The sequence below is a fragment of the Mustela erminea genome, chromosome 11, assembly GCF_009829155.1.
Source record: "Mustela erminea isolate mMusErm1 chromosome 11, mMusErm1.Pri, whole genome shotgun sequence".
Taxonomy (NCBI): Eukaryota; Metazoa; Chordata; class Mammalia; order Carnivora; family Mustelidae; genus Mustela; species Mustela erminea.
This window is the reverse complement of record NC_045624.1, coordinates 28,808,366-28,880,454: the sequence shown is the minus strand read 5'-3', so window position 1 is coordinate 28,880,454 and position 72,089 is coordinate 28,808,366. Positions and strand designations below refer to the sequence as shown.

General features: G+C 39.1%; 1 long non-coding RNA gene across 2 annotated transcripts; it reads right to left on the bottom strand.

The window, feature by feature from the left end:
• Positions 1-18,882: 18,882 nt before the first annotated feature.
• LOC116568809 lies at positions 18,883-68,264 on the bottom strand. Of its 2 annotated transcripts, none has more exons than XR_004276748.1 (3): positions 68,072-68,264; positions 67,735-67,827; positions 18,883-18,968 (listed from the first exon to the last, which is right to left on the bottom strand). It is a non-coding gene; the product is annotated as an uncharacterized LOC116568809 (long non-coding RNA). The 2 variants fall into 2 exon arrangements; XR_004276749.1 differs by lacking the exon at positions 18,883-18,968 and adding an exon at positions 62,547-62,558.
• Between the last annotated feature and the right edge of the window lie 3,825 nt (positions 68,265-72,089).

Here is a 72,089-nt window from a genome sequence, read left to right as displayed (position 1 = left end):
AATAAACACCATAAATATGAAAAATTGTGAAAAAGATCAGATTTTTTTGGGCGCCTGGGTGGCTCAGTCATTCAGTGTCTGCCTTCGGCTCAGGTCATGATCCCAGGGTCCTGGGATCGCATCCCACATTGGGCTCCCTGCTCTGCGGGAAGCCTGCTTCTCCCTCTCCTACTTCCTCTGCTGTGTTCCCTCTCTCACTGTGTCTCTCTCTGTCAAATAAATAAATAAAATCTATTTTAAAAAATAAGATTTTAAAAAATTAACAACCTGACACACACTTACAACTTTTTTTAAACAAGTAGGTTCCATGCCTAGCATGGATCCCAAAGCGGGGCTTGAACCCCTAACCCTGAGATCAAGACTTGAGCAGATCAAGAGTTGGGTGCTTAACTGACTGAGCCACCCAGGTGCCCCAGCATTTTATTTTCTTCTACATTTTGTCTACATACTCATTTATGGTTTCTTCCTAATGAGAACAATTTTCTGTAGGGAGAACTGAAAGATAATCTCCCCCTCCCCGCAGTCTAATTAGCCACAGTTTAAAAAAAATTATTGACAATTTAGAAAACTCTCTTCTAAATTTACAATTTGCCACTGGTAAAGCCGCATTAAGATGGATTCCAGTATGATGGCATACACGAAACTTTGCTCAGAAAGGTATAGGCTATTGTTTGAGACACAGGAAATCTAACAATTCTACTTCACACATTAGCTGTCCGAAAAGAAAAAATAAATAAATGGTTCACTTATAATTATATATATTGTGCTATTGAACATATTCTTGACAAGGCAGAACTTGTTTTGACTAGGCATTGATGAAAATCAAGTCCTCCACTTCTAACTGAACACATGTAATGACTGAATTCTCCCACACAAGCTTTAGGCTCTATGCCTTTCAAATCTTGTGCTTCATTCCCTAATTCTGACAGTGCTGGACACCTGAGAACACCGTCGTTATCAAGATATGACCTCTGCTTTGTTTTACAAGGCCGGCTGAATCAGCCTAGTAGGTAATTGGGGTATTTCTGGAAACAGCTCCTATACCTGAGAGTCTAGCAATAAATTAGGCTGCACCAGGAAGTGACTATGACCCATTGAACAGACCACACTAAACCCACCCTAAATACCCTCCAACTCAATTTCTTCCTGTCTCTATCACAAAATTCTGTGATCATTTCAGTGCCACTTGACAAGGAGGAGTGGGTGTTGTTGGGGGACATATGATGGAAGGGATATTGAAATGGCAAGAGATGGTAGTCTTAATGACTGCAGTTAATGTATCTAATTTCTGCAAATTTTATGAAAATGCATGACCTATTGAACAAATTGCTGGAGCCCTGTGACTGTAAGCATACTCTAATATGGCCCCAGTGGTCCCTGTGTCCTAGAATTAATAATCCTGTGTAATCGCCTCCCCTTGAGTGTAGACTGGCCTAGTGATTTGCTTTTAATCAATAGAACGTGACAAAGGTAATGGGATTAAGTTACATGTGATCCTTATTACCTTCCTGCTAGCATCCTCTTTCCTTGCTGGCTTTTATAAAGCGTCATACTGGGGATGTCCATGGGGGCAAGAAACTGAGTGTGGGTCTGCCCATAGTCAGTTAGAAAGTGAAGTAGGAATCCATTAGTCCAACAGACTGAAGGAAGTGGAAATCCGTCAACTACAGGACATAAATTTTGATATCAATCTTACCCCAGTTGATCCTTTAGAAGAGATCCTAGGTCTAGTCAACTCCTGGACTGAAGCCCTATGAGAAATCTTGAATAGAAGGATCCAGATAAGCCATGCCTTGATTACTGAACCAAAGAAACTGTGAGATCAAACATGTATTGTTTTAAGCTGCTACTTTGTGAAGTAATTTATTACATAGCAATAGAAAATGAACACAGGTCCCTTCCAAGATGGTGGCATTGGTTTAAATGAAGGGCCTCAAAGCTTAATGTATTTGCTTCATGGTAAATCTGCCTTCAAAAATGAGCCTGAACTAGAGTTGTGGCCTTGGGAACAGCATTAAAACCTCATGCTATAGACTTCACCAATATTTGTAGCATTTTATCCCTGGGCAGGCAGCATGGGTTTGGTGCTGGAAATTGCTCAGTTGAGTAAAAGGGGAAAAAGAAAACAAAACAAGAAAACCATCTGCCAAGTGTAGGAGGTAGGGGAGAGTTTAAGGAGAGAAAATGCTTCTTTGAACCATTTTTTAAAATTAGGACTTCAACAAGAAATGATTAACATATATTAGGGGGATCAGGGCAGACACCCAAAGGTAGAGAGCACACATTTAACAATCTCATCAGTCTCATTTTATTACTTTCTTCACCCAAGTGTAGCAGCTTTGGTGTGGAAGCTGAGAGAGGGAGAGAGAGAGAGAGAAAGAAAGGTAAGGGCTACCTAATGGTAAAGATTTGTGATGTGATTAGGGGGTTCCGGCCCAGCTGAATGGCAAGGGAAGTTAGGAAAAGGTGATGTATTAGGATAATAGGAAGTCATGGGGATCCTGGGAGTCACAATGAGATGGGGAAATTGGTTTAGGAGACATCACGGAAGAAGGGGGCAGGGATGGGGGTGGGAGGAAATAGCATGGTCAGAGACGGCATTCTTGAGTTGGAGAACCTGAATTCTTTCACGGGAAGATGATGGGTCGAGTTTGGCCACACAAACGTGCAGTTGAAAAGGAGGTAAAAGAAAACTCACTGAAATTTAAAGCAAAAATTAGGACACCAGGTTTTCAAAATTTTCACCAATAATTTTGAAAGTTATAAAAGATTTTTAAAAAGTTATAAAAGATGGCTGTAAGGACAAGGTACTGAAAGATGACTATGATTCCCTCTTTCTCTGCCTGCCTCTCTGCCTACTGTGATCTCTGTCTGTCAAATAAATAAAATATTTAAAAAAAAAAAAGAAAGAAAGATGACTGTGAGTTGGATATTGTCCATCAACATGGTCCTGCCCACTTGTCACTTCTGAAAAGATTTTTTTTTTAATGTGGCACAACTAAATTGATAGTGTCAAAAACACATCCTATTATTCAATTTAAAAAATATAAGAAAGGAAAATTGTAACCTGTACCCTGAATCCTTTCTAATTTAAGAAATCCAAATAATATTTTCCCTAACATTTAAGAGTGTATCCTTCCTGGAGTGCCTGGGTGGCTCAGTGGATTAAGCCTCTGCCTTCGGCTCAGGTCATGATCTCAGAGTCCAGAGATCGAGCCCCGCATCGGACTCCCTGCTCAGGGAGCCTGCTTCTCCCTCTCTCTCTGTCTGCCTCTCTGCCTACTTGTGATCTCTCTCTGTCAAATAAATAAATAAATCTTAAAAAAAAAGAGTATATCTTTATACTCTCCATTTATACATTTATACAGCTCCATTACATAACCTTTAATTGACTTCAACCAAATGATTCATTAACAGATGCCATAAACAGATCATGTGAGACTGGTTATCAGCAGGGGCATAAAGTCACAGTTCTTGTGATTCTACAGGGAGAAAGTTTGGATGGGCTGTTGGGGCCAGTGAGCGTTCTTCTGGGTGTTGGAGTAAAAATCTCATCAAGACTTAGGGAAGCTAAGATCTCAAAGCTGAGTGCTAAAAGGAAGTGGAGGTTGGTAAGACACAGCAGCAAGTCTGAACGAGTCTCCACTAATATAGTTGTAAGTTTAATAGTGCACCATCTCCTTGGAAAGATTTTTAAGGATTTAGGTAACTTCCTACACAATGGGTAGGAAGTTCTTCATTGTGTCATAATTGAAATTCCCAGACTGGCTAGCCCATCAAAGGCAGGCACTGGGGTATGTCAAATGAGGGCTATGTCACTCAGGAGCAACAGGAGGGGACTGGCCTTGAAGAGAGCTTCCATTTTGGCTTGGGTATGGTAACAGGCACATTAACCTTCCAGCCCTGGCGGTGGCAAGGGCAGTTTCCCAAAGGGCTTGAGGCAGAGTTCCTTCCTGGCACAGAGGTAGCCTGGAAGAGGCGGCAGCTGCCAAGTTTCCTCTAGTCCTCAGCGGGAAGGAAAGCAGCCTCGACAGCAGGTTTTTTCATCAGGCCAATTCTGTTATGAGGTTTTGGGCTTTCTTCCTGAGAATGAGCCTGAAGTCTGGTTCGCCAGCCTTCCCAGCAATTTGGAGATCATTGAATATGCTTTGAATAAACTCTCTTTTTGCTTAATCAGTCATAGTCATTATCTGTTGATTGCAACTAGGAACCCTGACAAACATTTCATATTAGGGTGGGGATATCACAAGGACCTCTAGATAGCCTTTCTAAGCGAATTCTTTTCCCCAAAGATTGTTTCACTGTACGCTTCTCAGTGGGAAGAGGACAGCTACACATAAATGATTAGGGACGGGGCCAACAACCCCCTTGATTCAGACTACCACCCCAGGATGAGAAAAGGGATGGAGAGTCGATAAAACCTGGCAGAAGACTTTAGTCATTTAAGAGCACATTTATTCAACGCATCTCTTAGAGAATGATTACTAGATGTCAGCCTCTTTCCTGCACCCTGAAAATAAAAGTGCAGGGATAGTGACTTGGAGAAAGAGGATCACATAAATAGATAAATCACAACATAACACAATAGGAGGATTTAAAGTAACTTAAATAATGTGCTTGGTAAGAATATAACTACGATAAACCCGTATTAAGTGGCCACATTTTTAAAATATTTTTTATTATGTTCAGTTAGCCACTATAAAAGTCCATCATTAGTTTTGGATGCAGTGTTCAATGATTCTTTAGTTGCATATAAAACCCAGTGCTCATCACAACACGTGACCTCTGTAATACCCATTACCAGGCTACCTCATCCCCTTACCCCCTACCCTTCTGAAATCCTCAGTTTGTTTCCTGGAGTTCATAGTCTCTCATGGTTCATCTCCCTCCCTAATTCCTCCTTTTTTTTTTTTTTTTTTTTTTAATGAAATACAAAAGCTATAAAGGGAGATCACTCTAGCCTCTTTACCCAGAAACTTCAAAGGCAGACTGCCTCAAAAACTCACAGCTTTGCCAGCCCCACAAAGAGTTAATAAGTTGCTTAAGGAACAGCCTTCAGCTGGATAATGGGAGAAAAGTAAACAGAAAACTGCTGGAGAGAAGTGAAACAATGTTCCACCAGGATGGTTCAGGTGCAGATCTCACCAGGAGCAGGGTGGGGGTAGGTTTGGAGATGGAACAAAGAGACATTATTACTCAAAGTGCTAGAGTATTAATCTATTTTTGCTCAGGACTAGGGAAAGGAGGGTGCCTTTTTGGTAAGGGAAAAAAGCACTTTGGGGTCTCCTCCATGACTCTGAGGCATGGAAATGGCTATATTTAGAGGCAAATTGGCCTATAGTGAATTGTAGGGAAGAGGTAGGAGACAAATGAGGAGAAGGGGGCTCACTGGTCAGAGGCGAGAAGAAGGCAGGGTGTTCGGATTCCTTTTTTACTTTCTGATGAATTACTGGGTCACTTTACCAAATAAAGGAAGAGGGTAGAATTCGGAAATCCAGCCATAGTTGGTGGGGGTAAGGGTTGGGGGGATTGGAGAGGCCACTTAGTAGCTATAAGTTGATTCAGTGATTAAAAAAAGATACTGAGTAAATAGTACCAGCTATAATTGGAAAAGTAGTTTGTCATTTTAAGTTGTCTAATTTACATCCAAGAAATAATTTATGTAATGAGAGTCACTAACTTTAAAAAAAAATCTATGAAAACATTAAAATGTATGTAACTATATTTGGCAAGATGTTTTGTAGTTGAGAAAACCATGCCCCATATACTTCACAGATACAAAAATACAAACTAGCATAAAGCATGTAATTAGATTTTAAAATGGCAAATAGGAAAATAGTACTGAATATATCTAGTCAGGCTAAATAAAAATTACTTGTAATTGGAGAGAAGAAGAAGAAAGCTTTTCTAAAGTCTGTCAGTTGGTTCTGAACCTTTCAGTAATATTAATAATACAGAACGGCTATTTTGACAAGGCAAATACTGCAAAGTTAGCTGTAGAACTGTAAAATTAACTTTCACCTTGGAAACAGAATGACCTGCATTTGAACCCCAGCTTCATCCTCTTCCTAGCTGTCTAAGGCTCCAATGTGACAATGTTTGCAAAAATGTGCCTTAAAAGAAAGCAATACGAAAGAAGAGCACTGGCATTAAAGGTGTTGTTTCCAGAGAAATGGATGGAGTTCACAGATAAAATGAATAGAGGATCCCATCCTTAATCAGAAGAGAACCAATTTCCTACCCTGAAATTGAAGGCATTTCTTTTTAGTGGTGTTATAGAATTGTCCGGATGTGACATTGTGGTAGGCCACTTTAAGATGTTCCCTATGATTTCTTCTTTCCAATATTCACATGCTGTATAGTTCTCTCCTACATTGTACTGGCGATGGACTGTGTGACCAATAAAACATGGCAGAGTTAGCGGTAGGTCAGTTCGGAGCCTAAGTTGAGAAGACACTGTGGCCTCTTTCTCTCGGTCTCCGATCTGTTACTCCACAGGAAGCTACTGCTATGTTGTAAGCTGTTGGATGGAAATGTCCACGTGGTAATGAATTAAGACCTCGGGTAAGAGCTGCACAATGAGCTTAAAAGTAGATCCTTAACCTGTCAAGCCTTTGGATAACTTCTGCCACAGTTAACTGGGGCCCTCCCAAGAGACCCTGACACAGAACCACCTTAGCTAAGCTCTTCCTAAATTCCTGAACTCAGACACTGTATAAAAGAGGAGATGCTTCTTGTTTAAGGTGCTAAATTTGGGGATAGACACATACATATATTTTAAGCATATACATGAGATACACACACACAAATATATATGTATAACTAAGATATATTTGTGTCTTAGTAATGTAGCAACCTGGCTGAACTAAACTACATTTACCAGAATTCCCTTTTCTGTATGTTTCTGGTTACACTGGGCCCAAATCTCTTGTGGGAGATTTGGCGGGTGGAAGTGAGAGGCAGCTATTTTGGAGCACACAGGCTTTGTCTCCTGTCTACTGGCTCAGATAGGAGTTGGAGTGAGACAATGGCTGGGCCTGTAACAGCTCCACGTTCTCCTGGATCTTTTTTCAGCTCCTCTGGTGCCTGAACTAGGTGTGTGTTTAGTTCCGTGAAGAAGAATTTGGCTTAGGTTTCGGTCTGTCCTCATGGGTTCTAGCTCATGCTTTCGGGTTCTAGGTTGTCCTTGCTTCCGCCACTTTACATCCATCTGTCCTTCCTGCCTGCCTGCCTGTGCAATTCTAGCCCCAGCTTCAGACATGAAGACAACAGCCTTCTGTTTAGATACTCCTTAGTCAACTTAACCAGTTAAGTAAGGATCAAATCTTTATAACAAATTGCTACACACACATATAAACACATATACACACACCTGGTTCTGGTTACATGGGGTCACCCAGATCCATCATCAGAAAGGTAGAACTTTGCTGACAGGTTTAAAGAATAGGTTACGTCATTGGTCATTTTCTCTCACTTCTGGTCCTCCCACTGCCAGTTTTCTAGCCTTTCCCTGGCGATGCTTATACAGGGAACAGCTATTATACTGTCTTCTCTCGGAGTGAAACCTAAGCCCTCTTGAAAATGAAACCATATCATTGGAGTGGTGATCATTAAAATGACATTAAAATGAGGAAGATGCTGAAAATGTCAAGAGTCCAAGGAAGAAGGAAAAGACAGAAGTTTAACAAGACTGTTGCTTCCGCTCCCGGCGTAAAAGAAGGAAGATACTCTGCTGCCTCTCCTCTCCTCCCACCGGAGGCTGAAGGCAGGAGCCCCAGCAAAGCAGTAGAGAGGACGATCTGTTCCTAGGTCGAGCCTCACACTTGGTGACTCACTGTGTGTCTGAAAGGGTGGCGTGGGCTCTCTTCCCTAGGAGGAAAATATCACTGTGGAGGGTATTACTGTATTTTTGTAACTGGAAATATTCTAGTCTATAATTTCTAGAGGAGGAAGGAATTAATATTTTTGGTATCCACCATGTACATGGGATTGTGCTAGCTACTTTACAGATACTGTTTCATTTCAGGCACAGAACAATGCCACGAGGTGGGTTCTGCCACTAACATTTGACAGATGACCAGACTGAGTCGGAGAATTTATGTAACTTGCCTGTAGATATGGAGCTGGGAAGGTCTGTCAGACTTCAGAGTAAATACTCTTTCTATAAACTGCACTGTTCTCTTTACAGAGACCTCAGTTCTGAAAAGAATATTTATACTAATGGCCTAATCTCCTCATGAGTCTGAGAGGAACGGGGATCTGCTGGAGATGTTTCTAAAGCACCTGATCTGCAACAGAGTCACATGCTCCAAGTATATTTCCGTATAATATGAATTCTGTTATGGGCCCCGCCTTAGCACCATCAATGCTCTCAAGAGGCAGCATAACACTGAGATTAAGGAAATGAGTCCTGAAGTCAGACTGCATGAGTTCGCAGAAGTGACACTTACTTCCTCCGAGACTTTGGAAAACGTTCCTGACCCCTCCGTGCTTCAGTGCTTCCATCTTTAAAACAGACCGGGATAGTCCCCACATTGTGGTGTTTCTGGGGATTAAATGATGTAGTTTGTCAAAAATCATAAACCTCATGTATGGAGCCCCTACGATGGGCTAGACATATTTCAGTCCTTTGCACAGAGTAACTCCTGTATGACCTCTCTGGGAGGTAGGCTGTGTTAGTACTCCCACTCTGCAGATGATAATGCCGAAGCGTTTCGAGGCTGAATTACTAGCTCAGGGTCACCTGATCAAGTGAGGTCACCTGGTCACGTAAAGGTCAAGTACGTTTTGCTTGCTTGAGCACTGCATTTCTCATTGTAGGAGTCAATGGGCTGCCCCCACCAGCGGGGCCTGTGGATATTACCCGCAGGATGCTGAAATGCATGAAGGTCAAAGAAGGTAAATGAGAATAATCCCATGCTCTGCAACAAAAACTAAATATATTTTACAGTCTGTGATGAAAGACTTCAAATAAGAAATCAGTGGAGATATGCCGGGCCATCTAACTGAGAGCTTGGCAACAGAAAGTAACCACGAAGGGGGATCTTGGGCTGGAGAGGTAGGTGATGAACACTGTTCTCTCAAGGAAAAGGTAAAGAAACGATGATCAGGTCTTTCGAGAGCTGGATCTAGGAAGTGACTAGGAGGTAACATTTTCCTTTACCAACTGGGAAAGCAAAGCTGGTAACAGAGCCAAGCAGGGGGCCCCATGGCTTCTTGTGGGTGGATGAGAATGGGGAGAAGGTAGGAGTCTGAAAGACTCGGTGCCTGCTAGGACGCTGGGAAGCTGTGCCTACAGGTCATGCTGGTAAGAGAAATGCGGCGGAGCGAGAGCGGCGTAGTCGGTGGGGTGGAGTGGAGCTCGGTTGCCACGTTTCCACCTTTGAAGGCCAAATAAGATTACGTTTCTCTTTCCCTGATAAAACGTGATCAGCCTGCTCAGGTCCTTGCTTTTGATCTCAGCTCAAGTGTGGACTTCCTGTTTCATAACATCGAGGCAGGACACGTACACTGATTACTCTCCCGGGGGTGGGGGGCGGAGCTCTGGGGTTAGAGGGCCCCTGGCTTCACTCCCCCAGACCTGCTGGGTGTTTGTCTGAGAGCAGTCTCTATCGACAAAGTCTGTTCGGACTGAAATCAAGCTGCATCTTCAGACCGAGGCTGACACTGTTCTTCCAGGCAGTCGCCTGATGCCGGGGCAAGATGACTCAGTCTATCCTTCCTGGTTCCTGTGTCCATAAAGTCCTTGAATTAGCTGAAGAATGCAGCCTAAGCAAATTCCAGTTCTTTACTCAGAGAAGATGTGAATTTCTCTTTTACTCTCTATTCTTCTTTTTAACTCTTTCTCCCCATTTATCATTTGGCTAGATTTATATTCTCTGCCCTACACTTTATTAAGTAGCGTTTCTCCTTGTCAGTTTCAGAACAACATACATTTGGGTTCTGGAAACAAATACTTTTTAAAAAAGATTTTATTTAATAAAAATTAAATAAAATGATTAATTAAATAAAAAGATGTTATTTAAATAAATAAAAAGAAAGAGACAGAGCATGAGCAGGAGGGCAGGAGGCAGAGGGAGAGCAGACTTCCCGCTGAGCAGGGAGACTGGTGAGGGACTTGATCCCAAGACCCTGGGATCATGATGGGAGCTGAAGGTAGGCACTTAACGGACTGAACTATGCAGGCACCCCTTCATATACCTATATATGAAGTCCTTACTTTGCGCACAATTCCAACACAGATACACTTCAATTACCTTGGTTAAATAACACAGTTGAGTTGCCGCAGCAGCGCAGTTTAAATTTTAGTGTTCGCAGTATATTTACTGAGTAATTGCATAAAGTACAAACAGAGCCGCTAGCTCCTGGGCTCACAAATCACTGTGCAAATAGAAGATGCTAGTCATGATCAATGACCTTCATATCACCTTTCTCAAAGGCTGTTAGGACTTGGTGACCACACACAGGTCATTGGGCCCACGCACAGAAAGGAAAGTACACAGCTGCAGGGCTCCCTGGTTTCCCAGCGGTCAAGAGATCATGGAGGCCAAGCAGTTTAACTTTTTCAAAGTACGATGACTGTCACTCTGTTTCTCTCGGGGACTTGAAAATGTGAAAATTTGCTTTTTACTGCCAAACACAGCTTCATTAATCCAGCCAGTGGGCCAGGGGGGTGTTTTCACTTCGAAAGCCCATTTTTGTCTATGGACTTTAGGACAGGCTGTTGATATGACAACTGAAGACCATGTAACTTTAACCGAGTTTGGGAGAAATGTGTCATAAGGCATGCAACTGAAAACATTTAAGTATGTGACAGGAAGTAAAAACAGGCAGTATCTGTGCAGTATGACAGGAACATCGACCACGTTGTGCAAATAACTCGGCAGGATTCAGACCAAAAGGAATTGGAGCTAAAAGAGCTGCCTGAGGAAATGGTGAAATTGCTACGGTGGAGCTGCCGGGCGACCTCAGGGAAGGTGACCTCATAAATGAACAGAAAGAGGGAGACTGGCAAAGGAAAAAAAAAAAAAAAATGAAGAGGCCCCAGAAGTGACACTGGCAAAAAACATATCACATTAAAAGAATTCTCAGAGATTTTTCATGCTATTAAAAACCCAATGGGAAAACAGTATGGCGGTTCCTCAGAAAGTTGAAAATAGAGCTACCCTACAACCCAGCAATCACACTACTGGGTATCTACCATGAAGATACAAATGTAGTGATCTGAAGGGGCACGTGCACCCGAATGTTTATAGCAGCAACGTCCACAATAGCCAAACTATGGAAAGATCCTAGATGTCCATCAACAGATGAATGGATAAAGTAGATGTGGTATATATATACACGATGGAATACTATGCAGCCATCAAAAGAAATGAAATCTTGCCATTTGCGACGACGTGGATGGAACTAGAGGGTATTATGCTGAGCAAAATAAGTCAATCAGAGAAAGACAGTTATCATATGATCTCTCTGATATGAGGAAGTTGAGAGGCAACACGGAAGGTTTGGTGGGTAGGAAAGGAATAAATGAAACCCCATGGGATCGGGAGGGAGACAAACCATAAGAGACTCTTAATCTCACAAAACAAATTGAGGGTTTCCAGGGGGAGGGGAGAAGGGAGAGGGTGGTTGCGTTATGTGTTACAGACATTGGGGAGGGTATGTGCTATGGTGAGTGCTGTGAAGTATAAACCTGACGATTCACAGATCTGTACCCCTGGGACTAATAATACATTATATGTTTATAAAAAATTAAAAAATTAAGGAAAAAACCCTAATGGCTCAAGTGTTGGTTCAGTTGATCCCAACTTAGGAGTTACGACAGTTCGCCACGGTGTAATACAGACGCTCACTCCATGTCATAGGATGAGAAGAAGGCAAGCACTGTTCAAACTACTCTTGATGTGTATTTTTAAAATGTGTTCAAGGTTTTGAATGCTCTAAATTACAGTGTGCTAAATAAATATTAGTTTTACTGTTTTTGTGATGTACCTATACATCTAGAACTGGCAGTAAGAGAATTTTTAATGTTTTAGCAAAAAATGTGAAAGAATCCAGAAAAATAAAAAATTTTTTCATCCATCATTCAATGGCTTTTCATGGCCTCAGCCTGCAGAGTCCTCACGCTGCACAAAGGGAAGATTGCTGTGTGTGTCATATGTCACGTACATACATATTTAAATGCGTAGGAAGATCTATCTGTTCATTTCCTTAACAGATACTTATTTATTTAGCATCAACTATTTGTACCAGACAGTGAACAAAAAAAGTCTCAGTGCTCATAAATAAATTTAAAATATGGCTAGAGATGACAAAAACTGTGAAGACAAGTAGAGCTTAAAGATACAGAGTTCAGGGTGGGCAATGGTATTCTGTTTTTCTACAGTGTTGTCCCTGTAAGGTGGCATTGAACACAGACTTGCAGATATCTGAAGGAAGAGAACTCAGGCAAAGGAAAGAGGAAACACACTATCATTCTCTCTTATATTAGTGATTCTACAAAATGTTTTCTGGTTCATTCAGGAGCCAGGTCTTGATGAAGTCTCGGACTACAGTTGTGAGGTTGTTGCTCTTTCTGTGAGCACGTAGAATGGTCCCCATGTGATGAGTCCTAACTAGCTGTGCCTCCAGACCAGTGTCTGCACTGATTCATTTTCCACCTTATAATTTCCTGAAAAAGCATACTGATTCATATTCTGCTTGGTTTCCCAGGACATAGTTAAGTAGAGGTCATTCAGTGGAGAATGAGTAGTTTCTACTACCCAAGTGTTATCTCTTTTATGCCAAACATGTTATAGGTAACAACTCTCACATTTATTATCTTAAAAAAAAATCTTCAGTTGAAATTCATAGATGTTTCTAGTTTTTTGAGGTATATTATCAACTTACTAGCCCTTATTGAGGTCTATATTGACTTATTAGCCCTAACTTATATTTATTCATTTCTACAACGAGGCCATGAACTCTGATTTTTTTTCCCCACTGATAGATGACAATTTCTCTAAGGAGAAAAAGACTCATACTGAGTAAAACAGAAATTAAATAGATACCACATATTAGTGATCTATTGCAGAACCAAGTAAGGAGAAAAATACTTAGTCTTATGTATGTGCTAGGAATAGCTTTAGGTCCATTTATTAGTTAAATTTTCAAACAATCTATGAATTGTTGTGGATACTGTATACTTGTAGAAGGTGCCATTACTCTTGTAGAAGAAGACCAGACTCGGTGAGCTGACAACTGGTAGACCTGGCATTGAAACCTAGGCAGTAGGACTTCAGGGCCTTTATTTGAAATCACTGTCTCAAGCAATATATTGGACCAAATTAAAGGGCCCTAGAGTGTGAGAAAACATGTCTCACAGAGCTGAAGAAACATCTGGGGGCCGGAGGCAGAATTTTTCCATAGCACTTCACCTTCCCTGCAGTGGTTTTTGCTCAACAATCATTTTGCTCCAAGCTAAGCTCATTCAAGTAGAATACTGATAAAGGTCAAAGTTCTATATTCAGCTTAGTAGTCTTAGAGAGAAGACAGATTGGATCAATTGAAATAATAAATTTACACACAAAAACATGGTTATGGCTGTGGAACAAAATACCAGCTATGAGAAAGTTTAAGAGAACGAGTTATTGGGAAGCACACATAACACACACCAGTTAATATACACGGATGCTCTCCAGGTACGTCAGACACTCGAGCCCTAGGTATAAATCATTATGAATGTTTCACGGGACTCATGAATAGGCAGAGTCTAGCTATTAAAATCAGAAAGGTTATTATTTGATCCACGAAGTGTTTTAGTAATATACAAATGTATGTTTTAAAAAATGTGACATTTACTTAAGACACACTTTTTGTCACAATCAAATTATTAAGAAGACCACAGGTTTTAAGGTGGCCACGGTTATGATGATTCACAGACCTGTACCCCTGGGGCTAATAATACATTATATGTTAATTTTTTTAAAGTATTAAATAAATAAATAAATAATCTGTTAAAAAAAAAGATGGCTACTGTTAAAAGGAATTTCAGAAGATGATGTGGAGATTATTAAGCAGGCTTTTATTCTGTAACTTCTGTGTCTGCAAAGTCTGCCTTTCTGCGTTGAGTCTTTTATTCTGCTCACTAACATAGCAGTTTAGCTTTTCCATGGAAGCTGAAGGTACAACAATAAAGCAGTTCTCAAGTACATATACAAGTGAAAAGCACCCCTCCCACTCCCCAGGTTCATCTCCTTAGACAAGGATACTGAAGGATGCTTCTTGGGAAGAGGAAAGTGATTTCACTTTCAAATAATGCTTATGTATGTTTAAAACCCTGAAAATTCTGAAATTATTCCTTTCTTAGAGCTGATGTTAAATGATGTGGAAGACCAAAATTGAGTAATCTCTGCCTTCAAGAATCCTGACATCTTTTAGGGGGGCAATGCGGCACTTTTGAAACTCCTTATGTTCCATGACCTTCGAAAAGATCAGAGGAGGAATTCTAGCTTCACTATTTAAGATGATGAAACTTAATATATCCCTGAATTTCCAGCTTTGTTGCTGGTGAACTGGGATGATAATAATAATTTTGTAAAACCTCTGTGAGGATTAAAAATGTCTAATATGTTCAAAACTTAATAGGTCAGACACACAACTGCTGACCCTCTTTTCCATCAAAACAACTTATCTTCCCATCAGCCTTCTTCAACTTATTAAATAGTGCTAACTTCCATTTAATTTCTCAACACAGAAATGGAGGACTCATTCTTGATTCCTTTCTTTCCCTCATGCCTACATGCGGCGCATGAGCAAGTCACTTCAGTGAGGTCCACATCTGACTTCTGCTTACCAGCCCCCATTCTCTCTTCACAACAACTCAATAGTTTCCCAAGGTCCTCTCTGTCTGTACCCTTTCCCCCACTTTTGTCTCAAACATGACAGCCAGAGTGATATTTGAGATGCCCGTAATAGGGGCGCTTGGGTGGCTCAGTCAGTTAAGCATCTGCCTTCAACTCAGGTCATGATCCCAGGGTCCTAGGATCCAGTCCTGAATTAGGCTCCCTGCTCAGCGGGGGTCTGCTTCTCCCTCTCTTTCTCTATCTTTCTCTCTCTAAAATAAATAAATAAATCTTTGAAATGCACATAGTAGATCATGCCACCCTCGTTATGATTCTCATAAAGACGTTTGATTTTCACTCTTTAGCACCTATTCTGCTTACCGATCTATTACAGCGAATCCAAGTGCATACTGGAATAAGACAGAGTTGGAATCTGCAGGCCACTTAGTGCTATAGCTATTATAAAGTTCAGTTTTCAAATCTGTAAAATGGGGATAAAGTTATTGGTGGGGGGGATAAGAAACAGTACATGAGAAGTTTATAACACAGTGTCTAACATATAGTAGACTCAAACAAGTCACCGGCTTATCACTGCATCTCAAATGGTTGGTTCTAGACTGTGGTCCTTTCATTCCTTGGAAGATCCTCTGCCTTTAACTTTCTCTCTGATTGTTCCTGCCATCGTGTTCACACCCACTGTCTGCACTGGCAAGCATCTTCATCCTCCATTTCTCAGTCCATTTGAGATAAAGCAAATGCTTTGGAACAAACTAGAATCATTATTCCATTTCTCTATAAAACCACTATTTATGTTCTTATGAAATTTGGTTTCTATTTTTTTTTTTTTTGGTACATTTTGTTGCTGCACATTTAAAAAAGTGTAATAAAACCAGAAAGGGCAAAGAACGCACATGTTTGAGGTCAATGATGGCAAAAGAAAAGTGGGCTACCGAACCCCCTGGTCTGACTCAGAGTGGCCATTCTTAGGTTCCAGTGGTTCAGACTGGGTTTCTAATTTCAGTCCTCCTGAACATGGGGTTTTCTTGTCAGACTCTTCTCGAGTCTTTTTTTTTCCCCCCTTCAATTTAACCCCGCTTCTAACCTCAGTCAAGCTATCATGCTACTCTCTCTTGTTCTCTGTGGACACAAGGCTCCCTCTGTTTGCTTTGAGAAGCACAACCCTCAGACTTCAGGCCAAGCAGAACTCTGGTTATTCTAGACCCTCTGTGTAGTGCCTTTCTCCCCTCTCTCTCCCTCCCATCCCATTTTTCCTCTGAGTCTCCTGGATTCACCGATTTTTTTTTTTAAGATTTTATTTATTTATTGGACAGAGAGATCACAAGCAGGCAGAGAGGCAGGCAGAGAGAGAGGAGGAAGCAGGCTCCCCGCTGAGCAGAGAGCCCGATGTAGGGCTTGATCCCAGGACCCTGGGATCATGACCTGAGCTGAAGGCAGAGGCTTAACCCACTGAGCCACCCAGGCACCCCCGATTTTTTTTTTTATTATGCGTGTTTTCTAGTTTTTCATAATACCTGGATCATAAGTATTCTATTTAATATGTAGGCCTTTATAGATTAGGACAAATTAATATTTATGAGCATGCCTTTACCAAGGTTAAGGATCATAGTATGTTACTCTGCGAAGGATGCCCAGATGGGTGATTTCATTTCCTTAGATCCTGAAGGAAACCAGGCTCTTTATTGCTAGTGGCTACATGGGCCATACTGCTCCCTCTATGCTGCTAGCTGGTCACCAAAAATTCTATTCCTCTTATGCTTTGTGACACAGCTACACTTCATGCCAGCCTTTCTCATAGTTATTTATGATTGTCTTGGTACTAACGCAATGTCAGTACACATGACGTGTTTTCTTTTCTGGTTAAGTCTTTTAAGAATAGGACAGGCTTCCTACACACTTTTTTTTTTTCCCCTATTTTGCCAGCTGGATGGGGAAGAGAAAGGGGTTCTAGAGAATAGAACCTCCCAAAGTGAGGAGAAGTCTTAGTCCCCGAATTTCTAAATATGGAGAAGCTGCTGAGAAATAAATTCATATATTTGAGCCATTTCATATTTGGGGTCTATTTTATACAGCACTTAATGTCATCTTAACACAGAAGGCAACCTGATTCTTGATGCTTTGTCAGAAATCTGTTTCCTCCCTTCCATCCTCCCTTCCTTCCTTCCCAGGAGCAGGAGAGGCTAGGTAGGGAGAGACAGGTAGGGGCTATGTAACCAGGCTTTCGGAAATCCCAGGTGTAGAGAAATGCTGCCTATGAGATACTAACCAGAGAGAAGGGAACAATTTGTTTGTTCTCAGGATAATTACAAGAACACCTTGTTTGTTCTCGTATTTACAAGAACCCCTTTGCATGTTCTCATGACAGTTGTAAGTCCACCACGTTTATTCTAAATATACACAGGATATGCTCATGATATTAACAAATCTACCATGACATTGCCATGAAAGTTATCAAGTTCCCTGGTCAGTTTTCTATAAAGGTCTGCCCAGAAAAACCTTCAGCGGCAACCCATCCTGGTCCCCTCTCCCTCTGGAGAGCTCGCCTTTCCTGTTCTCACCTTCACTTAAAAAACTTTCACTTCACTCTTTTGTGTCCTTGAGATTCATTCCTAACTGCATGAGACAAGAACCGTACAACCCTCCCTTCGTTCTTTCCTTCCTTCTTGCTTTCTGTTTCTCTCTCTCTCGCTCCTCTGTCTTCTTTCCTCTCCCTCCCTCTCTCTCTGTCCTTTTTTTTTTTTCCCCTCTCAGACCTTTTAGGATCTTCTCAGTGTTCCCACTATTCTGAAATTTCATTATGGTATACCTGGTAAGTTTTCAGCCTTTTTGCAGAGAACTCTGGATTTTTTTTTTGTAATCTGAAAATTTATTTCTTTAGTTTCCAGAACATTAACTTGAATTATTTCATTTTTACTTTAATGTCTTCCACCCCCCTCTTTTGGAAATCCTAATCAATCTCCTGAACTGATTCTCTAATTTTCTTGCATTTCTTCTCCTAATGTCTATTTTTTTTTCCTATCTTTTCCTTTGCTTGGGAGATACTAATGATTCCTTGATTCCCTTTACTAAAATTAGTCATAGTAATTTCTGCATTTTGACAGCCAAGAAAACTTAGCTAAGAGAGTTCTTCTTCTCCAGTAGCAGCAGCATTGCAGGTAAATTTGCTTCAAATTGGCCTGTTTGGTTTTCTGTTGTGTGTTTATTATTTGTTTTTTTGTCCTATTTCATGTAAAGAAAGAAATGCTGTCTGCAGGAATAGGCATTTTCTTTCTCTCTGTTTCCATGAGTAAATAAAAAGATGCTGCTTTTTATTGTGTGTTGACTTTAGTATGACCTGTATCAGTCAGGATAGACTAGATGATACTTTAGTTATAAATAACCTGAAAAATATCAGAACCTCAAAGTAACGCTGCTTTACTGCTTTTTCCAACATGTTCATCACAGGTTGGTAATGGCTTTGCTTATTGTGGTCAGTCAAGGACCAAAAGGAAAAATAATTTTTTTTTTTTTTTTTGAGGTCTGGCATTGTCACAGAGCCCAGAGCTATCACATCACAAATCTGTCCACAAGCCATTGGCCAGATTTAGTCACACAGTTTTATCCAAACACAAAAGAGCAAAGAAGCATAAATCTACAAAGTGCCCAGAAGGGGAAGAACAAGAAGCAGTTGTTCAACAGCTCTAATGGCTACTACTTTAAATCATGGAAAAAAGATACTTTGAAGTAGAATAAGTATCTATATCCATCTATACACCTACCTACCGACCGACCTATCTAGCTATGTATCTACCATCTATTTAATCTACCACGTGTCAGGGACCCAAGGTACACCTGTTTATTCAGTAGATACAAATACTTATATATTTGATTTTTTTTTTTTAGATTTTATTTATTTATTTGACAGACAGAGATCATAAGTAGGCAGAGAGGCAGGCAGAGAGAGAGGGGGAAGCAGGCCCTCCACCAAGCAGAGAGCCCGATGTGGGGCTCGATCCCAGGACCCCGGGATCATGACCTGAACTGAAAGCAGAGGCTTTAACCCACTGAGCCACCCAGGCGCCCCTGTATTTGATTTTCTCTGTATGCTTGCATCCAGAAGGCCACTGGTGATTTTAGATTTTTTATCTGTAGAAAGAAGAAACATTGACTATAATCATCAGCTGCCTTTCTAACACCTTCTAAGAAAAACTTTGTGCTATGTTTCAGTTAAGAGGTGATAAGATTTCTTAATCATGATCCAAACTGTCTTTAACAAGTTTCAACACAAACTATAAATAGCCATGCAATACCATCTGTTTCACAAATTTTGGTGTTGGTGATATATGAAGGAGAAAGTTACTTAAAGTTGCCAGCATGAAGCTCTTCAGAACTGCCTGCTGGACCTTGAAACCTATGCTGGTATATTTTTTGCTTTTGCCATGGTCTCCATAAACCAACCAGCATTATCTATGCATAAATGAGATTCAACATAAGCTTTATTTTTAAAAAAGAAAACGAACACATCTTTACTAGTTGGGTCTAAATATCAGCCATAGCTTTTTTTTTTTTTTTTTTTTTTTTTGCTGCTATAACCTTCATTCTTTATGTCTCCACAGGGAGTACAAACATAGAAGTAAAAACCTCCTTTAAAAATAGGGCATCGTTCAAAATGTTGCCCAACCCCCATCAGCTTTATAACTGACATATAACTGACAAATAAAAATTACAACATATTCAATATATTCAAAGTGAATATATTCAATCAAATTTCCTAGCAAATTTCAATTACACAATACAGTCTTAGCAATTGCAGTCCCAGTGCTGTATATTAGATCCTCAGAACTATTCATCTTACAACTGAAAGCTGTATACTTTTACCAACTTTTTACCAACTTCCCATTCCCCGTGACCTCCAACCGGCCAGCCCCAGGGAACCACCATCTCTACCTTCCCCGCCTCCCTCTCTTCCTTCCTTCCTCTTCAGGTTCCATATAGAAGAGATTTCATGTAGTATTTGTCGTCTTCTGTCTGGCTTATTTCATTGAACATAACGTCCTCTAGGGTCATCCTTGTTGTCACAAATAGCGGATTTCCTACTTTATTAAAGCTGAATAAATAAATATATAGATATATAAACATGCATATATATTTAATAATCCCATTCTCATTGCTGCATTACATATATATACAATATATGTATGTGTCACATATATGTATAAATGTTATATACTGTATATATTGTGTATATATGTATATATGTGTATATATACTATATATAGTATATATCTTGTATTTGTGTAATGCTGCAATGAATATGGGAGTACAGATATCTCATTGAGATAGTGATTTCTTTTCCTTTGGATATATACCCAGAAGTGGGATTGTTGGATCATATGGTGCTTCTATTTTTAATTTCTTGAGGAACTTCCATACTGTTTTCCACAGTGGTATTGATTGATTCCTTATATACTTTGCATATTAATCCTTTGTTAAATATATGGTTTGCAAATATCTTCTCCAATCCATAGGTTGCCTTTTCATTTTGTTGGATTTCTTTGCTGTACTGAAGATTTTTGGTTTGATGTCATCACACTTGTTTATTTTGCTTTTGTCAAATCCAAAAATTATCACCAAGCAAGGTGTGTGTGTGTGTGTGTGTGTGTGTGTGTGTGTGTGTGTGTGTGTGTATGTATGCTGGTAGTGTAGAAAATGGAAATGAATTTTCCCATATATGTTATATTATAACTTGGTGGTTAGATTCCCAGATTTCATCCTAAAAACTCTCTTCCTTCTCTACCTTCTATTATCCATCCCCTTCCAAATCCAACTTTATCTTCTTTGCTAGCTTTGACTGGATTAGTAAGATTCTGAAGCATCAAAAAAAATGAGGTCAGAGGAGGAGTGAGAGACAGCTGTGTTTACATGGCAGGAGTATCGAGCTGGAAGGTGGGATTGTAGTGACAAGGCAGCAAAGGGTAGTCGGTGTAAGGGAATTATATGTGTCTATCTGGCACAGCCTTTCCTGTGAGAGTCCTCAAGTTTGGCTCTTGTACACTGAAGATTATCTCAAAAGGGTCACGGATCTTGACAGATAATATTCATTCCCATGTTATTTCTCTCACTATTTTATCTCCTTATCTAGATTTGAATCCTGTTATCACATCTCAACCTGTCCTATGCATAATGGCAGGAGACACTCCATGGACTAAGAATAGTAACACAGAAATAATACTTTGATTTAGAGAAGGGATTTTTTTCTTTATTTTTTAAATTTCAATTTGATTTAGTTCTGGATCAACTTGATTTAACATTGGATCAATACAATAAGATGATTTCACTTTCAAAAGGAAGATAGGGCTTTTATAGTAAACATTTCCCTTTCATTCTTGCCCTGCCAACAAGTTCCCTTCTCCAGACTTAACAAATATTAAATATTTTTTGTGTATCTTTACAGAGATATGTTACACATATACAGGTAAATGTGTATCTATTTATCTATCTATCATTTAACTATCTATCTTACTTTCCTTTAATATACACATTTTCTTTGCATTGCCTTTTCCTTTAACATTGTATCTTGGAGATCATTACATGTTCCTACATAATGAGTTTCTTAATTCTTTTTTTATAATTTTTATAACTGTCAGGTAGTCTATTTTCTGAATGTACGTGATTTTTTCACCACTTCTCTATTATTGGGTAATTAGATTGTGTTCAGTATTTTGCTCTTACTAAAAAATAGTTATATAATAACTTCATAAACATTATATAGAGTATATCTGGAAGAAACATGCATGGGTAAATTCCAAGATATATCCAGGACCCACGCAAAGGGATCACAGAATTCTACCAGTAGCATTATACAGTGTAGATGTTATATGAGCTTTATTGGCAGTAACTTAGAAACAGAGAAGCAGTACAGTCCATGACATTGCCCCGAAGTCTCCTTTTTCTATAGCATGAGCTGGGTACTGGTGTTCTGAATGGACACTGGTTAAAGGTTCAGCAGATAGGGATCTACCCCTGGGCAGCAAGCTAGATGCATTGTACAAACAATTCTGGGAGCGAGTTCTGCACCCACAGCATGAAGAGTAGCTCAAGTGCAATACTGAATGTTAAGTGGTCAGAGTGGCCACCCTGTCCTTGTTTCTGACCTTAGAAAGGAAGTCTTTATCCTTCCATGGTTAGGTATGAAACATTGTCATAGTTTTGGGGGTTTGTTTGTTTGAAGATTCCTTTGAATGGATTGAGAAAATTGCTTTCTATGGTTTGGCGGGAGTTATTAAAAAGTCAATAATTGGTATTGAATTTTGTCAAATGCTCCCCCCCACTGAAATGATAATATGATTTTTTCCTTTTGTATTTGCGAACATGTTTGATATTCAATATGAAACCCATCTTGTATTACTAGAATAAACCCTAGTTGTCACAATGTAGTATTATAAGTTAATGAACTTGATTTGTGAATATATTTTTTAAAATATTTTTATGTCTAGGTTAATGAGTGACATTGGTTTCTAATTTCCTTTTTTATAGTAATGTTCTCTTATAGTTTAATATCAGCATTATGTTCCTTCAGTCTAAAGTCTACCTTAGAATGTTGGTCTGTTAGTGACAAATTCTCTCCGCTTTGTTTACATGTATATATCTTGAATCCTGTTTTTGCCTTCATTTTGGAAGAATATTTCCTTTGACTATACCTCCTTTTTGGACTTAGAACCCTTTAAACACGTCATTCTATTATCTTCTAACCTACATAAAGTCTCACAAAAAGCCTGTGATTATTCTTATTATTGCCTCACAAATACAGTGTGTGTTTTTTCCTCCATCTGCTTTTAAACAGTTCTGTTTATCCTCGGGGTTCACCAGTTGGACTGTGTACCCCTATGTGTGGTTTCCTTGGCCTAGGGATAGACAAGCTTTCGGATTTCTGGTTGGATTTTTAAAAAATTGAATTTGGAAAGATGTTTGCCTTTATTTAATTAAGTATTTTTTCCTGCTCTACTCTCTCTTTTCCACTTCAGATTCCAATTAGACATGTGTTTGATGTTAGACTGCTTTTTACTTTTCCAGTTGACATTTAGGCTGTGTTTATATTTTTAGTCTTTTTTTTTTCTCTGTGTGTTTCAGTTTGCATGGTTTCTCTAGACTCAACTTTAAGCTCATTAACCTTTATATGCAAAGTACATTATGGTTTACACTGACTCATGGTACTTCCAACAGAATTCAGGAGTAGAGACTTTTTCCTTAATTTTTGTGATCTTATGTATGTACCTCCTTTTTCTTATGCTGAAAACCTCTGACAATAAAAGTATGTACTTTGTCCCATAATACACTACTCTCCAAATTACAATACAATTGCTACCACAACAGTAAGATGTCCCTTAAACACAGCTTAATATTATCTCATAGACCTTAGGGTCCATACAACTAAGGATGTGCAGTTAAATCGCTGGGCTGTAAAGTCATTGGTGTAGTGATGCCATCAAGAGATTCCTAGTTTTAATTGTTTCACTTTACTTTAAATATTTGGGGATCAAAAAAAGAAGTGTTAATTAAGTAAATTAAGTAAAATACATGGTTTCAAAGTCAAACCTACAAAATACTGTATACTAAGAAATCTATTTTTCTTATCTCTTTCACCCTATCTCTTTTCTTTCTTTATAGATAATTTAAAATATAATATATAATATATTATATATAACCTTTCCATGTAGGGGAGCCTGGGTTGCTCAGATGGTTAAGCATCTGCCTTGGGCTCACGTCATGATCCGGGGATCCTGGGATAAAGTCCCGCAGGGGGCTGCCTGCTCAGCGGGGAGAACTCTGCCTCGGCCTCTCTCTCTCATGAATAAATTTTTTTTTTTAAGATTTTATTTATTTGTTTGGCAGAGAGAGAAATCACAAGTAGGCCGAGAGGCAGGCAGAGAGAAAGGGAGAAGCAAAGCAGGCTCCCCGCTGAGCAGAGAGCCGGATTCGGGGCTGGAACCCAGGACCCTGAGATCGTGACCTGAGCGGAAGGCAGAGGCTTAATCCACTGAGCCACCCAGGCGCCCCACTCATGAATAAATTTTTTAAAAACTTCAAAAGAATGTAGAAGTATTCTCATATTTTCCCTTTAAGCTAAATAGCATACTATGCATCCTTTCCCCTTCTTTTACTACTTTAATTCAATACGTCCTAGAGATAGGTCCACACTATATAGAAAATCCTATTTTTAACATATTATTTTTATTGTTTTTATTGACACACAATACTCTTATCATGTGGATGTACCATCGTTTATTCAACCAGTCCCATAATCAAACACCGAGGTTATTTCCATTCTTTAGCTATTACAGTAAAATGGTAGTGAGTCATTTATGCATATTTATTTTCATATTTTAGAGTAGTTTCCTGTAAAGCGAATTGTTGGGTCACGAGGAAAATGCACGTGTGCTCTTATCAGATATGATCAAATTTCCCTCGTTAGAGGCTGTGACATTTTGCAGATCTACCAGCTCTAAGTTAGGCGACCTGTTTCCCTGTAGCTTCACCAACAAGTAAATTTTCAATCCTTTGGATTTTTGCCATCTGATGGTGAGAAGTAGTATCTCAATGTAGTTTTAATTTGCATTTCTTTTAAGGAATATATTTTTATATTTAAAAATAACCATTTTCTCAAGGGTAATTTTTCTTCCACATTTTTAGAAAATGGGAAAATTTCTATTTGTGAAGTCTCCTCATGTATACAAAAACATAATTTAAAAAGAAGGAAACGTTTCCTTTCTTGCCAAAATCTTGGGGTTTTCATTTACACTGCAAAGGACAAATTGTAAACCACTTTGCATAGTGTCCCAGCCCCAAAATGAGGGTTTGATTTACCATGTAATTTATTTCTGGTTCATATTTCTGTTCTGAACAAGCTTTTGGGTTTGAGGTTATAAACAAAATAATTTGACTGTTTATTTGTGGTTAAACAAATGGCATAAATATATGGTAGGAAAAAAATCCTTTTTGAAGGAGAAAAAGTAGGCCAATAGTTTCCAACAATTATCAACATCTATTTGTCTGACAAATACTTGATTCAATAATATTGTAGAAACTCTTGGCTCCTGACATAATAAAAGGTGTATTTTTTCTAGCCAGAGGACTTTAGGTTTTTGATAAGATAGCCAAAAAAGTTCAATTGGTGTTTCTTTTTGAGGTCATTTTCATGAGTTTAACTTGGAATGGATTTTCAAACCTTGCTTCCTGTTGCTTTGTATTTTGTTCTTTCTCTCACTTGTTTATCCTTTTACTCCCTGTTTATTTTCAAGTTCTTACTCAAAGACTTTTATTTTCCTTTCCTCCCTCTTTTATAACCTACTGTTCGTACTCTTCCCTGCTTTCATGCCTTCCTTCTACTTGTCCATGATTTTTCTCTGCTTCACACACCTAACTGTCTCATTTCTATCGGTTCTGGCCCTGGGTACCATCTTAGTACAAGAAATATCTCTCACCTGAGTCACGATTTACACCTGGCTAAGTAGAAGGCATGACACTGAAGAAGAGGTCTCCTCGCCTGTTTTGTTGGCATTCTTGACCTGATTAACTTTGCTTGCTTGACCTACTAGGATCACTTGTACAAAAGTGCCAAGAAATCTCATCCCCTAGCAGATTTAGGTCTGCTTTCTGAACACCTTAGAACTCAGCATCTTTTCCTATATTCCTCTGATCAAACACTCATGGTACACCTCTTCAATGCCAACCCCTGGACTAGGCAGCAAGGTTACGTATATAAGTAGGGCAGAGTTCTTGCTCGGAAAATGCTCACACTCAGGCAGCGGTTGTTTCAGCTACAGCGCACCAATACATACAACTCATGAGTATCTCTGCCGATGACTGTCCTCTCTTCCTACCCTTGCATGGCGAATTCCTATTTATTTTTTCACCTTATTCTTCAGGAATCCTTTCTGACTCCTCCTTTCTCCCTTCCCAGAGTGGTTCGGTGCACTTCCTGGAGTCCCGCAGATCACGCTGAATGTCCCCCTTTCTATCACGCTTCACCACAGTGTGCTGTAGTTGTGTCCTTCTCTAGACTAGAAGCTCCGTGAGGGTAGGAGCAGATTTCCATTATTAACTCTAAGTCTCCAGCATCCAACACAGTGGTCAGGGGCATAGGAGGCACTCAAAAAATATTCTCTGAATGAACGGCTATTTATACACATTTAGGTGTATATTTCGGAGTGTCATGACAGAATTTGAATGAAAGAAAGCATACTTCCCAGTGAAAATAAAGATGTCAGAGTAGAACAATCTCTTGGAAGTATGTTCTGATGATTATTTTGGAGAAATTTTGCCAGTTCTAATCAAAAGTACTTTTGAAATATGTTTTTAAACAACTATCAATCAAATTTAACTTCCTTTAGTGGTGTTGATTGTACCCATGAAATACTAATGAATAACGCCTTCTGACATTTAAAGACAAGCACAATGGTTAGATAAGTCTCCGATGTTACTCAGAAATACCCCTCAGCTCAGTCAGGGGTGTATCTTACCCATGACTTTAAAGCTGGAGTGAATTGTTAATCTGTCCCTCCAGAAACAATCACAACTACAAAAATTAAAGCCTGAGGAGAAGAGGAATTATCTTCTTGTAACATACTTCTGTTTTTAAATGTCCAACCGTCACAGAAAATCAAGTTTTTGTTTCTGGGTATGTTCATTGAATTGTTTTCCCCTGGCTGCACTTTCTCTTTTTAAAATTGTTTTTATTTCATTGTTTTTTTTTCTATATTGACAAAACATTGGGAACAAAAACAAACAAACAAACAAACAAACAAAACAATTTAGTGGTTATACCACTTAGTTTGTGCTTATACCAAAAAAGAATTCATTTTAGTTCTCATTTATAATACTTTTGGAAAATATCTTCATTTCAGAGCTACCTACTGGTACCTCTAATTTACTATCCTTTGCTTTGTGTTCTTAAAATCACTTTTTCCTCCCTCTGTGTCATAAAAATTTTCTGTGCAAACTGAGTTTTGACTAAAGCTGCTAAATTATTGAGCTAATAAAAGAGCATGCAAGTTATGAAAAGATCAGCATATTTTAAGCATAATTAAATGTAATACAAATGGCCACTAAATTAAAAATCAGCATTTTATTTATTTAGACATTGTGATTAGTCCCTGAATATTTCCTTCTCATAACCATGATATAAAAGTTTCACAAAGCATGTTTTATAGAGGATAACATAACAAAAAAAAGATTTAACCAAACTGAATCAAGTTCTTTAAAGACTTCAGTAAATTTTCCTTGATGTATGAATACTCAATACCTTATCTGTTTTCTCAAACTGGGACTAGCCTCCAATTTGTCTAAGACTTATTAGGCCCAATATCTGGAAGAAGTTTCAGCTGAACATCTGACCCAGTCCCATATTCAAGACTCTTTTCATTTTGGTGTCCAAAGCCACCCGACTTCCCAACCTGATAGAGTCTGGTATTCAATCGCCAAATGTCATCTTTCCAGTTCTATCACATGTAACCTTTGACAAAACAAAGCTGAGCTTATTATTTATTGTGGTGAGAGAAAGAATACCACTTTGATAGAGATTGGGCTGTGTTTCAAAAGGCAAAATAAAAATCTACCATTAACTGAAAATTCAAGTTCGGTTTAAAGTGAGTCTCTGGGAAACAAACTGAGGGTCTTGGAGGGGAAAGGGGTGGGAGGAATGGGCGAGCCTGGTGGTGGGTATTAAAGAGGACACATGCTGCATGGAGCACTGGGTGTGGTGCATAAACAATGAATCTTGGAACACTGAAAAAAATTAAACTAAGATTTTGAAAAAAATAATAAAGTGAGTCCGTGTGAAAGTCCGATTCAGGCGGATAAGGATCATGATACAACAATATGCTCATTGTCTGTGAACTCCTTTGTACCTTTCTGTAAGTTGCAGGTAACTGATGAATATGCAAACTCTGTATCGTGTTTATTTGAGATGTAACTGACTTCCTTTCCCACTTGGAAAAAACTGTTTGCTACTTGAAACTGGACTGGATGCTATTAGCTTGCACGAATGGTCAGCCCTTAGCAAATATGCAATTCTTCCCAGCTTTCTTCACTATCTGGCTCTAGCCCTCCAATTCATGTTTCCAATTTTTCTCCCTCCCTCCTGACTTGGCATCACCGAAAATAAAAACTTGACTGCATAGATCCTTATAGAGACTCTAGGTTGCCTTGTTGCTGCTCTTTCCCTCAAGATCTGAAGAAGCACTGGGAGCTAAAGCCTAATGACATGATATCAACCCTGAAGGACTCATTATCACAGCAGATCATGATTTCTCCCTGGGCAAGTCTCTGTCCAAGTCACTGAGGAAGTCCAGTGAAATGCTTTCGTCACGCATGTCCTTATGAGAGAAGTAGCCATGACTGGACAATATCACCAAGAACACTGACGTCTTAGCCTCAATGAGCAGTGATGCATGATTCCTATCCACCAACTCTTGGAATCCACTGGACTGAATCTTCTCAGGCTTTAACTCCTGGTTCTTCAATTTAACCTTTTATGTCAATATTTCTCTTTCTCATGTAAGGTATCCCTCTTTTAAGACAACTGACCTGAACAATTTTAAAAGAACTGACATGGGCCACTACCTCTCAAAAAATGATCCAATTAGTTTTTCAATTACAACTCTAGCAAGAGTCTTCACAGGAGCATTTCTTGTCCCTGGTTCACCTGACTCAGGAGATTTATAATCACCTATAGTCCCCTATAGTTTAGCAGTTAAAGATACTCCTTTGTCTTGAACGAAGAGGGGAGAGGGAACTGACAAGGTTTAATTTTACCTGATTGAGCCTTGTGCTTCTAGAAAATAGTGAAGGTTGAGAAATCCTCACAATTTCTTGTTTTCTAAAATCCCTCATCATCTTTGTTCTAGGAAAGCAACTCACCAAAAAGAATCACCTTCTACGTCTTACTTAGGTAAGGTTTTCTGTCCACTCTTTCTCATGACTCCAATAAGATTCAAAGATGACTCCCTTGTTTGCCTGTGACAAGGCCAAAGAGACTTTCCCCTCTTGCCTGAGATTGCTGATAGAGCTAGACACGTGCTTCCCCTTTAGCCTGTTCCCAACTTCCTGTTCTTTGTCTCATAAGTGATTAGCTAAGATTAGAACTGTTTGTCCTCCTGGACTGGCCAGATACAGAGACAACATTTCCTGTTCAGCTAATGATTGACTGTTCCCCTTATTGCAAACCAATCCCAACTCCAAATCTCCTCACCTGTACTACGTCTGCTTCTCGCTATAAGAATCTAAACAAAACCTCCCTTCAAAGTCATTCAGAACATCTCATCTGGGGGACTTTCCCTATTGCGATAGCCTGAATGAAATAATCTTATTAACAGTCTTATTTGTTTTGTCTTACAGAGTACAGAGGGGAATTCCCTGTAGGGCATGGGGGATCAGGCGCGGGTGCCATTTGCATTCTCTGTCCTTTTCACTTTCCAGACAAGTTAAAGAAATCAAGGCAAAAAGCTATCAGCTTACAGTGACATCCAGTAAGAGGGTGAGAGATACTGATACATTCTGTTGGCATGATTTCTACTTTTGAGAAGTGGATGGCAGCAGTTAAATTTACAATTTACATTGTTAAAATTGTAAATATAATATTTACTCATTAGCAAAATAAAGACTGTTGTGTTATTATTATTATTATTTTAAAATATAGTTGATTCAGTGCATGCCTGCCCATTTTAAAAAAAATCTCATCACTGTGTAGGGGACTTGGGGGAAGGGAGAAAATCACATTGGCTGAGTAGCCAATAAGAGCCAGTCTGGGCTAGACATCTAAATTCACTTAATCCTTCTAATGGCCTGTGTAAGGTAAGTATTATATTTATTTTAGGGACACAGAATCAAGGCTCCCAAGTGTTAATATCCCACTCAGGATCACATATTCAGTAACAGAGTTTCAGGCTTTCTCAGTATCTAGGCACACCTTCAGAGCTAATTCTTCAGGAATCCGTAAACAATTTTACTCTAGTGAGTCTAGAACTCACTCCTAAAGACATACACATATACCTATATGGATATATAGTTAAGAACTATTAAGTATCCCAAAAGATGCCCATTCATTTGCCTTTTTGTTCCAAAATAGCAGATTTTTTTTCCAGAAGTCACTAATTGCATACAACCTATTAAAAAACACTTTTCACTATTTTGAATATTCTTTGCACAAACCAGCATTCAGATTTTAAGTAAATATAAACAAGCAATTGAATCAAAACAAAAATGTTCAATTAATAACAAAACTAAGGTTTTAATTATTTGACTTAGTTAATCAGAAAATATCTTCTTCTAGAACAGCTCTGTGCAGCAAAACAAATACAAACATATTTGTATCCAGAGAATGTGGCTTTAAAGCATTGCAAAAATCCCTGAGGTCAACTATGAGAGATCATCAGGTATAACCGTCTTTGAGAGACACTTCTTACTGTGTTCTTGACCATCTTTCTGGGCTTGACTCTGTGGGAGTATCTCTGTGCTCCTCTCTCCTGTCCCCACCTTTCGGTCCTATCCTGCTGCCTGTACCAAAGGAGAGCCCATTCCAGCTCTGTGAACACTAGTCCTTCACATCTATCCATAACGTTGACACTTTCATTAAATAATTAATGAGCAGGAAAAAAAAAAATCTGTCCTGTACTCCAGTGGAAGTTATATACTCACAAACTTCAACTATTTCATGGTAGGTCAGCAGTTTAGAAATTAGAAACTTTTCCAACATCAGCAAAAAGAAGGATTCCACTCTATTTGTTTGAGGCCATAATTTTCCAACCCACTTTCACTGCTTGAGTCATGCAATATGTCTTAGAGTTAGAAAAACTATAATTTAATGATTCCTGATTATGTAGGCTGAAAATTGAGTTCAGTGTGACCATTAGCTTGTTTATCTGACTTTACATAAGGCACTTTACCTTCCATCAACCACTATTTCTAATTTTCTTGTAGACATATATACATTCCGAAAAAAACAAGCTTTTAAAGTACTACAAGTGCAGCCTTAGCAGCTTGGTAGAATGCTACCAAGTAGAGCAATCATCATGAATGGTTTATAAGCAAAGAAGGAAAACCAGTTCTGGGGAGGGGGGGAAATCAGTCCTTAAATAGATTAAAAAAAAATTCACAATTTCTAATGAGGTTCTGTGATTATTTTTAACCTTGGAAGAAAAGCATGTTTAGGTATACAAAATGTGCAAAGTAATTTAAAAATAGTTTTTCTTTCAGAAATAGTTTTTCTTTCAGAACGAATTTTCTACAATTCTAGGAAATGCTGAACTAAAGGAGTATTTTAGGACGCTACTGTGTGGCACTTAGCTATTTTAGATGCTCCTAGCGCCATCTAGTGACCGCTACAAGCAATATCACCGATATCTAGCCCACACGCTTGGTCCATCCAGGAGACCTTATTCTGAAGAGGATAACGTACCCCTACTTACATCAAGTATCTGAGACATTAGGAAAAAATCACTGTGTAAACTTGATGAACACTTGGCATCCTTTGAATAGTGAAGATAGAGATCTCACTGAACATATTTACCTTTATCCTTGAAATGTTTATCAGTCTCTAGTGCAATTTTTTTCTTGAAATGTATTTTGTATACATTTCCCACTGAAGCTATAGAAGGCTAGAATACATCCTTGAGAGTAAGAATTGAACCAGAGTACATGTTGTAACATAGAAAATGGGAAGATATTATTTTATTTAACTCTTTAGGACTACCATGCTGCAGTACTTTTGGTGGGAGAAAAAGGATGTTTTCTTTCAGAAAGCACCTGTTGGTATGCATAAATGATATTTCTGTTAGAGGATAAGCAAAGTGAAAAGGAAGGAGAAGTTGGCTTTGAAAAGATGAGGGTCCGAGAAGAGGTGCTGGATATAAAAACATTCTGTGTTTTGATTTCTAGTATCACAAATACCTTTTCTCAAGGACGTATGCTGATATACAATACATGAATTTACCTAAGACAAAAATACAGAGAAGTATAAAATGCCTTCAGTTCTCTCTTAGATCAGCTCTGTCTGTCACAAAGCAGGGTATAGTGTGTGGATGGCCCTGGGCTGTTGGAGCAGCAGTGACTCCCCTGAGCGTCAAAGACCTTCCATTTGCTCCATCCCCCAGATTAGGCTGCAAGCAACATGCTATCTGATGCTATCTGATACTCTTAACACAAACATAGTATTTTTTTCTGGTGAAAATTTGGTCAGATGGAGACATTATGCCAACAGCTCTACTATAAATTTAGGCCTCTCCCCTTGTGTTAGAGGTACCCATGAGTGCAGTAAAGTAAACCGATGTGAGTTGGTAAAGGAATCTATTAGAGGCAGATATTTGTAATCCAACTCTTTGCAATACTCATGGTTTATAAAAACAAACAAACAAATGAAACTTCTGAAGAAAAGAAAGTCTAGAACTTTGGAAACCAGAGAATATTTTTTTAAGGTTTTTTTTTTTGTTTTTTTTTTTGACACGCAGAGAGAGATCACAAGTAGGTAGACAGGCAGGCAGAGAGAGAGGGGGAAGCAGGCTCTCTGCTGAGTAGAGAGCCCGATGTGGGGCTCAATGTGGGGCTCGATGTGGGGCTAGATGCGGGGTTTGATCCCAGGACTCTGAGATTATGACCTGATCTGAAGGCAGAGGCTTAACCCACTGAGCCACCGAGGCACCCCAGAGAATAATTTTTCTATTAAATAAGGTCAAGCTCTACGACTAACATGAATTCAGGTACTGTTTGTAGCTTACAAAATTTTGAATTTAAAATAATCAGGGCAAAGATCCCTTTGGAAAAGGCCTGCCATCCTGTAAATATTTAATAGCAGGCTGTACCTTACCAACATGCAAAATGTTAGCAGCTTCAGGACAGTCTTTCTGTCATTTTCAGATCTGATGTTTACAATTTCTTTATCAGGGAGGATGTTGCATTCCAAAATTAGGAGTTAACAAAATAAAAATATTTCAGAAATGAGCTACTAACTCATGATAATGTATTGCAAGGTGACAGTGACAAGGAAGGCAGATTTGAAGTGGGAGGGACTGAGTTTCTGCTGGGAAGCACCAGGGGATAAGTGGCAGAAAGGGACCACAGAGGATTCCAAGATACAGTTCACCTGCTCACAATATTCTCCACGAGCAGAGATTTTATGCACGTCATTATTAAAGTGAGTGAACTGGGCTCATGCCCTTTGATTGGTCCTTTCATAATGCACCGCTTTTGGCCAGAGTCCTATTCATATTTAAGTTTGTAATGCTACAGCCATGGTAAACTTCGTACGATTTGCATTGCAAGCTTAACAAGTTGGTGATCAAAAAATATGACATGACTTTCATAAATATTTACTCCCACTTTTCTGCCAGACTAATGCTGTCGATCAACACAGACAATAAAACATCCACTGCTGGGGCCGAGGGCAGTCCTGCACAAGATGGGCCCCTTTGGCATGAAGATTACTCTGACCTGAAGGCAATCAAGACTCTACCAGCTCCAGACACACTTTTGCCCCTCGCTCAACTACATCGACGAATCAAAATTGGGCGTCTTTCCTGGAATTACGGTTACTAGCAAAGATAAATTTCATCTGAATAACCCATCTGTTTGGTAGGGCAAACAGCTAATTGCTGAACATCTGCTCTTCTTAGGCCCCCCATGAGATGCATCCCTTCTCTCTGAAGTTCAGACCCCTGCTCTGTTCTCCTAAGTTCAGGATGACATGTATACCTCATCTTGCCGGTTTTTGGAATTTCCATGTCTGTGTGGATTCCCCAAACACACCCTATTAAATCTGATTTTCTCCTGTTAATGTGTCTCACATCCATGTGATGCTTAGTCCAGTTCGAAGGACTTTGAACGGGACAGAAATGCTTACTCCCAGACCCCACAAATACCCTTGTCCTATTCACAGTCAGAACCAGCAGCACAAGTCCCACTGCACAGTGAAAATGTAGGTCCCTTTGCTCAAAAATGATTCAGAATTTCAAGATAGAAACAACAGTGCATTAACCCAAGAGTGGAGCCCTCCTGAGTGCAGGGTCCCTTGAGACTGAACAGGTCACACACCTTGATGTGACTGGTTGGGGAGAAATCGGGCCCATGCATGGTCTGCTGTGGTGATGAGACCTTCTAGGCTAATATCATACCATTGGCTTTAGCTCACAAAGCTGCTTCAGATCCGGAGGGAAAGAGGCAGCAACAAGGCAACCTCCATAAGGATCTGTGCAGTTAGGGTTTTGTTCTCAGTGATGCCAAGTCAGGGGGGAGGGAGAAAAGCTGGCAACACTAATTGGAGGCCTGTAGTGAGATAGTGAAGAAGACTGAAAGCACTGCAAGTTTGGTAAGGGCTGACCGTTCCTGCGAACTGATAGCATCCAATCCCGTCTACAGATAGGTAACAGAACCGGTTTTCCCACAATGGAGGAGGAAGTCAATTAAGTCTCAAACACACACAAGACAGAGTTTCCGGATCCATCAGTTAACCTGCAATTTATAAAGAGGTACAAACAGTTCAAAGACAATGAGCAGGAACAGAAGCTGCTGACCCAGAAAGGTGTGAAGGTGTGTATAGTTTTCTAGAGATAAAATTTTGATCTACAGTCACCAACCCTTGGTGAAAGGTAATTTCTTTCTTTCTCTCTCTCTCTCTCTCTCACACACACACACACACACGATTATTCTTGTTCAAAATAATAGTGATCTCAGCTTTATTATACTTGGCCATTTATTTACATAGGGCAATAGGATGGTAATTTACCATACAGACCTTAAATATGCTTTGCTAGAAGTTAACATTAGGAACTTGATTTGATGTTTAACTAGGTTCTAGTTAGTAACATCAACTCTCTTCTCACTTTTAAAAAATAGTTTTTATTTTAGAGAATGTTTTATATTTAAGACGATAATCCAGAACTACCTTATACTATGCTCCCAGTTTCCCCTGTTAGTTAGCATTTTACATCACTATGGTATGTTTGTTACAATTAATTAGCCAGTTACCTGATGTCCATACTTCATTCAGATTTCCTTAGTTTTTACCTGCTGTCCTTTTTCTTTTCAAGGATCCCAGTGAGGACACCATATTACATTAAGGCACCATGTCTCCTTGGGCTCGTCTTAGCTGCAAGACTTGCTTAGATTTCCCCTGTTTTGATGATCTTGACATTTCTTGAGAAGTCCTGGCCAGGTATTTTTGTAGGGTATGTCTCTAATGGAATTTGCCTGATGATCTTCTCATGATTTCATGATTAGACTGGAGTTATGTGTCTTGGGGAGGAAAACCACAGAGGCGAAGTGCCATTTTCACTACCTCATATCAAAGTACATGTCAGGGGTACAACACAATTTATTTCTACTGATGTTGACCTTGATCACCTGGCCTAGTTAGTGTTGTGAGCTTCCTGCACTGTAAAGTTTTGTGGTTTTTCCCCTGCTTTCATATTGTACTCTTTAGAAACAAGTCATCACTAGGTGCAGCCCACACTTAAAGAGTGAAGAGTTATACCCCTTCCTTGAGGGTCAGGTATCTACATACATTATTTGGAATTCTTCTGTATGGGAAATTTGCCTTTTCATCCCCATCTATTAATTTATTCGATCATTTATGCCTATCAGTTTGGACTCACTGATATTTATCTTGTATTTTGGGTTACAATTCAATGTGTTTTAAAAAATTCCATTTTGTTCCTTAAATTTTTCCAGTTTTGATCACTGGGAGCTTTTTCAGTTTTCTCCTTTGCTCATTTTGCATCCCTCCATCAGTGTTGGTTTTTTTCTTCTTCTTCTTCTTCTTGTTTTTGTACATTTTCATATCTTCTGCAACTACAAGATCCTCTGCAGATCTCTCCCCTGCTGGGAGAGATCCTTCCTACTGTTCCACAAGTGGCCTCCACTAGCCCAGGAGGACGGGAGTAATGGTGACAAGTCCTGACTTTCCATTCCTCTGCCCTAGCCCAGTGGGGAAAGGGAGGCACTTCATCACTGTGGGATCAGAGTGCAAGTCTAGGCTCCCCTCTTGGCCTTTGTCAGCATGGCTGGTGATGGAGTCAAAGTTTTTTCTCTGGCATCTGACTGAAATCAAGTGGCTATTGTCTAAAAATTTTTTTGTCTTTCTAGGATATTCCTTTCATGGTCTTTGGGCTGGAAGAACATGCTTCTAGTTGTTATCTATTTATTTCGTCTGAACCTATTGGCATTTTCAGGTAACTAGCTTCTTCACCTGTAAGTCCAGGGATATATGAGGCACTCCCTATCCCCTCAAAAAACCACCCAGAAAACAGGAAAACCGCAGGGAACTCATCATCATACTGTTCTTTGTATCCTGAGGTGCTTATCTGGTCTGCCTTCTCTTAACCTTTCAGAGTTTTCTTAACGTTTGTTTTACAACTAATGAGCAGGGGTTTTAATTGTTTTTAGCAGGGGGAAAATGTACACTTCATCTTTACGAAGTGGAAGTCCCACACTTGCTTCCTCAAAGTCCTTTTTGGAAGTAATAATCAACTTTAGTACCATTTCAGGAAGTTACTTTGTTGTAAGTGGCCAGTGCCACCTACACTTACACTTACACTTACACTTACTAGTGCTGGACGATCCGAGGGCTTATTCATGTGTGTGTCCTGTGATGGGACTGGATGAGCCCCAGACTGGGTTCACTAGGAAATGGAAAGTGTGCCTATGGCCTCTCCAAGTGGTTTTGGCTTCTCAGTAAATGGCAGTTGGGTTCTGAGGGGAAATGTAACAAAAGGGAGTGTGACCATTGCCTCAAACTCTCAACTATGCAAGTAAATTGATGATTATCCTTGCTCACTACCTTCATGGATATGGGAAGGAATTTCTCTGTGACATAAGTGCAGGAATGGGCTAGTTGGATCATAAGTTGTCTGAGTACTGCCAAGTTATTAATCCTGAAATATATACCCAAATATAGACCCACTAGAGATCCAGCGACTTCCCACTTCTCCACATCATTCCCAACATTTAGAATTTCTTGTACTCCATTTTGCCAACCTGGGAGGTATAAAATAGTATGTTAGTGTTAATTCAATTTCATTAATATGACCACCGGTCAGTTTAAGCCTCTATCTTGTTTCCTTTTTTTTTTCTGATTGATTTACACAAGTTTCCTATGTATTCAGATATTTATCTATGTATTAGATATAAAATCTTTTTATTGGTTTAAACTTTGCTATATTCCTTTAGCTTTCTGTTCTATATTAACCTTGTCTAACCATAATATCGATGCAATCAAATTTTTCACTTTACTATTTATGTGTTTTCAGAAGCTTTCCTGTACTCCTGGTTCATAAAGATATCTCCTATATTTTCTCTAATTCTCTTTAAGTTTTAACCCAACTAGTTAAGTCTTTGACTCTTGTGGCATTCACTTTAAATGTCATGCCTCATTTTATTCCATATGGTGAGCTACTTTTTTTTTCCAGCATAACAGTATTCATTATTTTTGCAACACACCCAGTGCTCCATGCAATCCTTGCCCTCTCTAATACCCACCACCTGGTTCCCCCAACCTCCCACACCCCGCCACTTCAAAGCCCTCAGATTGTTCTTCAGAGTCCATAGTCTCTCATGGTTCACACCCCCTTCCAACTTCCCCCAACTACTTTTTCTGTTAAATCTTTATAAACATTTTTTACACAGTACTAAGTTCGAAATATGTGTCATACATATGAGATGATGTTTTCTACTTAACAGTATTTTTTAAATAAGAAGTAATTGTCTCTAGGGACGCCTGGGTGGCTCAGTTGGTTAACTGGCTGCCTTCGGCTCAGGTCATGATCCCAGCGTCCTGGGATCGAGTCCCACATCGGGCTCCTTGCTTGGCAGGGAGCCTGCTTATCCCTCTGCCTCTGCCTGCCACTCTGTCTGCCTGTGCTTGCTCTCACTTCTCTCTTTATGACAAATAAATAAATAAAATCTTAAAAAAAAAAAGAAGTAATTGTCTCTATACATTGATAATATCTATAAATTTCTAGGTATTTTTTTCATGTGTTTGCTAGATACTTGCACATTTTACTAGTTGAGGTGATCTGAAATCCAACTGCACAAATGGTGGCAAGTGAGATAGCGTTTGGTTGCTAAAGAAGATTTATAGGTTCCAAAATGTCCAAGCTTCTGGCTTTATGGTTTATTGCAGGGAAAAGATGCAATAAGCCAACAGCATTAAATAAGGTCATGCATCTGAACCAAAGGAGAGACTGGGAACAACTTTCAGTTGTCCTCTCTCTGCAAGGCTGTACCAAAACGCACTTTTTCATAATCCCTATCAAAACCACACCAGCATTTCTTACAGAGCTAGAACAAAAAATTCTAAAATTTATATGGAAGCAGAAAAGACCTTGAACAGCCAAAGTAATGTCAAAAAAGAAAACCAAATTGGAGGCATCACTAATCTGGACTTTAAACTATATTACAAAGCTGTAATCATTGAGACATTATGATACTGGCACAAAAAGAGACACATAGACCAATGGAACAAAATAGAGAGACCAGTTATGGACTTGCAACTCATGATCCACTCAACTTCAACAAATCAGGAAAGAATATCCAATGGAAAAAAGACCATCTCTTCAACAATGGTGTTGGGAAAACTGGACAGCAACATGCAGAAGAATGAAACTGGACTATTTTCTTATGCCATACACTAAAATAAATTCAAAATGGATGAAAGACCTAAATATGAGACAGGAGTCCATGGAAATCCTCGAGAAGAACAAAAGAAGCAATCTCTTTGACCTTAGCCACAGCAACTTTCGCTAGACATGTCTTCAAAGTCAAGGAAAACAAAAGCAAGAATGAACTATTGGTATTACAATAAGATAAAAAACTTCTGCACAGTGAAGGAAAGAATCAAAAAACTAAATTCTACAGAATGGGAGCAGGTATTTGCAAATGATGAATCAGATAAAGGGCTAGTATTCAAAATCTATTCAGAACTTATCAAACTCAACACCCAAAGAACAAAAAAATCCAATCAAGAAATGGGCAGAAGACATGAACAGACATTTCTGCAAAGAAGATGTCCAGATGGCCAACAGACACATGAAAAAGTGTTCCACATCACTTGGCATCAGGGAAGTACAAATCAAAACCACAATGAGATACACTTCACACCAGTCAGAATGGATAAATTACCAACTTTGGAAACAATAAATATTGGCAAAGATGCAGTGAAAGGGGAACACTCTTACACTGTTGGTGGGAATGCAAACTGGTGCAGCCACTCTGGAAAACAGTATGGAGGTTCCTCAAAAAATTAAAAATAGAACTACCTTATGATCCAACAATTACACTACTAGGTATTTATCCAAATGATAAAAAATAGTGATTCGAAGGAGCACATGCACCCCAATGTTTGTAGAAGCAATGTCCACAATAGCCAAAATGCAGAAAGAGCCCAGATGTCTATCAACTGATGAATGGATAAAGAAGATATGGTATATATATCTATATCTATATCTATATCTATATCTATATATATATATATAGAGAGAGAGAGAGAATGGACTATTAGTCAGCAATCAAAAAAAATGAACTCTTGCCATTTGCAACAATGTGGATGGAACTAGAGTGTATTATGCTAAATAACATAAGTCAGTCAGAGAAAGACAAATACCATATGATTTCACTCATGTGGAATTTAAGAAACAAAGCAGATGAAGGGCTAGGAAAGGGAAGGAAAAATAAAACAAGATGAAAACAGAGAGGGAGGCAAACCATAAGAGACTCTTAACTATAGAGAACAAATTGAAGATTGCTGGAGGGGATATGGGCAGGGGAATGGGGTAAACGAGAGAAGAGAATTAAGGAGGGCATGTATTGTGGTGAGTGTTGGGTGTTATATGATGAATCACGAAATTCTACCTCTGAAACTAATAATGCATTATATGTTAATTAACTAGAATTTAAATAAAATCTTGAAAGAAAATAAATGCATTTTTCTTTCTGATCAGGAATGACCAATATGTGCATTTTGTGCAATATGTACCTCAGAAAGAGGAGACTAAATGGAGTCTAGGCTGGTCACACAGACAGATTTTTCTGTGTTACCAATGACAGACCCTTTTTGGGGGGTCTCAACAAGCATAGGCATAAATCACCAATTTCACCATTTATCAAGAAATGATATTGATCAGTTTGTACACACTTTCCTCAGACTCATGATCACAAAGCAACACTATTAATCAGTAAAATGCATGCCTTGCCTGGGGATCAGTGATGTACAGGTAATTGGGTAAAATAGCTCAACAGAACCTTTGGGAAACCTGCTTAAGGTAGTAGATGACTCATGGCTTCACGTAAACTCAGCACTGTTCACCCACACCCCTCCCTCCCCCAGCCTTATTCCATCAAGCAGAGCAGAAACTACCAAGATGCTTGGACAGGGACGGTAACAGGTGGCAGCAGAGGTCATCCGGTATCTGTACCAGTAGTGCGTTAAGCGACTAAGGCAGTCCAGTGTTCTACTGGACAACTTGAGAAAGATAATATCAAGGACTATCTAAGAGAAAATGGGCAGTATATGGCAACAGAGAGGAAAAGACTAATGATTTAAGGCTATACATGGGCTAGTCAAATTCCTATGTTCTTCAGGTATAAAATATTCTATCGCAATTTAATGTTTAACTTTGTAGATGTTTCATTTTATATTCCACTAAAGAGGCATATTGAAATGATTAAAACATATTTTTGGAATTTTTTTCCAGAGACAATGTGATTTCCAAAACCAAAATAACTTCTTTAATTCTATAGCGAATATTCAAATCTCTAATATAAACAATCTAATAGAGTTGAAAGAGTTGATAGAGTTTCAACTCTGGTAGAGTTGAAAAAAGATGTGGCTGGTTTCAAGAGATTCATCTCTGCTACTTCTTGTTTTGGTCTAATTACTTGATTATTTGTAGTGCAATTAGATGAGTTTACTGAGTAACTACCATGTACACAGCACTTTGCTAGCAATGTAGCGAATCCCCATTTAGGTCTAGTATGCAATAGCAAGTCTTCTTTTAAAAAGCTTATACTCCAATAGTATATCTTTTCCCCTTTTTATTTATTTTTTAAATTAACATATAATGAATGTATTATTTGTTTTAGGAGTACAGGTCTGTGATTCATCATCAGTCCTAAACAATTCACAGTGTTCACCATAGCATATACCCTCCCCAATGTCTATCACTCAGCTATCCCATTCCCCCACCCCCTTCACTCTAGCAACCCTCCGTTTGTTTCCTGAAATTAAAAGTCTCTTACGGTTTGTTTCCCTCTCTGGTTTCCTCTTGTTTCAATTTTTCCCCTTCCGCTATGATCTTCTGCCTTGTTTCTCAAATTCCTTGTATCAGTGAGATCATATCATAATTGTCTTTCTCTGAATGACTTATTTCATTTAGCATAATACCCTCTAGTTTCATCCATATCTTTGCAAATGGCAAGAATTCATTTTTTTTTGATAGCTGCATAATCCTATACTCTTACACTCTACACTCTTAAAGAGTTTATCTCTGCATACCCTAGAGATGTAAATGACTTGGGCACGATCATATGACAAAGCAGAGTAGAGTAAGTGCAAAAAAAGGGAAATAGAGTGTTACAAATTTTAAAGAAGAGAAAAAGGAAGGGAACATTTATTGAGTATGTACTACGTGCCATGTTTCTTTCCAAATAATATAACAGAATTTTGGCATTCCCTCTAAAAACAGCACTATCTGATATGTTTAATTTTAACTAATTATTAAACTTAAATAGGGCCATTTGGTTTGAGACCTAATTTTAAGGCTCAATATTTTGTTCCGTCTCAACATGTTGTAGAACCAAGAGGACTCTGAATGATCTAACTGCAAGTTCTCCTCCCTACTCTACTACTGTGAATAAGGTCTCCTACTCAACCATCCTTATCAAGAGAACCAGGTGCCCTTTTTGCTTTTCTCCAAGTAGGGATTTAAGTTCCCTGCCAACCCATGCAAGCATTCAAACAAGCCAATTGCATTCTCCCACCAGCACCCCTTGGTGTCAGTCTTGATATTACAAAGGCGGCCAGATACAGCCTCTGCTGATTCACCCTCTTCCTGAGTGCAACCATGGCCCTGTGTGGTGTATGATTCCCTGCTCCCCCAGGCTGTGTGTATGCATGATAAACAAACTGCTGTTAATGTCATCCGTCCAGTGTTGGATGTCATATATCTGGTCATCTCATAACCATAGGGTGGGAGTCCCTTCCTCATCAACTTGGTGATTAGGGGGTAATTAAAAACAGGTCATGAGTAATTAAAAGTAATAGGCAATTTAACATAAACTTGACAATTTAGCAATTGCTTAAAAATCTGTAGAATTTTCTTAATTAAAAAGCAAAAACAAGGGAGCCTGTGTGGCTCAGTGTGTTAAGTGTTTGCCTTTGGCTCAGCTCACGATCCCAGAGTCCTGGGATCAAGTCCTGCATCAGGCTCCCTGCTCAGTGAGGAGTCTGCTTCTCCCTCTGCCCCTCCCCCGACTTGTGCATGCTCTCTCTCTCTGTGTCAAATAAATAAAATATTAAAATAGAAAAATATAAACACAACAAACAAAAACAAAAAACAAAGGGTGAATTCCTTAAATATGTAAGAAATTCCTAATCTTAGTTTGTACTTATGTCTCTAATATTATTTTCTACAGCAAGAGTCTACCTCCATCTGTTCTAAATCATTTATATTGTTTTTTTTAACTCTATGTGGTGATAAATATCTAGGATTTTACTTTCTGTTGTGTCATCTGTCTGGTAAAATATCTCTCTTATCTCCTGTTCAACTCCTAAAAAATTAACTCCACATCTTCTCAACAATGAGGCTTTCCTATATACCCCACCAAAAACTATCTTTATGCCTTCCTTTATACCCTCACTGCATGGTTTACACATCACTTAAAGCCCATATTACTCCAGAAAGCAATTATTTGTTTATACACTTTTCTCTCTCATTAGCTGAAACCAGCTTGAGGATAAGGTTGGTCATTTTCTTATTAATGATTATGCTTCCTAGAAACTTAACCATAGTGGTTAGCATCAGATGATACCAGTGTTGCAAAATTCTAGTTCGGTAAGTGCTGTTGAATGAATGAATTGTACACAATTACGATGTGTAATTGTGTCTAGCCAACATGGATATTAGAACCACAAAACACTATGCAAAGACATGATTCAATTTCTGCTTTTCTTTCCTTGACCTTTCTAATGATCTGAGTAATGGGAGGCTTAAGTGTCATCCAGGTAGAGAAAACTCAGATCTCCAGCCATTTCATGGCATCTGATGGTCACCACTGAGTTGTAATGGATCCTGTGGTCTTTGGGCATTGGCCTCCATACCTGATATGTTGAGACGATTTCAGTCCCAATATAGCCTCATATATGTCTGATGAATTACTCTGCATTTTTTTTCATCCTCTAATTAGACTCTTGTGCTTTCTGCATCTTTTATGCTTTTTTGTTTGTTTGTTTGTTTGTTTGTTTGTTTTTTAGGAGCCAAGAAATCTTTGACTGTTCTCCCTGCTCACCTCTATGTTATGCAGACTAAGGCCTTCCCTGGGTACCACACTTATTACCCCTAGGGACTGTTACTCTCACACCATGCTTCTACTCTCTTGGGTTAAACCCAGAAAACAAAATACACGTTTTCTGTTTTGGATTGCCTAAGCCTATCTAGAAACTAAGGATTCTCTCTACCATTCTGATCACTCATTTTAAAGTCCCAATCAATGCCATCTTTTCAGGTAAACTTTTCCTAGAGGGACGATAACACTGTTCGTACCTGAATGTGAAGGGATCTCTTCTTCTGAACTTCTGTTTTGTTACCTGGCTATCTAGTTGGCATTTATCACATACAGCTGTGAAATATATATAGGCATTTGTTTTTCCCAACTATATCATTTACTACATATTTGATTTAGCTTTCCAGCTATAGCCTAAGCTTCCCCTCCTCATTTTGGAAAGGTTTTTTAAAGTAAGTGAAAACTGCCCAACAAATGTTATTATTCTTTAAAAAAATTACATATACTCTGATTATGGTATATTATTTCTATAATCTTCTATTGATCTGTCACCGTAAATTTAATATAGTAGCTGTTTAATGAATGGTTTCCTGGCTAACAAGAAACAGCAAACTTTATACAAAATCATGTTTTTATTGCAAGTTAAACTCTACTAGAGCAATAAAAATTTCCAAACACCAAAAACCATTCTTCAACTCTAGCTATGGCCCACTTATTTCAAACAATACTTAATATAATAGCATTCTAGTATGACAATAGGATTGAGACAATCCCTTGGAGTTCATGCTAATTAGGTTTGCAGATGGCTTTAAGTCTTTTCAATTTTTTTATTATTTAAATTTAAACACAATGGGGAAATGGATTAGATATTGCATGCCAGTTAACTCAGCTACATTGTAAAACAAGTATAATATCAAATTATACATGTCATCTATCCATGGGCTTACTCAACTGTAGGAAAGTGGTCTTATGATTTGTCAAACAAGATCAACTGAAAAGATTTAATCCAACCAATTCAATATTTGGTGAGTGATAAAAAGTGACATGTGTTTGCCTAAAGAAAGACCTAAATGCCTGGACAAACAGATATGCCTCTAGAAATATAAAGGTTTTGTTTTTCTTTTGTTCAGATTGTGCCAAGTAGGAATATTGTCCCCATTACTGTGAACGTTTTATTATCATGTCTTAACAGGAGTGCTCTGGTTGAGAAAGCTCTTTTCATTCTAAGTTTCTTGTTCCCCATGGACTCTAAGTTTCTTATTCTTAGTTTCAGTGCAGAACTGATTTTTTTTCTCTCTCTCTTGAAATGTTTGATAAAATTTCTATGTGGACCATTCTGAGTTATCGGAGCATAAAAATGATAATTTTTTTCATCAGATAGACAATTTTCCAGGTGCCTTGGGGATAGTTAAGAATTTATTTTGAGGGGCGCCTGGGTGGCTCAGTGGGTTAAAGCCTCTGCCTTCGGCTCAGGTCATGGTCCCAGGGTCCTGGGATCGAGCCCCGCATCGGGCTCTCTGTTCAGCGGGGAGCCTGCTTCCCTTCCTCTCTCTCTGCCTGCCTCTCTGCCTACTTGTGATCTCTATCTGTCAAACAAATAAATAAAATCTTTAAAAAAAAAAAAAAGAATTTATTTTGAAAAGTCAAACATTCTTCTGAATATAATTACTCAAGAGAAACAAATTCATCAGAAGTAAGACCAATGAAATAAATGAATGGTAGACAGAAAGTTGGAAGATATATAGAATCAGAAACATTATAAGTAGTTGAATCAACGAGTTCTCTTCTTTAGTGTGTGGAAGAGAATTAGCAACCAGTGACTTTGTGGCTGGGCTGTTATTCCATTTCCAATAGGTGCTTTTCTACAGCCTCAATATCCTTGGGACCAAGTCCTGTCTTTGTGCAAACTCTCTTATCAGAAAAGACAGTAAAATTGGGCACAAGGATTTAAGAATGTTCCTCAAGGCTCAGTGCCCCCTCCTCTACTACCTTTATGTAGATCTCAGAAAGTCCCAAATACAATGGCACTGTTCCCAGAGATTTGTCACTGCGCCTCAACAGCGAAATCTTAGTTTGTTGCCCTGGCTTTCCTTTACCAGTTCTGTTCTTGCCCTGAGATTCCAACATCTGAGATTATCCAAAAGAGTAACTTATTCTTTAAAACCGCTTTGTTGAGGTATGATTGACATGTGATACGTACACAAATCTTTCTGCCTTCTAAAAAGAAGCATAAATGCATCACTTTGTCCTTGAAATTAAGCCCTGGTGTTGGAAGGAGAAGCAATCTAGCATACTGTAGAATGCATTTAAGACTTGGATTTGAATTCTGACTGCTGGGTTTAGCTATGTGATCTTAGGCAGATTTTTGGAGTCTCTGAAAAAGCTAGTTTCCTCATCAGCACGATGAGAATTTTGAACTTTGAAGGCTGTTTTGAAGATTAAAGATGTATGTAAAACCTGGCGGTCGGTAGCTCTTTCACAAATACTGCTATTAATGTCACTGTTATCTTGAGTTTCAAAGAGAACTTTGGTAAAAGGGCTCTGGCTTACTTGAGAGAGAAGCATTCTACTGTCCTGATGCCCTTGCATTGTTTGAAGTCTTTGCCTTACAAAGAATTTACTGATTCATTAGAGACAATGTGCGGTATCATGAAAGGAGCACCCAATTTGGAATCAAGGGACATAAATCTTCCCCCTCCTTTCTTGCTAATTAATCTCTGTAACCCTGGTCCGTTAAATTTGTGGGCTACAGTTTCCTCATCCATAATAAAATGAAGGCAGGTGGATACAGGATCCAAGGTCCCTTTTAAAATTTTGTGATCCTGAGATTTTTTTGAAGAACTCTTGCCAGACCAAGGGAGTCAGTGAAAGTAGGTAAGAGGAACACAGGGGAGAAGCTCCCTGAGGTATATATTCCAGGATAATCTGAAAGCAAGAAAGAAAAGAAAGAGAGAGAGAGAGAGAGAGAAAATCCTATGATTAAAGCTAAGTTCAACAAGAGAAACACAGTCATTGCTCTTTTAATGTATTTGGGAAATTCGGATTCTCACAGGATATTTTACAGAGCTCATTGGCATTAAAACCCCTGATGCATATAAATTACATGTTTCTAAGATTGCTTCTAAGGGCACTGAGAGCCCCAGATCTTTAAACCAGAGAGCATTAGATGCAAAGAAGGAAGAAAAGATGTTACGAGGGTAAGAGGGATTCAATTGGTTGGGGTCAAGGTGGTTAATGACACTATTTTTCCCTTCCTTTTGTACTTATGACCTCTACATTAGAGGCATCTATTTTTCAGGAAAGAGATTATTTTCATTATGATTCTGAGACATGTGCAAAGAGCTACTTCCAGCTGAGAGAGACTTACCAGTGCCCCTGCTGAGAGACAGAGCATTGAGATATGTGCTGTAATTTCACCCCTGTGGAACCAGGAAGTCTGGCAAGATGACTGGCTTCCGACCAGCCTACTACCGCACACGTTGCTGGCCCAAGGAGCCGCCGCTGCCTCAGTGAAAACAGATCCCGCTTTCATCTTTCACCCTCAATAGTAATGGACATTGTAATGGACATCGTACCTATGACTCACCGAAACTCAGCAATCTGGCAACTATCTCCTTTGCTATTTTATAGCAAACTGCAGAGGATTTGAGAGTTGCACTATTAAAAAAAAAAAGGTACATTGGCGTAACAGCTATTGTAAACAGTTTGGTCAATTTTTATTGTTGAAATACACTTTCTATTGATGATCTTTGGGGAAACACAGAAAGCATAAGCAAGAAAATAAAAGCCACCTATAATAGAATCTTCCTGAAATAGCCTATTGATATTTTATCTGCATCCCTTCAGTCTTTTTTATGTGCATGTATATGGTCTCCCAAATTGGGATAATATGCCTATTATTTGACATTAAAAATAATTAAGATATCATGAAAGTTTTCCATAACACTACATGTTCTTTGGGAATTTGGTTGTAGGGATGAGGTAAGAGTGGAAGGGACAAAGAGAAAAAAATGGAAGTGGTGAGAGATGAATGGGGAAGTCTCCTTGGGCTGGTTATAAAGTAGCGAGGACTTGTAGGCCACGCTCCTGCAGAGTTAAGACATGGGAAGTTACTCTATATCATGAAAAGAAGTCACTGAACCCACCTCCCTAAAACATGAGCTACTCGAGATTCATTTATCCATCCTAAAGGGTAGAAGTGGAGAAGAACAAGCATGGACTTTGGACTCAGCCATTTGGGATTTGATTTTGCCTCCTGAACTTAACCGAGAATACCAAGACAAGTTGTGTCATACCTTGGTATCCTCCTCTGTGGAATGAAGGCAATCAGATACAGCCTATATATAAGATTAGATGAGATAATACATGGAAACGTTGTGTTTCTGTGCTGGCATGTATTAGGTACTCATTAGATTGTTCCATTCTTATTTTCCAAGTTAGGTTGTAGAGGGAAAGATCATCTGCTTTCCCAAAAAAGAAATTCAGTCACATTAGTGGGTTTGTCAAGGATACTATTTCTTAGAAATGAGGACAACTTTTTGTGTATTTATCATTTCCCTTTATATAGAGTTGTTCACAGAATTGGGGGGTTGAGATTTCTTCCATCAGTTTTAGCCACCAATCAAATACCAAGTAACAAGTATAAGAACTTAGTTTAGAGAGGAAAATATGGATTTGGTGAAGCCAATGTCCCTTGAAGATCTTTCCTCAAGATGACACGACAGTCCCTCAGTGCATCCATCCTCTCCAGGGCTTTCTGCCCATTTTTCTTTGTTTTTCCTCTTCCTCATTCAGCTCCCACTGTTGCCTGCCTCCTGACCATGAAGCTCCATTGTTAATACACCCTCCTCTAGTCTCATCCTCCTTCCCTATCATAAGATCCCCTAACTCCTGCTTGTCTGCGTTTGCTTTTGGCTCTGCCCATTGCGAGCTGCATGACATGGTAAAATGTGGAAGACAATAATACTACCTATATGTAGTATAGTGTATATGGATACCTATATATAGGTATATATAGGTTTATATATAGGTATCCATATACACATATATTCCTTATAGAATACCTTGTACTGTAAAATTCAGGGCTGCTATATTGATTCACTAAATTAAGATATTATCAAGCACTTATAAAAGTAACTGATAATAGTAAACAACTATATATTAGTTATGATTTTTCTTATTTTGTATAAAAATAAAAATAGCTGTGAATCAAACCTGTATCGAATGAGATATTATATCTAAAAGCACTTAATCTTGGGATGCCTGGGTGGCCCAGCTGGTTAAGTGTCTGCTTTCAGCTCATATCATGATCATAGGATCCTGGGATCAAGTCCTGCATCTGGCTCCCTGCTCGGCAGGGATTCTGCTTCTTCCGCTGCCCCTCTGCCCTCCACTCCCCCTACTTGTGCTCTCTCTCTCTCTGAAAAATAAATAAATAAAATCTTAGAAAAATAAATAAAATCACTTAATCTTAAACATGACACCAAGTAGCTCCCAATGATAGTTATTAATATCTGTGTCCTAGTTGCAGGAAAATTGTTTCAATTTCTCGAATGAGGGATGCTCTCTTATCTTCAGTTCCTGCGTACTCTGTTCCCTGTGTCTGGAGCACTGTTCCACTGTGGGTAATTCCTACTCATTCTTGAGGTTTTCCCTTGGCTTCTCTGGGAAGCCATTTTGTCAACAGCACAGAAGGCCTAGAAGCCCTTGCTATGTCTCCCCATCACGCTCTAACACCCTGTACTTCTCCATTCATGATATAATAACGTGCCCCCCCCAACCCCTAGTTTTGCTTTCCATGGTCTCAGTTACCCACAGTAAACTGCAGTCTAGAAGCAAATGATCTTCCTCCTGACTTATCGCCAGAAGACCAATATCAGGCTAACACTACATCACAGAGCCTACATGGTTCACCTCCCCTCATTTCATCATAAAAACATTTTATCATCTCACATCATCACAAGAAGCAGCATGAGTCTAGTAATATACTGAGATAGTTTGAGAGACCACATTCATATAAGTTTTATTATAGTATGTTATTATTTTTGTTCTATTTTACCATTACTTATTATTGTTCATCTCTTACCATGCCTTACCTTAGTATTATTAGCTAATAATTTAATTTATAAATTAGACTTTATCCTAGGTGTGCGTGTATAGGAAAAAACAGGATATATAGGGTTCAGCACTATCTGTGGCTTCAGGCATCTGTGGGGGGTCTTGGAACGTATCCCTGTGGATAAGGGTAGGAACTGTATTTATTACCCTTCACAGTACAGCCCTAATGCTGGTTCTATTGTCTTTCTTCCCTACTAGTCAGTAGGCTCTGTGAGAGAAGATACCTAGTTCCTGATATATGCATTCGATAAATAATAAAAACAATAATAAAGTTGTTTTGAAAAAAATAAGGAGTAGCCATAAAGATAAGAGAAAAACCAAGACAGAGTAATTCCGTGAACTTCAACAGACAAACGTGTTTCAGCAAGGGATAATGAAACAGTGTCAGATGTGGTAGAGAGGTCAGGGAAGCGGAAGGACTGAAAGGTGTCTACGGCGGTCGGCCATTAGGAAATTGGCGGGGACCCGAGAGAGTGTAATTTAATGATGGGGTGAGGCGGGGAGCAGATTGCAGAGGGAGGAGGAATGAAGGAGAGGTGAGAAATTGGAGCAGCAAGGGTGGACTCCTTTTTCCAAAAAGCTTGGCTGTGAAGCACAAGAGAAGCCAGGGAGACTAGAGCACCTGGAGACGGAGTATGCGCATGTGAGACCGTAACTCCGGGGCCAGGGCGTGTGTGTGTGTGTGACCACAGGTGTGTGGGGCACAAGGTGCGCGTGCTTCTCTCTCTGTGTATGTATGTGGCCGCGTGTAAATGCACATCTGTGTGTCTCTCTGCGGCTGTCGTGTATGCGTGTGTTTGTGAGAGGGTAGGGCGTGTAAGCGACTCGAACGTGTTTCCGAATTGAGGAGAAAGAGTCAGTGGGAAAGAAGTTACCAGAAAACCTGTGAACTCCCAGGCGGCGACCGGAGGAGCAGCTCAGAGGGCTGAGGTTTCTGCGATTTTTGCCCGTGAAGAGTGGAATTAAGGTAGCTTCTTTTTACCGTGTTTTGTTATTACCCACACACTTCGACTGTATGTATTATTCCCCGAATTCCTGTCCTCATGTCCCCCTCCTGTCACCCTTTTCCAGCTGATACGGATCTGGGAAACCCCAGTTCCATTTCCCGTCAGTGGAAATACTTGAGTGTTCTAAAGACCATGAATCATGGTCTCTGTTTTTACTTATAAAACACTTCCTGGGCTCTCATGTAGCCAGAGCCTGAGAGCAAAGTAACAAGTGATGCATTTATTCCCTGGAAATATTAGCAACTCTAGCTATGCTATACATAGACTCAGAACTGCTCAATTAAAAATGTAGGAGGTGGGGCGCCTGGGTGGCTCAGTCAGTTGACTCTTGATTTCCAACTCTTGATTTCCGCTCAGGTCAGGATCTCAAGGTCGTGAGATTAAGCCCCCTGTTGGGCTCCTTGCTGGGCACAGAGCCTTCTTAAGATTCTCTGTCCCCTCTCCCTCTGCCCTTCTCTCTTAAAAAAAAAAAAAAAAAAAGTAGGAAATAATAACATTGAAGTCTCTGCTTCTGATTTTGAAAATTTTGACATTTGTTCATTTAAAAGGACATTGGCAGGATTCAGCAGGGGATATTGAATTTATATTACAGGGAATACTGAGAACAAGTAAATGAGTCAGCCGCTGTTTGCAATTTGTCACTGACTAAATTTCTGGATGAGACTTACTGAAAAAAATGTATATTTTCTTAGAATACTGGAAAAGAGGGAAAACTTTGGAGCAATGATTTTTAGAAAAAAGTGTTTTTGCTTTAAAAAATGTAATCACACTCAGAAAAGGGAAAGGTTTTTATCTTTTGCTTTCATTACAAATCGTTTTTTCAATAGTGCTATTAGAAATATTCTGGCCATAATTTAAAAAAAATACTTGAAATTGAAAGAAAATATTTTTACTGAGTATTCTTTAAAACTTCATTTTGATTAGGGAAGAACACACATATGTCAAATATTCAGAAGGTACAAACTGAAATCGAGGAAAAAGTAAGCTTTCTGATTTCTCCTCACTGAGTTCCCACCCTAGAGGCAACCACTGTTACTAGTTTCTTGCGTTCCTCTGGAGATATTCTTTGCCTTTATACTTGTTCATGTTTATATGTTCCCCTCCATTAGTAGCAGGTTGTATATGTGGTCATCTACTTTGCTTTTTTTCTGAACAGTCTTTGAACTAAGAAAGTACAGGAAAAATCATATCAGAGCACTGGCCCGTAAGTTACTAGTGAGAGTTCCACCTCCCCTTCCTTCCCCAGGACCAATATGCACGGAGGCTTCTGTTTTGGACTGAGACATGAGAGAAGAGAAGGAAGGAATTATTTTTTTATTTTTTTATTTTTTTTTTGCAGGGGGTAGTGTCTGTGGCTGGTGCAGAGCTAAGAATTAGAGTTATTTTATACCCTAAGACTGAGTTATATGCCCAAGGTCAGAAAAATGGAGGATTTATGGGAAGTAGGAGATGATCAAAAGTTAACTTCTGGGAAGAAGAGCCATTTCGAGTCCTGAGGACCAAAAGTAGCACACAATTGGAGAGGTGACCATTTCCCTCCAACTTCCCTTTAGAAACTAGCAATAATCTGATGCTCCTCAAATCTGCAGGCAGAGAATGTGGAAAATTATAAGCCAGAGTAGCAAAGGAAGGAAAAAGCAGACACCATGTAGTTACAGACTGGTTTGTGGGCATGTGTGTGGCATCCTTTTGGGGGAACTCCCCAGAATAACTTGGGGACACTTGGAGATGTGCTAATTACTAGTCATCAAACCAGTTGGAACTCTTACCATCATATTTTGGGGGTAAAAATAGACTGCAACTTGATTTTACACTCCGAATCTGGTGAGGTTTAGAAGACTTGGATTATATGTAAAACTGGAAAATACTAATTATACAATATATGCAGTACCTTGTCACAGAATGGTGGGATAGAAATCTTGATTACAAAACAACAGATACCTATTTCAAGTTAAAGTACTGAACCAGGACTGAAAAGGAAGAGACTGAGAACTAGTAGATAAATTTTACACTCCTCACTCTTATCAGGAATATAGAAACAGAGAGAAAGAGTTTGAAATACAACTTCCTTTTTAATGAAGTTCGTATTTTAATTCCAGTATCGTGAACACAGAGTGTTGTATTAGTTTCAGGTGTGCAATACAGTGATTCGACACTTCCTACAACAGCCAGGAAGAGTCTGACATGTGTTCCCCAAGGCTGAAGGACACAGGGGACTGGCATCTAACTCTCTGAGAGGTCTCCCGCATGATAGGTTGGCTGCGTTGCTGCAACAGACAAGAGGAAGAAATGGTGTATCAGGGCCACCAGCACTCCTGGAGTTCACTGGGGTTAACAACAGGTGCATATTTCTTATGGCTGTGCTGTGTGGGCCATGGGTAAGAAAGCTGGAGCCTGGAGGCACCCCACATTCTTTCCGGAAGGGTGGCAAAGAGAAGGTGTGTGTGTGTGTGGGGGGGTGTATTGGCAGATTGCTAGGGGCTAAGAAAAGCGTAAGAAACCTGGCAGCACAGAAAAACCCAGGTCCAGAGAATTTCAGGTGACTGCTTCCAAGCAATTGGGTGGGTTTTCGAAATAAGCCACAAACAATTTCCCCAATAGGGTCAGCTTTAAGCAGCAACCACGCCTAGTAGTGCTATTACTCTAGACCTAGGCCGAGATCCCTCCTCTCTCCCCTTCTCTCCAGCAACATCCACTGCAACCTTGGAAAGCGAGGGGAGTGTGTTTGTGGCAGGGAACACTGACCTGTAGGCACGAGGGAAAACACATAAGAAATCCCAGACTTCTGCATTTTCTTTTCCTATCCCATTTTCCTCTTCCTTTCTTCCGATTTCCTCTTCCTATACCCTCTCTCCCAGAGCTTCTTCAATTTTCACTTCCCTTTAATGAGTTTCTTCCTTGTAAAGGCATGAACACTTTCTTGTCACAGCGTTGGTATCATTTCTTTCCTTCTTTTATTCTCTCGGGTTTTCTTTTATTATCTTGGGCACTACCCTGAGAGCCGTTAGTTAGCTTCTCAGGGTGATTTGTTCACTCCCTGCAGTGACAGCTGTCATCACTTCGGCATTTTTGTCCCCTTTCTTTAGAGGGAACAGCCCAAGGACATTGCCGTCCAGCCCCCACTGTGGGCACTCAAGAGCTAGGGTCACTGCACAATGATGGCCAGAGACAGATCAACGCCTCCCAATTCATTTGAGTGAATCGGCTACTTGTTGACAATGAAATATCCTTAGTCATGTCTAACAGTAATCACTGTGGGTCCTTCCCATGATTTTAATCAGGCCATCAGTTTGACAGATTTAAGGCTTCAGCTTATACACCCCTGCAGAGTTATAAACACTAGGCCACTGGCCTTGGAAGCGAGGAACTGAGCTTCCACTTCTGTCTCCACCGCAGTTTACATCTATGCAGGCCTGAGATGACGGCCTCTGAATGAGGAGGACAGTGATGCCACCCTCCTTTAGACAAGAGAATTAGCATGGCGTGTTTAGCAAAATGCTAGAGATAATGAAGCATTCGCCAAGTATTAACTATTATTATGTTTGTAAATCTAACTCATTTGAATCCCAAGTTCATCCATCTCTTGGATTCCCAGGCTATTAGTTACTTCTTCTTTCTCTCTTCTCTTCTCTTCTTTCTTTCTTCTTCCTTTCTTCCTTTCTTTCCCTTCCTCTTTTTTTTCTTTCCTCTTTGGTCAATGGCATTTTGATTTACACATATTTTTCTTTCTAGGACAGGGAATTCTTCTTAATGATTGGTACAGGAAGTTTAAATGGCTTGTAAATAATAATCCAGAAAACTGTGTTCCCGTTGCACATGGGATTGAGTTCCCTTCCAACCTACCTTACGGCTAAAGCTGTAAGATAGGAAAGGACATGGTTGAGTTATAGAATATTGGATCCTTCAGACTTCTACTTCTCTTGGTTGATGTTTCCCATTTTGTCCTCCTTTCTCATTGGTTCACTTCTGAGCACATGGAGAGACTTAAAAAAAATACTGCTTGACATGACAGCTGCTTTCGACTTTGATTTCTAAGTCTTCGTTGACAGTGGACTCCTTAGTCTATCCCCTTCTCAAAGCCATGTAGCACTAGAATTTTTTTGACTCCTGAGAAGACCACATTTCTCTTCATTCTAGGTAGAATCAGGATCCCAATTTGCATATTAATGATATTTTTTGCTCCCCAGTAACTGGTGGAGGAAGAAAAAACAGCATTTGGAAGAAGAATTAAGGTGTTCTGGGAGAACCTTCACTGTGGGTGTGGTGGATGGAAAGAAAGTAGACCATGTACCTCAAGAAGATACAAGAACAGACACCTCCCCAGAGATGTGAGCTATATGATCATCAGCCTTTCTGAATATTAACTGGTTCTATAACCCTATTGTCAGTTATTTTACTTCCTAGTGTTAAAGTGGAATTTCTTATAAAGCACAAATTAGGATTTGTAAACCCTTTGAAATAGTAATAACTTTACTTTTTAAATAAGATATATCTCAAGACAAGGGGGTTAGGTTGTCTGCCTGATGAGTGGATGCAAATATTTTATCACTTTGATGGGCAGCTGTCAGAAAAATTGTAGGCAGATGGAGAAATCATTACAATGCTTTTTGGTTTTTGGTTTTGTTGGGCTTTAAAAATTTTTTTTCATCAGTCCAAGGCTCTGTGTCTTTTCTTTCTTAGCCCATAGTTTAAAATTAATCCTACTTTGGAGGGGTGCCTGGGTGGCTCAGTTGGTTAAGTATCTGCCTTTGGCTCAGGTCATGATCTCAGAATCTTGGAATCGAGCCCCAGTTCGGGGAGTCTGCTTCTCCTTCTCCTTCTGTCCTTGCCCCCTACTCATGTTTTTTCTTTCTCTCTCTCGCAAACAAAACCTCTAAAAAAAATTTTTAAAAAATAAATTCTACTTTGGAGGGAAAAAATCATAAATTTAACAAATATAGATTAATGATGATAAAAGTTAAAAAGCTCCCATACTTAATATTTTATTCAAGTAGTTTTGGGTTTATCGACTTGCAGTTTTTTGTTACTATTTCTCATCCGCCACACTTTGCAGCAAGAAAACTCATTAATATGCAATGTTCCTGTCCCTTCAATTGCTTCCTCCTACTGTCTGAAATATACTCAGTTCAAAATCTGTTTAGTCAAGCAGACCTGAGGAAGAAAGAACTTCTATGGTGTTTTTAAAAGCCCATTTGTGGCAAAATCTTTTTTTTTTTTTTTTTTTTTTTTTTTTGTTCATGCCCCTAAAAGGAGAGTCTAGAGAAAATATTCCCTGTGCCATGAGAGTCTCCCAGGGGAATGAGGCAGGTGAGCAGGAGGTGGCCTCAGAGCAGCTCCTCACAGACTACCCCCCTCACAGTAGGGTCACAAGACATTCCCCCCAGACTCAGGTAAGCTGAGGCTCAAACTTTGCCCTACAAAGACACACTAAAGTCTTCAGGGTGTCACCATGGAGCCTTTCTCTTGAAACCTTCTTAGTAAGCAAGCTATTTAGAAACCTCTTTTAGTATGACAGGATACATAAGTTAAGTAAATTTTAATGAAGCTGGGCCTTAAGTCCTCCTACTAGTGCTTTCTATGTTGTTTATAACTATGGTAACTGGTAACAAAATATTATTCTTGCCTCCATCCTGACTCCAGTGTCATGAACAGCTCAGTACCTGGAATTCTCCTATTCCCTATTCGAGTTTTCTCATTAGCTATCATTGGAATTTTAAAATCAATGCTTTTTTTTTTTTTTAAAGATTTTATTTATTTATTTGACAGAGAGATAGAGAGAGAGCACAAGTAGGCAGAGCAGCAGGCTGAGGGAGAGGAAGCAGTAGGCTCTCTGCTGAGACATGGGGCTCGATTCCAAGACCCTGGGATCATGACCTGAGTGGAAAGAAGATGCTTAGTGGACCAAGCCACCCAGACATCCCTAAAATCTATGCTTTTTATTAAGAATTTTAACCAAGACCAAGTTCACATAATTTTAAGTTTACAATACGTATTTCTACACATGCTACACCAGGTCAAATGTCAATATTCAAATGAAAAGTGAAGAGTTAAAAGCACTGTAAATATACGCAAAACCAAGTTCCAAGGCTCAGAGTTTTCAGTAGCTAACAGAACCAACCCGTCTTTCTGTCTTTTATAAATTGTTTCTTCCAAACCTTGATACTGTAAGACAACTAACCTATAGACTAGTTTACCTTTGAAGATACTACTCCTATCCTTTAGTCATAGGATCACCCGATGAAGTAAGAACGTGTATTGCTTAACTAACTGGCCAGAGCTGTTCATGTAGGGCAATTTGTATCCATATTTTTTGGCTGTTGTTATTCCCATTTTTAAAATTAAACCTTTTAATGTTATCGACATTTAGAAACATATACATAATTTGTAAAGTCCAAAAAGCATATTAAAAATAAGCAGTGCCTGGCTACCTCTTTCCCCTACTCTGATTTTGCTTACCAATGAAGGAAACCCAAGACCAAATCTTGAAAACAGAAGGAATGGCTGCTTATATAATCACAGTGTTGGGGTGCTGAAATAGACAAGCGTCCTCTGGTCTCGTTCCTCTAAATAGGTCATCAGTGAAATTACCAGACTAAAAATATTTCCCCCTCCCCACTTTTTTTTTTTTTGTAGTTTCTCATGGAAATTCTAAAATCTCTTTCTACATTTTTTGCAGTATTTTATTACCTATAGAAGGAAAGGGCAACTTTACAAAATAGTAATTGTTAACACGTTGTATTTATAAAATCCACGATGGGTAGAGTCAGCAGGGGATGGCTGACTACACTTTGAAATGGCCATGAGAACTGAGGAACTTCTAATTCTTCGTAGTTGTGAAAAATTTCCTGGCGCACAGGGATAACTCTGTATTCAGTCATCAGTGCCCATACCACCCACTGAGAAGCCCTGCTCCGGGACAGACACCCCGTAAGTTGGTTTTGAATAATGGTGGACTTCAGAGAATGGGTGGAACGTATGATTTGAAGGGCTGACTCTGTGAATCAGAACTTCAGGAAACCACAGTGAATTATTTGGCAATTAAATGTATCCCATTGATAGAGCCTGAATCCAGATCAGCCTCAGGCCTTTGCTTTCGGATTGGCCAACTAGTCCCTGGAAGCCCAAACAGTTTTGTTCTAGGGCCATGGTTCCCACCTACTGCCTTCTTCTGTAATCCCCTCTCAATGGGAGGCGGTATCAGAAATGCCACTTCCGCTACCACGCATTAGAAAGCAATAGAGTTCACGATGTTTACCCTGTGTCTTCTGAAACCAAGCGTCTCCCATTCTAAGACATTCACACAAGATTCAAAACAGTGGCCTTGGAGCAGAATTTCAAGGGAGGCCTCTACAAAGCCAGCCAACTCCATGGTTTCCAGTAAAAGGAACTCCTGCTCCAGGCTTTTGAAACCTGGTTCAAGTAAAATACCATTCTCATACCAGAGTTTGAATCACATTTCCTGTGTCCACACAGCTTCTATAGTCTTGCCAGAGAGAGCATTTACCCCTCTACTTCCTGATTAAAAAAAAAAAAAAAAAAATCTGGCTGGCCTATTTTTAATATGCTAATTATCTCCATCTGTAAGTGCTTCCTAGCCTCTTTGGCTTTTCTTGGCCCAACCTCAAATCCCAACATCTCTTCCAAGGGGAAAAAAATGGGTACCCGCCTTACGGCCAGAAGCCAAGGTGCATAAAGGGAGAGCTGAACTCTTCAAAAACTAAACATAAATATGGTGCAAATGGGCAATCAGAGTTTTAACAGTAGACCTTTTTAAAGATAATAAACTTTCCATGAACTTACTTTTTCTCACTTGGTTCCTATGAAGAGCAGTTCCCCAAGATACTGAAATCATGGCAACTCTTTCATAAACTTCCCCAGATATATAAGCCCATTTAAGTGAAGCGGTGGATGCCATGATGTTAAGTCTCCAGGCTTTCTGTGGACCATGACTGTTTTGCTCGTGAGCCGTTATGTTTCACTCTAAAAATTTATGTGGGCTACCACATGAAACCTCGCACTGTGATGAGGAAAATAATAATATCTTTGAAAGATGAAGCATGCCTTCAAAATAATGTGTTATCTTTGGCCTCTGAGAATTTTTTTTTTCCTTTCTCCAAATTTTTATTTAAATTCCAGTTATTAGCATACAGTGGAATATTAGTATCAAGTATAGAATTTAGTGGCTCATCAATTACATACAATACCCAGTATTCATCGCAAGGGCCCTCCATCATTTATTTGTTTTTAAAATTGAAAGAGGAGGGATTAAAGCAAGACTCCACCAATGTTAGCAGAAGTATCATGGCATACTTTCTGTTTGGGAAAAACAATGGAAATGGCTGGATTAAGGTAAAAATTCTATAATTTCCTGACAGATGAGTAAGGACAATCATTTCAGAAGTGTATTTTTAACCACTTCATCAGAAGTGTGCTTTTGTTTTTCCCCATGTATTTTAGAAGTCAGAGAAGATTTTTGTGTGTGTGTGTGTTTTAACTGTTCGAAAATCTTCCAAAATCCACAAAACTCTTTTAAATTCTTCCATACCTTACCATTTTCACTCCCCACCAAAGGCTGGTTTGGGCACTTAGCCAGAACAAATTTCTGGGGGGCAGATGCTATTGGTTGGAAGAAAAAGTAAAACAAAATAGAAAACAGATCCCAAAGTGACAAAGACTCCCTTCTTGACCAAACTGTAGTCAGGCCCCCATGAGCCTGCTTCTTGACTAGGCCTCCTCCTTGGCCTGCCTTTAGCAAGAATCTTGCTGAATCAGTTTAGTGAGAATCTCTCCCCTTGATACTTGATCGAATCCCACATCCCTTTTCCTTAGGTATCCTTGGTGTCCTTGTAGCAACAACCCTGGTAAGCCAGTCTAATAAGAATTCCCCACCCTTGACGTCTGAGTAATTTCTATCTCTTGCTAGCTGCCTTTGTTGTATTCAGAGTTGAACTCAACTTCTCTCCCTATTGTAACAGTCTTGCATAAAGCCTTCCTTACCATTTTTAACAAGTGTCAGAATAATTTTTCTTTAACAAGGAATACGAGTAGGAATTAAGACTGGAATAAACATCATGAATTTAAAGGTCCCCAAACTACAAATTCTCATCCAAATAAATAATCACTAAGTAACCTCTGAAGTACAGTCACCTCCTTAAAATTACTGTTTTCTAATATTTATTGTTTAAATAATCAGTTCCCTATGATGTCTTCTTATCTCTGCACATTCTACTGCCATCCCAAATATAATAGCCCTTGCTGGTACAACTTTCCCATACTTTTCACAATTAACCATTTTCACATCTGGTCTAAAAATATACTTCAAACCCCTCAGATTGTTTTTTAGAGTCCATAGTCTAAAAATATAACCCAAAACTTATATTCAGTTATATGTATGCAAAAAGATATATGCATGATTACGAGAAAGAAAATCAGTAAGAAAAAAACCTTTTAAAGCAATAGGTAAAGATAAACAAGTTAAGGCATTTTTTTTTTCTTTGAAGAGTTTCTTTTGGCAACTAGACTTATTGTGATCATTTCACAATATATGAAGTTTTGAATCATTCTGTTGTATACCTGAAACTAATATAATGTATATGTCAATCATATAAATCAATACAATCATATAAATCCATAAAAAAAAAACTGTGTGTGTGTACACATACACAAACAAACAAACGATACGAGTAGCTTATGACTTGGGCAAGTCATCAAGCCCCCTCCAAGCTTCACTTAGTACTTCTCATTTTCCCACAAACCAGAGCCCTCGAGCAGTGCAAGACAAATAGGACTTTGATTGAGGTCTGGTATTTTACATGAATAATTTGAGCAAATTTGGCATCCTATTTACTTTCTGTTTTAAGTTTTGCTTTAACATAAAAATAAGGCTTTCACCACTTGACTATGGAGTAAATCTACGATGTTTATTTTGTGTTTTAGAGAGACCTCTGGCACACCCCTACCTACCACAGTTTGAAAAGCCAGACAGGAGATACATGCTATTGAAGTGTAGAAAATGAAATGAAACAACGTGCAACAGCTGCTCCCTTGTAAAAACGTTGTTCATTTGCAAGTTACATAAGAAATACATGAATACATACTTCCTGCAAAAGCTCCTGTTAGCTGCTTTTTACTCCACCACCCCTTCCCAGAGGTAACTGCTATAAACAATTCAGTATTACTCTAGACTTAAAAAATTAATTATTAAAGATTAATTATATATATACATAATTTACTTTCTCGTGGAAACAGTATTTCTGAAAGAACGGTCTACTGTAATACAGTGTCTTTCTAAAATCTAAACTGCCTTAACTTACTTTGGTTTTCAATCCACATTTATGACCAAAAATTCACATTCAGAAGTAATAGGCAGATGAGTTTCAGGAGTAAATGTTAACCCTGGCAGAACCTGTATGCTAATTTCTATATATGCTGCGGTATCTAAATTTAAAAATATGAATGCCACCATATTTCTGGTTTTATTTGACACTGTAATGAGAAACTTAAATGGATCTTTTCAAAATGAGCTCTTAATTGCCTCTGTAACTTCCCCTCGCTCTTGGTAATAACAAATCCATTATTCTAAAGGCAGGAAAGATCATGGAGCTAGAATTGGAGTCCTGCTTTAAAACTGCTTGAAATTCTGTCCTGGGATTTTCGGTTTCCGTTTTTCCTTAGGGCTATATTTTAAAATATTTATTGGACTTAAAAATTGGCTACACTGCCTGCGAAATCTGGAACCCAGAGATATCAGCCACGAAAGAGGGAGGAAATGAGCAGCTGGACGAGAAGTAATACACATGAACTGGGGGCCTCTGTTGTGAAAATGGTGATCTTGCCTGACAGACTCAGATTCAGATTTACCCTGACCTTTTTATTTTTCCTTAAATTTAGCAAGACAAATATTTCCCTGAGCTATAACCTAAATCATATTGAGCAGGTCAATTTGACTTGAGGTCATAAAAGGCAGTGCAGCCATAATAGGTTTTTGCAAATGTACTGGATTATGTTTTTGTGACCATTGAGGGTTCTTGGACCAGGTAATTCACTGCATTTGTCATCAAGCCAAAGGAATTCTCTAGGGACTTTACAATGTTTAGGAGAATTTTGTTAAGGAGAAAAATATTTTTATTATAAAGTAATGCATGCTTATTGCATTAAATTTGGAAATACAGAGAGAGAAAGAGAGAGACAGAGTAAAAATCAGCTACAATTCTGCTATTTAGTGATAACTCTTCTTGGAAGATATTGATAACCTATCCAATGGCCATTTCTATTTTTTTCTCACCAAAAATAAACCAGACTAGAAATAACACTCTGTCCAGCCTCAAGGGATGACTATATTCATCTGAAGTAAGCATGAGCAATACCATTATTATTTCTGTGTTTAAGCATGTGACTCATTTCTGACATAGGAGTTGCAGGGGAAGCATTCTGAGGGCTGTGGCAAGATTTTGCTTCCTAAAAGATGGCATTTTAGGGGTAAGCCTCTTTTGTTAATGCCATTTTACTTCCTTTTTTAAATATAGTTTTGTGAGTATGTAAGGCTTGGAGCTACAGCAGCCATTTTGCAACAATGAGGCAACAACTAGAAGGCCAAAATTAACATGCCAAGAGCAACATAATCGAAGACTAGAAAGAACTTTGATCATTGAAGTTGAGCTGTTGAACAAATACATTACAGCTTACCTCTAGACTTTTTGTTAAATTAATAATAAATATTCTTCTGTTTTTAGTAGCTGTTAACTGAGTACTCTTGATTAACCCTAACTTATTCAAACTCATGTACCTACTATGAGCATTTTTGATGTATTTCCTTTCATATTGCTAAAGTAAAATAAAATGGAGACCAGGATTACAGATGCCACAAGGAAACAAAACCATTTAAGACACATACGCAAAATATAGTTTAGTGTATAAGTAAAACTTAATTATTTCATACAAATGCTTCTGATAATCATAAATGAAACTAAAGTCATTTTCTTAAAATGGGTTAAGAGAATCACTTTTCACTAATCCCCTGACATCTGGTAACTTCTATTGTAATAACCAATAATTATGAGTGTTAAACAACTTCCTCCTTTTTCACTCTATTAGCCTAAAATATCCTGCCTTTGAACTTAATGCCATTTTTGGGTTTGAAGTCTTTCTGTTTGCAAAGAGGTTTTTTTTTTTTTTTCCTGCTCAATAAAATATTCCTATCAAATAAAGCTCTCTGAATTTTCTTTTGCTAGTATATAAATACTTTTAAAATATGGAATCATATGAAGCACAGTTTGTGTATTCTGCTTTTTCCCCCGAACAGTATCCTAAGTCAATTAATATTCCTTAAAAACATAATTTTTAAAAATTTGGTCACAATATTCCAACCTATTGGCATATACTTATGTTTAACCATATCTTTATTGTTGGAAATCTTGGTTGTTCTTTTAAAATATACATAATAGGGGCACCTGGGCCGTTCAGTGGGTTAAAGCCTCTGCCTTGGGCTCAGGTCATGACCCCAGGATCCTGGGATCGAGCCCTGCATCTCTGCTCAGCATGGAGCCTGCTTTCCCCTCACTCTCTGCCTACTGTGATCTCTCTCTCTGTGAAATAAATAAATAAAATCATTTAAAAATACATATACATAATAAATATTCTGATCAAAAAAATTCTTGCACCTATTTTTTTAAAATCAGACTCAATTTTTGCTCTACTATATACTCCTAGAAGTGAATGCTCTGCTCTTTGTTATGTAAGACCCTATCGCATTTATGATGTATGAGAGGAAGAATCTAAGTAGTAGTTTGATCTGACTTTTCTTTTACTGAAACACTACTTGTTCACACTGCCCTCTCAGAAGTGATGTTCATTGCCAATACCCACAGTGGCACAGCCCCCAAACCTGCATTAGTTCTCATGGGGAGTTCCCTTTTGTTTCTAGAGGACAAAGCAAGAGATAGAGATAAGTGTGTCTCTGAGCCCTGAATGGTGTTTATCATGAGAGCAGGTGTTCAGAGTCCCATGTTGTGCTGCAGAAGCACTAAACAATCCCCAGTGACAGCAGCACCCAGCTGTTCTCTAGTACACGTACTTTTTTGTTTGTGTTTGTGTGATGCAGGACTGCCCAAAGTACAGGACCCAGGGAAATACGCATGTAAAGATGCTTTCGAATAAAGCCCACTTGTTTCAAAAGAAAGAAAAATGACATTCTAACTTACAGTATTCAAGCAATATTTAATGTAAGGAATTTTGTCAGTAATAGTGTGTGTGTGCGGAGGCACACAGTTTCAATTCTTAGTTTGCTTTTTTACTTGTAATGACTGGTGTCTCCTGTATATGTTTACCCTTTTGAAATGATTATCAGGAATTCATAATGGGTTCTCTGGACAGAAATAGATGTATAATAATTTATGCACACATATGATTAAACATAAAAGAAAAAGCCATCGTGAATTCAAGCACCAGATGGATTCTACATGAAACCTCAGTCCAAAACTGATTGATCTGAGGATGATACAATTACCGAAGAGTGCAATGACAGATTACAATTTCCTTGCTAGAGCTTCGGTTTTCATAGGATTTGTTGTAGTCTTTGGTGCCATTTTGCAGTACACATGATCTCATTATCTGTTAAACTGATCAAAACATTAAGACTAGTGTTTTGTATTACTCCACATTTTTATGGAAGTAGAATAAATTTAAATAATATTATGGCTATATATGGCCTATGTTGACAGCATTTGTGGCTGGTTTGTAGAAAAATTCGTACTCAGTGCAAAATCAACTCCCTCCCTGTTAATATATTCCTGCTTGTTGATCTCGTGGAAAGTTTGTCGTAGTCACTCAGAGCAGGGGAGATGAGTATAAATGAATGGACATGGGGATCTAGGAATCAGAGAACTTGATTTTTTTGTTCCGTTTCTGCCACCAATTATTTGGCCCGAGTCTCTTCGTCTGTCTCATAGACTGCTCTAGTAAAGGAGTTTTCTGGATGATGCCCCCATGTAACCTGAATAACCAGGTTGTAAGGGAAGGAATTTGTGGAGTATGCAATCAAGTTTAGTAATAAGGAAATAAAAGTAATAAAAAACTCCTGGGTAATGTGCTGAAGTGCTGGGAAATCAGTGAGAGTATCGCAGGGTAGGTCCATCATAATCTGCTATCGTTATCAGATGTTCCTGTCCGTAAGAGCAGGAAAAAAATTCAACCTTCCTCAACTCAGAAAGGTCACATCTATTACCTGTGGCAATGCTGCGAAGCATCCCCAATCTGGAATTTTTTGTCTATATGTGGAGCTGTCTTTGTATGTGCAAACCGGTTTGTTTCTTTTCATATCTTATTATAATTACCTCCACTGGGTGTAGGATGGATGTAGCATGAGGTTGGAAGATAAACTAGAAAACTGGCAGAAAAATGTTCACCTACTGAAAATGATATAGGAAAATAAAATGGCAACCATAACCTCTGGCAGTTCAGCAATTATACACTTCATTTTGTTAGAGGAGAGAAAGGCAGTAAAAATGACTTAGGAGCACCCCCAGGAAAATCATTTAACAAGAAACAGTGTGGGTCCACTGACCAATACAGAAATGCAGAGATAATAAGATGAGATCCAGGCACTTTCCTTCTAGTCTGTTTGCTAGAGCCACAGAGGTAATCATGGCATCATGATAGCTGAAGAAGCTTCCTTGTTTTAGCACAGATACTCAACACCAATACTCTCAAACACCCACACACAGTTTCAAATGTCCGATAATAAGCATGAAAAATCACAGAGCCCTGTTGCATGCCAAGCACTGGGCTAAGCACTCAGACCAGTCTTTTGAAGGCTCCCTTATTCCCACTTCACAGATGAGGGCACTAAAGTTTAGGAAGACAAAATGATCTGCCTAGGAACAGAGCGCTAATGAGTTGTCAAATTGAGATTAAAAATCTAAATCTATTTGCCTCTAGATCTCTAGCACTTAGCATTTATAGGATACTGGTTCCAGATTTGCTTTCCAGAGAACCTGTATCTAAAATGCCATTTCCAGGGGCGCCTGGGTGGCTCAGTGGGTTAAGCCTCTGCCTTCGGCTCAGGTCATGATCCCAGGGTCCTGGGATGGAGCCCCATGTCGGGCTCTCTGCTCAGCAGGGAGCCTGCTTCTTCCTCTCCCTCTGCCTCCCTCTCCACCTGCTTGTGATCTCTTTCTCTGTCAAAAAAAAAAAAAAAAATCTTAAAATGCCATTTCCAGGGGCGCCTGGGTGCCTCAGTCAGTTATGTCTGCCTTTGGCTCAGGTCATGATCCCAGGGTCCTGGGATCGAGTCCCATATTGGGCTCCCTGCTCAGCAGGGTTCTTGCTTCTCCTTCTCCCTCTACCCCTTCATCCAGCTTGTGCACTCTCTCTCTTTCTAACAAATAAACATTTTTAAAAAAAATTTAAAAAATAAATAAAATACATAAATAAATATTTTTTAAAATGTCATTTCCACCACTTGCCATCCTCCTTAGCTTTATTTTCCTTCAGTGCATTTACCATTATTGCATGATTTATGTTATTAGATACCATATATACTTTACATTATTATATATATTCCAATATACTGTTTACTATTATTATATGCCTATTGATAATTCCCACCTCTTCTAGTCTGTGCCTCCATATTTTGTTCCCTGCTGACCTCCTGGGTTTTGAATGGTGCCTGGCACAGTGTAATTGCAAATACGCATCTGTCAGGATACATCTGCACATAGCAACTTCTTAATATGAGTGTCACTATAATCTATTTTCTTTCATAATTGGGGATTTTTTTTCCTTTATCTGATAGTTGCATTAATTTTAGCTATTGCAGTTTTTTAACTTATTAACTTTACTTTTAATGTTAATAGAAGATCAGATAATTGACACCTAGAGAAAAATAAATGTCAGATAAAATATGTAAAATATATTTTAAAAAACAGAAGTTGAAAATTTTTGCCCTAAATGGAAGCTAATAGGCTGACATAGGGTCAAAACATTTCACAGAATGAGCCAGAAAATGAGTAATTGGGCTTTGACCAGAGACACAAAGGTCACTTTCCTGGAAAATGCTTGCAAAACTTTTATCAGAAAATTGCTTTATCATTTTGAAATTTGAAGTGCTATACCTTAGCTTCTACGTTCCACTTCAGAAACAACTATCTCATCTTGCCATTCAGCAAAGATATTTGCTTTACAGCTTTCATTTATGTTGCCCGAAATATTTTTTTTTAAATGCTTTATGCTGTGGCTTCTGCACTCTTCAAGGTGATGAAACCAAAAAGGAACCTTTTTGTGTTTTCAACAGTACTGGAATTAGCCTCAGGAAAATTTAATAATTCAGGTACAATATAAATGCAACAGTAATAATTTTTTTCATTTACTGCTGTCTGCCCTGGCCCTGAACTTTTAAACTAGTCTGACTCATGTATCCCCAAGTCCTGTGGGAAATAAAAGCCACTCTGTTTGCAGTAGATGCCCTGGACCCTGTCTCTCAGCCCCTCCGTTCTCTAGCCTACCGCCCCCACTGAGCGTCAGTCCTGCTGACCCATTTGCTTTTCAAAAAGCAAAGCTTTTTCTGGTTCCATGCTCAACTCTGGTTTTGAAGACCGAGTGACTTAAAGGAATCTGGGCTTTGGGTGCTGTCTGCAGACTTGGCTCATATTCAAGGTCAAGTTCCTCCTATGTTTAGTACTCTGAACGCAATACAGCAGGCCTTGTTGGTGCAGCTCCCAAGACCCAGACTTCTCACAGTGTCCTAGCAGGGCCCATTTGGTTCCTCTCTGAGGAGTGTTAGGTAACCATTCAGTGGATAGGTTTGCATTTTTACCCCAGGTACAGAGCTGTTTATCTGGAAAAGGCCAGGCTGTAGCTTTTTGATGTGAAAAAAGTTCAAGCCATATAACAACCCAGCTGCTGCAAGAATATAATATCTGTGCTCACACAGAGGTCTGTTTAGAGATAGAGAATGTGACTCATTTTCTAATCCTGTGAAGTGCGTAGGCCAGTATGCTGCATGGCCAAGCAGGGATATAAATTGGCTAAATTGAATTCATCAGAGCAGATACTTAATATTGCCAAGAGATGGCAGATGTGAGCATATTTCTTTAGTTCAAACCTTATTTACATAGTTCGGTTATGAGTTTGCTCTGCTCTAATTCAGGCATAAAAGTCAGCTCCATTAGCATTCATTCTCTGCATGCAACTCAAAGAGAATAAATGGTTAAGAAGAATAAATCCTGATGTCTGCCAAGGGTCTGCCATCTTACCTTATGACACGCTTGAGCAAGGTGGGTCTTTTCTTGTCTCCCGCTTGTATTGCAACCAAGGCTTGAGATGAATTCCCCAATATCACGCACCGTCTGTGAAGGAACAGATTTCCACAACTTACAAAACATGCTCCTCCAAAAGAAAGGACACGCAACAATCTATGTTTTATTGTCCCCAGAGAGAGCCTGGTTAGGTCAAAGCTCTGCGGGACCACCATGAGTGTGTGTTACGGGGAAGAAACACTGCCCTCTCTGGTCAGCTCTAGTGAAAGGGTGGGTATGAGAGCCATCTTGCTCTCAGTCCTCAAGCAAGAGGGTTTAGGTGCTGGTTGTTTACCTGTTCTCTGGGAAAGCCAGTGGCCTGGTGCTGGAAGACCTTGCAGGGCGGTGTAGCTCCCCCTGCCGGGAGGAATAACCCCTACCAATCACAAAGAAAGCTGAGTTTGGAATCATTCCTTGCAGGAACAGCCCAAAGCCTGAGATAATTTATTGCCCAGGGAGCCCAAGAGTGTCTCAGTAATTGTCAGACAATCCTGAGTGTTGCGTCAGACCACGTGATTTGAAACATTAGCATTTCTGCTATTTTTAAATACAGCTTAAGAGCTGATTAGCAGAATGACCAGACTTATAAGAGATCATGCAACAGATGTAAATGGGGTTTTTTGGGGGGCATGGGGGGAGAGTAAAGGGGCAGTTCTGTATTGTCTATCGTTGTATACCATGTACAGAAGCTAGGACAGGGAAATCATCGTGTGAATTTGGTTTTGTGAATTAGGTTTGATGGTGAGAAAATAAATAATTAAAAAAATAATTTTGGTTTGAGCTATTCTTTAAAATAAACGTGGTTGGGGCTCCTGGGCGGCTCAGTCATTAAGCATCTGCCTTCAGCTCACGTCATGATCCCACAGTCCTGGGATGGAGCCCCACGTCAGGCTCCCTGCTCAACGGGAAGCCTGCTGCTGCCTCTCCCACGCCCCCTGCTTGTGTTCCCTCTCTCACTGTGCCTCTCTCTGTCAAATAGATAAAATCTTAAAAAAAATAAATGTGGGAAGATGATAACTGGATACAAATATTATTGCTATCGTGGATGGAGCAACTGTGTGGGTCACAAATGATGAAGTAGATGGAAGGGGGCTATAGCACATATTTGGGGATATATTTGTTTTCTAACCAAACTGTGGTGTGCTCCAATCACTTACCACCACGCACCATGAATATTGCTCAGAACTTTCAGACCACAGATAATGGCAAACTAACACAAACTAGCTTGACCGAAAAGGAGAAATTTTTAATCAGGTAGTCAAATTTAAGGCAGGACTTCTGAGAAAACCGGAATCCAGGACTGAATGTCACATGGACCATCTCTCTCTCTCTCTCTCTCTTTCTTTCTCTCTCCTCTGTGGTTTACGTTCATTTCCTCTGCAGCCTTCTCGACACATGAAGGCAAGGCTGCCCACAGACTTAGAACTCGCATCATTCCAGATTTCCCCCTCACTCTAATTTTTAAAACATCAGCAAAGGAGTCTAATTGATGTAGCTCGAGTATTGTGCCCATGTGGCTCACGCGACAAGGTCATCTAATGGTAGTGACAACCATGGCGTAAACACAGGTTAGGAGTAAGGCACAGGAGTGCGGGATAGAACAACATGGGTGCTCTCAGCAGGAGAGGGGAGGGGGCTCCATAAAGAAACCCCTATGGACCCCTGTGTAAGATATTTATTGAACACTTACCTTTGAATTCAGACTCAAGGGTAATATCATTTAGTCTACCCAAGTTCATAAATGAAAGATTAGTCTGCACAGCGTAGAAAGCCGCTGCAGAGGGGGGTTCCCAATGCAGGCATCCTTCTCTCGAGAGGGCTTTTCCTCCTCTCCGTTTTAAGCAATATATCTTTAGGGGTTACATTTTTCTTTATGGTTTTGTTTCTCTAATTTTGTCATTCTGCTGGGTTGCCACTACTTTCATTGTATTTCCTGGGAATTCATCTAAATGTACATGAGTTCAATTTATGCTTTTCCCAAAAAATGTTTCAAAACAAACTTCAATCATAGTTTTACATGTAGACAGACTTCTTAGCAGTTCCTGAAGTTAGGCATGATCTTTCCACAATAGAATTAAATTGTAGATTAATTTATAGCCAAGTGTTTGGAATAATAAGCTTTAAAAAAATAACTTACACAAGTGTTTTTAAATATGATGTTGTGTTAATTAGTAAAATGGAACATGCAGCCCACGTTCAACACTGTCACATTCAATTATTTTAATGGTAAGAGGAATAGGTGCTGCGTAATTTTAAATGAGATACGCATTACAGAAAGATCATTGTAGACTGCTAAAATCAGTATAGACAAGGCAATATTTGCACCAGTTACTAAAATTCTGGACAAAGCAATACCTATACCAGTTACTCAAATTCATGTGTTTTGGAGACTATGAACAGAGCTTAGTATCAGCAGTGTGTGGTATTATCTAGATACACATCACAGCTTTTCTAATAAACTCTAGACAACCTGCCTAAACTCTGAATGGGGAATTTATCTCATAAGATCCAAGAATAAGCTTGGTATTCGCAATGTGAAGGCTAAATTTATGAACACTTAACCTCAAAACAAAATGGATTCCATTAATTAAAACCACCCTAACCTATTGTTTCTAAAACAATGGACTCCTGGTCTCTGTCTTTATTTCTGTCTCTTCTTCCCTGCTCCCCATGTCTCTTTCTTGAGTTTTAGTGAATGTGCACTCTAATTCATTTAAGGCATTTGATATATTTCACCTGGGCATTTGGTGAACACTTTGTGTAATATTCCATTGCACTTTCTTGTTTGCAATATGTGGCAGTTAGAAAAGGCAGATGCCATGACCACTGCTCCATGGTCCCTGCTGTCGGGAGTTGGCTATGTGAATGTGTGGGCCAGGCTTCCTTTATCAGAACTGGGACAGGCAGCTGGGCATTTGTCTATTAGCCCATCTGCCAACCCCTAGCAAAATCACACAAGTATTTCTGAGGCTAATGCTGAGGCCAATACTAAGATAATGAGCTCAGATAATGAGGCACCACTGCCTCTCAGATATCTTGGTTTTACAAAAATGTTGTGATGAGAAAGTACTATTTTGGCCTCATGGAAATATTGCTTATAAGATTTAACACAGAGACAATTTCCCTCAAAGAAAATATGTTCTTAAGCTGGAATTTTCTCATAGAAAGATACAATCTCTAATTTGGAAAAGAAGATTAATGGTTATTTGGTTCAATTCCTCTGATATATAAATCACATCTAGAACATTCCTGACAAGTGTTATCTAGTCTCCATTTGAAACTCTCCAGTGATAGAAACACAAGCAGTCACTCCTTTTTGTTAGGGGTATATTTGGAAAGGGAAGTAACCTGGCCATAACCACTTCAAGTAAGTGCTCCAGGAGAAAGAGGGTAACAACAGGAAGTTCCTTACCACCCTCCCCCACTTTTCACCCTCCATGATTTAGGAAAAGCTCCTCTTTCCTCGAAGTGGATGTTCTGAGGAGAGTTTGGCACAGAGTCCGTTTTGGAGTTTTCTGAAAGAAAAGGAGTCTAAGATATCCAACAGCTTCATCTTAAGATTTAAAATTAGGGAAATTTTTAAAATGCGGATTCAAATGATCAAGACCTAGGCTTAAAATATGGTAATAGAATAATCCTCCTGAAAAAAATTACCACAATGGAAAGAGCCAACCTCTGCATATGGTTTGGTAGCTGGGAACTGGAATGTCTCTCCTGGATCTGGGAGCTGTTTCTTCCAGAACTTGTTTCTGATGAGCTTTGAAACCAAGAGGAAAGCACTCATCTGGGCAGAAAGGGATTTGAGTACATTATGGGTTACATCTGGCAATGGAGGGTAGGAAGCGGGGGGCGGGGGGGAGACATGGCGCACCCCAACTGAAGATAGCTAAACTCTGGTTTCAGTTACATTAAGTCCTTGTCTTATACTCTTTTGAGTCCACAAAGATCTGTCTGTACAATGACAGTCATTCATGAATTTGACAATGGCTCTTCACTGACTTCTTTTCATTCTGAACTTTCCCCACTCCTTGATCAAGGACATTCTTTCCATTAAGTTGTCTTGTCAGTAAAAGAGACCCTTTCCTCTCAATCCTTTCCTTAAATACCCTTATTTCATCACTCAACATCCTTACTTGAACATTGTTCTATAGTCCAAATCACAACATGTGAAAATTATCTTTTGATCATTTGGAACATTTGGACTGTGACTGGACAACATGCTCTTTTATCTATATTCTAGCTTACCTAGCATGGCAGATGCTGTCACTAACCCACTCATGTCCCTTGGCACTCACTTTTAGAGTTCATGTCCA